This window comes from Pleurodeles waltl, chromosome 6 (assembly GCF_031143425.1).
Source record: "Pleurodeles waltl isolate 20211129_DDA chromosome 6, aPleWal1.hap1.20221129, whole genome shotgun sequence".
Taxonomy (NCBI): Eukaryota; Metazoa; Chordata; class Amphibia; order Caudata; family Salamandridae; genus Pleurodeles; species Pleurodeles waltl.
Genome location: NC_090445.1, coordinates 1,551,751,673 through 1,551,823,761, shown reverse-complemented (window position 1 = coordinate 1,551,823,761; position 72,089 = coordinate 1,551,751,673).

Sequence of the window (72,089 nt, the reverse complement as noted above, 5' to 3'; positions counted from 1 at the left end):
GCATGCACAGCATTGAGAACTAACAATCCCACCATACACCAACATACACAAGTAAAAGCTGTCAGGGCAACACTAACCACAGAGGGAAAGCCAGGGATGTACAATATGTCATACACATTAACCATGACATCATTTACAACCCCACAGGTACCCAAGCCAACGTCACCGGAGAGGAGCTGCCAGCACTATCCAGTCCCCCAACTGAAGAGGCCCACAGTGATGACAGTAACTGTGATCTTCAGGATCTGGACGATTTACCTGGCCCATCAGGGACCACTGGATAGCCGGTTACCCAACCTCAGTCACAGACCACAACAGAGCCTCCCCCATCAGGAAACAACATAACAGCACCCACCCAGCATCCCCAAACCTCTCTCCCCAGGACACATCAATCAGCAGTGTGCCCACCTGTACAGGGGCCCCAGGCCACACCTCGCACACAAGACAATCAGGGACCTGGGGTCAGTGGCTGTGGACACACGGTTCAGGGGACAGAGGCACAGGCCAACAGGGACACTGGGAGGACTTCTGTGCACCAGGAGGAGGACAGGCCCAGGGAACCGACTCTCCAGGAGGCGCAGTCTGAGATGGGAGCCTATCAACATTCCCAGGACACTATTGGCCAGAACATAGACAACGTGCAGGAGAACAGGCAGCTGCAGGAGGGACAGTACCAGGGTGTGAGAAGGTAGCCTCTTTCTAGCCTTGTTTCCCCCACTTTTGGCCTGTTTGTGAGTGTATGTCAGGGTGTTTGTCACTGTTTTCACTGTCTCACTGGGATCCTGATAGCCAGGCCTCAGTGCTCATAGTGAAAACACTATGTTTTCAGTATGTTTGTTATGTGTCACTGGGATCCTGCTGCTCAGGACCCCAGTGCTCATAGGTTTGTGGCCTATATGTATGTGTCACTGGGACCCTGTCACACAGGGCCCCAGTGCTCATAGGTGTGCATGTATATGTTCCCTGTGTGGTGCCTAACTGTCTCACTGAGGCTCTGCTAACCAGAACCTCAGTGGTTATGCTCTCTCATTACTTTCAAATTGTCACTAACAGGCTAGTGACCAATTTTACCAATTTACATTGGCTTACTGGAACACCCTTATAATTCCCTAGTATATGGTACTGAGGTACCCAGGGTATTGGGGTTCCAGGAGATCCCTATGGGCTGCAGCATTTCTTTTGCCACCCATAGGGAGCTCTGACAATTCTTACACAGGCCTGCCACTGCAGCCTGAGTGAAATAACGTCCACGTTATTTCACAGCCATTTTACACTGCACTTAAGTAACTTATAAGTCACCTATATGTCTAACCTTTACCTGGTAAAGGTTGGGTGCAAAGTTACTTAGTGTGAGGGCACCCTGGCACTAGCCAAGGTGCCCCCACATTGTTCAGAGCCAATTCACTGAACTTTGTGAGTGCGGGGACACCATTACACGCGTGCACTACATATAGGTCACTACCTATATGTAGCTTCACCATGGTAACTCCGAATATGGCCATGTAACATGTCTATGATCATGGAATTGCCCCCTCTATGCCATCCTGGCATTGTTGGTACAATTCCATGATCCCAGTGGTCTGTAGCACAGACCCTGGTACTGCCAAACTGCCCTTCCTGGGGTTTCACTGCAGCTGCTGCTGCTGCCAACCCCTCAGACAGGCATCTGCCCTCCTGGGGTCCAGCCAGGCCTGGCCCAGGATGGCAGAACAAAGAACTTCCTCTGAGAGAGGGTGTGACACCCTCTCCCTTTGGAAAATGGTGTGAAGGCAGGGGAGGAGTAGCCTCCCCCAGCCTCTGGAAATGCTTTCTTGGGCACAGATGTGCCCAATTCTGCATAAGCCAGTCTACACCGGTTCAGGGACCCCTTAGCCCCTGCTCTGGCGCGAAACTGGACAAAGGAAAGGGGAGTGACCACTCCCCTGACCTGCACCTCCCCTGTGAGGTGTCCAGAGCTCCTCCAGTGTGCTCCAGACCTCTGCCATCTTGGAAACAGAGGTGCTGCTGGCACACTGGACTGCTCTGAGTGGCCAGTGCCACCAGGTGACGTCAGAAACTCCTTGTGATAGGCTCCTTCAGGTGTTAGTAGCCTCTCCTCTCTCCTAGGTAGCCAAACCCTCTTTTCTGGCTATTTAGGGTCTCTGTCTCTGGGGAAACTTTAGATAACGAATGCATGAGCTCAGCCGAGTTCCTCTGCATCTCCCTCTTCACCTTCTGATAAGGAATCGACCGCTGACCGCGCTGGAAGCCTGCAAACCTGCAACATAGTAGCAAAGACGACTACTGCAACTCTGTAACGCTGATCCTGCCGCCTTCTCGACTGTTTTCCTGCTTGTGCATGCTGTGGGGGTAGCCTGCCTCCTCTCTGCACCAGAAGCTCCGAAGAAATCTCCTGTGGGTCGACGGAATCTTCCCCCTGCAACCGCAGGCACCAAAAAGCTGCATCTCCGGTCCCTTGGGTCTCCTCTCAGCACGACGAGCGAGGTCCCTCGAATCCAGCGACACCGTCCAAGTGACCCCCACAGTCCAGTGACTCTTCAGCCCAAGTTTGGTGGAGGTAAGTCCTTGCCTCACCTCGCTGGGCTGCATTGCTGGGAACCGCGACTTTGCAAGCTTCTCCGGCCCCTGTGCACTTCCGGCGGAAATCCTGTGTGCACAGCCAAGCCTGGGTCCACGGCACTCTAACCTGCATTGCACGACTTTCTAAGTTGGTCTCCGGCGACGTGGGACTCCTTTGTGCAACTTCGGCGAGCACCGTTTCACGCATCCTCGTAGTGCCTGTTTCTGGCACTTCTCCGGGTGCTACCTGCTTCAGTGAGGGCTCTTTGTCTTGCTCGACGTCCCCTCTCTCTGCAGGTCCAATTTGCGACCTTCTGGTCCCTCCTGGGCCCCAGCAGCGTCCAAAAACGCCAAACGCACGATTTGCGTGTAGCAAGGCTTGTTGGCGTCCATCCGGCGGGAAAACACTTCTGCACGACTCTCCAAGGCGTGGGGGATCCATCCTCCAAAGGGGAAGTCTCTAGCCCTTGTCGTTCCTGCAGTATTCACAGTTCTTCAGCCTAGAAAGAGCTTCTTTGCACCAACCGCTGGCAATTCTTGGGCATCTGCCCATCTCCGAGCTGCTTGTGACTTTTGGACTTGGTCCCCTTGTTCCACAGGTACCTTCAGACAGGAATCCATCGTTGTTGCATTGCTGATTTGTGTTTTCCTTGCATTCTCCCTCTAACACGACTATTTTGTCCTTAGGGGAACTTTGGTGCACTTTGCACTCACTTTTCAGGGTCTTGGGGAGGGTTATTTTTCTAACTCTCACTATTTTCTAATAGTCCCAGCGACCCTCTACAAGGTCACATAGGTTTGGGGTCCATTCGTGGTTCGCATTCCACTTCTGGAGTATATGGTTTGTGTTGCCCCTATCCCTATGTTTCCCCATTGCATCCTATTGTAACTATACATTGTTTGCACTGTTTTCTAAGACTATACTGCATATTTTTGCTATTGTGTATATATATCTTGTGTATATTTCCTATCCTCTCACTGAGGGTACACTCTAAGATACTTTGGCATATTGTCATAAAAATAAAGTACCTTTATTTTTAGTATAACTGTGTATTGTGTTTTCTTATGGTATTGTGCATATGACACTAAGTGGTACTGTAGTAGCTTCACACGTCTCCTAGTTCAGCCTGAGCTGCTTTGCTAAGCTACCATTATCTATCAGCCTAAGCTGCTAGACACCCTATACACTAATAAGGGATAACTGGGCCTGGTGCAAGGTGCAAGTACCCCTTGGTACTCACTACAAGCCAGTCCAGCCTCCTACACAGGGGATCAGGGAGGACTTGCAGGCCATCAACAATACCCTGCTCTCCATAGCAGGGGTGCTGGCAGACATGGCCAACATTATGAGGGAGGCAGTGTCACAACAGCGGGCCCCTGCCACTAGCCAGTCATCTTAACAGCCTTCCACTTCCGTTAGCGCTAGTGGCCAGGAGGCCCCGCCACAGGACTCACAGGCCACCAGCACCCCTCCCCTTCAGAAGGTGAACCACTCCGCAAACGTTCCCTGCGATCCTGACAGAAGCCAGAGACACTTGCCTAGACCCCTTCCAGGAAATGAGACTCTCCTGATTGTCCCCCTTGTGTCCCACTCAGTCACCCTGTCCACCTTGAACTGCTTTTGCCCCCCTTCCTATGTCCCCATGGACAATGCACCTGTGCTACAAACAGAACAATACCCTCGACTTACCTCCATCGTCACCCCATCCCATTGCACTTTACCCTCAATATATTAGCACTACAATAAACACCCTTTGATATAAATCGATTTAGAGTATGACATTTATTTCAAATATGTATTGATTGAAACAGGTACAACCATTGCAAATGAACTGTACATAGAATGAGCATATAATTAATGACCTGTAGCTGGCTGTTGTGATCACACCAGGAGTATTTGTCAAATCACCAAAATCTGCAAAATAAATAGACAGGGGGAACAGTAAGTGGGCATAGAAGTGGGAAATACCAGCATGCCAATGCCACACAGAATACAACCAAAGTCATTGAAATGTACAGTTGCACTGTCTCACCTGTGTGCCATTGGAAGTGCTGACAGATTTCAGATGTTCTGTGGTCCACATCCTCATCCTCTGTCTCCTCATCCTCACTGTCCACCGGGTCCATTGCTGCCACAGGGGCATCTCCAGTCTCCTCCTCCTGCAGAAAAGGGACATGGCATCTGAGGGCCAGGTTGTGCAATATGCAGCATGCCACCACTATCTGGCAGACCTTCTTGGGTGAGTAGCACAGGGATCCACCTGTTAGATGGAGGCCCCGGAACCTGGTCTACAGGAGGACAAAGGTCCTTTCAATTACCCTTCTGGTTCGTCCATGTACCTCATTATAACGTTCTTCTGCCCTTGTCCTGGCATTCCTCCAAGGGTCAGCAGCCATGATAGGTATGGGTAACCAGAGTCACGTGCAAACATTGAGAGACAACATTTAGCCACACACTATCCTATATGGCCAACACCATAGGCATACAACAACATATACTGGGTGGGAACCAGGGCTCACCTATTAGCCACACCCTGTGCCTCTGTAGTTGGCCAATCACATTTGGGATGCTGCTATTCCTTAGGACAAAGGCATCATGCACCGACCCAGGATACTTAGCATTGATGTGGGAGATATACTGGTCCACAAAGCACACCATCTGCACATTCATAGAGTGGAAACTCTTACAATTCCTGAACACCTGTTCATTCTGGCGGTGGTGGGGACAAATGCAATATGTGTTCCGTCAATCGCCCCTATTATATTGGGGATATGTCCTGTTGCATAAAAAACGGCCTTCACAGTGGCCAAATCCTCAACCTTGGGGAATGCAATGTAGCTGCACATGTGGTTCATCAGGGCAAACAACACTCTTGTCAGCACTACTGAGAACATTGGCTGTGACATTCCTTCTACCAAGCCCAATGTCCCTTTGAAAGAACCAGTTGCCAGGAAATGGAGAACAGATAGCACTTGCACAAGAGGGGGGATCTCAGTGGGATGACGGATAGCAGATATGAGGTCAGGCTCCGAATGGGCACACAGCTCTGTGATTGTGGCCCTGTCCAGTCTATAGGTAAGTATTATGTGCCTGTCCTCCAGTGTAGCCAAGTCCACCAGGCGTCTGAACACAGGGGTATGTCTCCATCTCCAATTTATCCGGAGGAGGCTGTCACAAACTGAACATTGGAGCCACAACAGTAGTCTGCAATCTGTAAACATGTACTGGGATGGTGTGATTTTTCAAGTATGTGCCTATTTATCCTGTGACGCAGCATTATTCCATAGGCCTGCCCCCCCCCTGAAGTGGCGTCCGCCTGTCCTGTGTGATGGGACAGGTGGAAGTGAGGTAATGCCGCTGACTTTGTGCGCCTTGGCGGGAGGCGGTTGGGAATCGCCGTGTAATTCCTCATTGGTTAATATTGGGCCCTATGGGGTACAATGGCCTATGGTGATCTACGCCGGCAGTGACGGTATGCAACGCCGCAGACGTGACTGCCATTTTCTATCTGATCCTTCACTTGTTTCCTGACCTTCCATAGGAGAGGACCTACACTGCATGTGCTGCTGTGACCTGTGTCTGGAACCTACCATGGCCCGTGTGACTGGGGAAAGGGCCCCGGCCTTCACTTCAGAGGCATTGGAAAGACTGGTGGATGGGGTCCTACCCCAGTATGGACTGCTGGATGGGCCTCCAGACCAACGGGTGAGTACACTGTGGGCACAATGAATGTGGCTTCAAAGTATGGAGGTGTGTGTGAAGGCATTGTGTAAGTGGGAAGGGATGTCCTCTTGGCTGGGTACACATTCATGTTATAGGCTGGACTGTTTGTCTAATGGTGTTCTCCTGTCTGTATTGCCTCTGCAGGTCAGCGCCCATCAAAAGAAGGGTATATGGCGTGCCATCGCCAAGGAGGTTTGGACCCTGGGGGTCTATGGCAGGTGGAGCACCCACTGTCGCAAAGGGTGGGAGGACCTGAGACACTAGGCATGGAAGACCATGGAGGCCCAGCTGGGGATGGCCTCCCAACAAGAAAGGGGTGCCCATCAAACCCTGACCCCCCTGATGGCCCGCATACTGGCGGTGGCATATCCAGAGCTGGATGGGCACTTGAGGGCATCACATCAGCCACAAGGGGGTGAGTACAGTGGCCATCATTGAAGGAAACAGCTGGAGGGGTGGTATCTGGGTGGTGGTTGTATGTCAGTGGGTGCCCCTAGTCCAGGCCAGATATAGCAGCATACGTTCCCTGGTGGCTAAGGGTCTTTGTCTCTCTCCCCTCCTTTCTTGTTTTGTTATCCTGTCCTTATGTGCATTAGCATCATCTGGCGGAGTAGCAGAGGCACCGGCGATGAAGGGAGCTGCATCCCACAGGACCCTAGAGGCAGAGCCCAACGACGATGAGGGCACCAGTGGCACGGAGGGCGAGGGGAGCACCACGGCGGAGACTGGAGGGGACAATACAGACTCTGATACCTTCTCCAATGGGAGCTCCCTGGTGGTGGCGGACACCTCTGTGACTACCCCAGCTACAGCTACAGCCGCCACCCCCGTATCAGCACTACTCTCCTGGCAGCCCCTCACTGAATGGCCCGTGCCAGCTCACCCAGGAGGGTGAGCATCTCCTTCGCCCCAGGCACCTCAGGCCCTGCTCCAGTGAGCCCTGCTGCCCTGAGTAAAGAGGCTATTGATCTCCTGAGATCCATCTCTATAGGGTAGTCAACCATTGTGAATGCCATCCAGGGGCTGGCAGCTCAGATGCAGCAATCTAATGTATTCCTGGAGGGCAGTCACAGTGGATTGGCGGCCCAACAGAGATCGATCCAGGCTCTGGCCTCCTTTCTGATGGCAGCCATTGTCCCTCTTTCAACCATCCCCTCTCCAACTACCACTTCCCAGTCCCATTCTCCTCAACCCCAACCCATTCCAAGCACACCGCCAGACAAGCATGCACACAGTACAACACCTAAGAGTGTCATAGGACAACACAAGGACCACACTTCATCCCACAGGCACTCGCACAAAAACCATTAATTTGCAGACATTACAACATCCACAGCCTCCACTGTCTCCCCCTCCTCCTCCTCCTCCACCTCCCACCCAGTTACGTCCACACTCACACCTGCATGCACTACATCAATATCTACTACCAGCATCATAACCACACCCAGCAGAACAAACACACATCACTGGCAGACACCTCCACAACATCCATGTCCCCTGTGTCCTCTCCCACTGTGCCTGTCCCCCCTCCTAAAGTACACAAATGCAAGCACTCAGACACCCAACAGCCATCCACCTCACAACAGCATACAACCCATGCACGGGCACCCAAATCCAGCAGTCAAACACCTCCAACAACCACTCTCTCATCCTCCACTCCCATTGCTTCTCCTTCTTCCCACTCCAATGTCCCTAAAAAGCTTTTCCTTTCCAGATTGACCTCTTTTCTACCCCACCCCACCCTATCCTGCACGTATGGCCAAGGTATCAAGGACCTAGCCAAGCACCTCAGACAAACAGTCCACAGGCCCAGTTTCATCAGCACTTATTTGTGGTGGAAAGGATCCCAGGCACAAATACTGAAGGAGAAGGAGCCTGCACCAGCCAGCAAGAAGGAGAAGAAGCCTGAACTAGCCAGCAAAAAGGGGAAGGAGTCTGCACCAACCAGCAAGAAGGGGAAGGAGCCTGCACCGGCTAGCAGGAAGGGGAAGGAGTCTGCACCAGCCAGCAAGAAGGGGAAGGAGCCTGTACCAGCAATCAAGAGGGGGAAGGAGCCTGCACCAGCCAGCAAGAGGGGGAAGGAGCCTGCACCAGCCAGCAAGAGGGGGAAGGAGCCTGCACCAGGCAGCAAGAAGGGAAAGGAGCCTGCATGAGAAAGCAAGAAGAGGAAGGAGCCTGCACTAGACAGCAAGAAGGGGAAGGAGCCTGCACCAGCCAGCAAGAAGGGGAAGGAGCCTGCACCAGCCAGCAAGAAGGGTCAGGAGCCTGCACCACCCAGCAAGAAGGGGAAGGAGCCTGCACCAGCAGCTGTCACAGAGACCCCCTCCGCCAGCCGTGGTTGTGCAGCATCAGTGAGTGCAGGGGCTGAGCATGAGTCTCCCACAACCACCACCACAGTGCAGCCATCGGAGGGTGCAGAGGCTGAGCAGGAGCCTCCCACGACCACCACCACAGTGCAGCCATCGGAGGGTGCAGGGGTTGAGCAGGAGCCTCCCACTACCACCACCACAGTGCAGACATCGGAGGGTGCAGGGGCTGAGCAGGAGCCTCCCACTACCACCACCGTGCAGCCATAGGAGGGTGCAGGGGCTAAGCAGGAGCCTCCCACTACCACAACAACAGTGCAGCCGTCACAGCCGGCAGACCCCATATGATCCAGCCTCCATGGGCTGCTGTGCGGCCTGCCACCACCAAAACCAGTGGGCAAGTCACCCACTCGAGAGACTGTGGCCTTGTACTCCCTAGGACAAAGAGCAATGGGCATGTTGCCCCCGTCAGAACCAGTGGGTAAGTCACATACCTGAGAGACTGTGGCCTCACACTCCCCAGGACAGAGCATAGGGCCTGTTGCCCCCTTCAGAACCAATGGGCAAGTCACCCACTCCAGAGACTGTGGCCCATCACTCCCCAGGACAGAGCACAGAGCATGTTGCCCCTCCCTCAGAACCAGTGGTCTTGTTTCCGCATCCGGATGAGGTGCCGCCCCTCCCCCTGAGGTGCCTACCTAGTTTCCAACTGATGCCCCTGCAGTGTTCTCTCCGTATTGGTGCAGGGATCGAGTGGGGCCTTGGACTTTGTCCTGTGGCCCCTGTGAACTGTGGACTGGGCAGTGTCCCTTATTTGTACATTTCTACATATCTATTGCATTCCCACATCGACTTATTATTTTTGATGTTGATCTTATTACAATCACTTTAGTCAATTTCTGTTGTCCTTGCATTATTCAGCCAATTTTCGGGGATAACTTGTTTTCTTGTGCAGCAGGTTGTGTGTATGGTCTGTGTGTATGGGGTGTGTGTTGTGCAAGTGTGTGTCACTGTTGTTTTCCTCCCACCCTCCCTTGTGTGCTAGGTGGCTGTACTCACCGTCATTTTCGTCGCCGGCATTAGTATTCGTGGTGGAGCATAACATAGAAGATCATCGGAAAGACTGGAAGTTCTGGTTCGATGGCGGCGTGGTTCTTCCCTGTGTCTCCAATGGTCAGTCCTTTGACTTCTGAGCTCTGTTTCCACCAGGCTTTTGATGGTGTTGGTACCGCCCCGCAAAAGGTGGGAGGAACTTTCTCTTCCACCTGTCTGTAGGCAGCTATCGCTGTGGTGCCTGTTGTTTCCACCCTGGTGGTCGGTCTGATGCATTGGCTGTCTTTCGGAGATATCATCGCAATGGTCATAATTTGGCGGTAGTTACTGCCAGCCTGTTAGCGGTATTACTGCCACTTTATCACCGACTGCCAGGGTCGTAATGAGGGCCTATAATTCTCAGAACTGATCCTTTGCCGGACTCTGTCATTTTAGCTGCAGCCAGAAAAACCCATTCAGTGGCGTCCTCATCAACAGTTCCTCCAGATAAGGAAAGCAAACATCTGCACTCATTAGGGAGAAAGATGTGTGGTACCTCTGCTTCCTTTACTAAGGTATCTAGTGCATCTGCACTTTTAGGAAAATATGACCGATCCCTCTGGGATTCGCTAACCAGATTTTTCGATAAACTGCCTAGAGAAGGCAGACAGGATTTCTAAGAAATCCTACAGGAGGGAGGTCTAGTAGCCAATCAAGTAATTAGCGTGGCTGCAGACGTCTCAGATATAGCTGCACATAGGAATGCGCACGGTATATGTGCAAGACGATCATCTTGGCTCCGCCTAACAGGCCTCAAGCCAGAGATGCAGCATTGCATCATGAATCTCCCATTCACCAGAAATCCTCTATTTGGGTCCCATGCAGACGACGAAATGGCAAAAATGAAGTCTGAACTGGACACACTCAAAGCCGTGGGTCTAGAAAAGCTCAAGGAATAACACAGAAGATATAGGGGGTCATTTTGACCTCGGCGGTCTTTTTTAAAGACCGCCGAGGGACCGCCGTGTGGAAGACTGCCAGTGGTGGCGGTTTGCTGCTCGGCCTATTATGACCATTGGCAGCTCTCCGTCCTTTTACGGATGGAGAGCCGCCAACAGCCATACTGGCGGGAGGCGGGGAAGTGGAGGTTGCTCCACTTTCACCGCCACGCCAACAGAACACCGCCCGGCGAATCACGTCCTGTGATTCGCCGTGGCGGTGTTCTGTTGGCGGTGTGGTGTCGGTGGAGCTGCCCCCATGGCTCCCGTCCCCTCCTGGAGGATCGTCGGACCAGGTAAGTCGATCGTGCATGAGGGGAGGGGGAAATGGGGGGGGTGTTGTGTGTTGTGTGGGTGCATGGGGGTGTGTGTGTGTGTATGTAGAGGGGTGTGTGAGTGCGTGTATGCCTGCGGGGGTGTTGTGTGTATGGGAATGAGTACGTGTATGTCTGTGGGCATGTCTGTATGGATGTGTGCGTGGATGTTTGAATGTGGGTGTGCGTGTATGACTGTGTGTGTGGATGTAGGCATGTATGTCAGCGTGGGTGCGTGTAAGTATGTAGGTGGTGCCTGCGTGCGTGCGTGTCGTGTGGGTATGGGTGAAGTGATGGGGGTCGGGGTGGGGCCCTGCCACCTTTGGGGGGTGGCAGGGGTGGTGGGGGGTAGGGGAGGGAGTCGGGGTGGGGGAGACCCCTATCAGGGCCAGGGAAGGAATTCCCTGGCACTGATAGTGCTTACCGCCATGGATTTCATGGCGGTTCAATCCGCTGGAAATCCACGGCGGTAAGCCGGGTCCAAATACCGCCGGCGGTAGTGACAGCCGCCGGGCTGGAGACCCAGGTCTCCAGCCCGGCAGGCGGAATGGAGAACCGGCGGATGACCGTGGCGGTAACCGCCATGGCCATGATTCCACAAAGTAAGACCACCAGCCTGTTGGCGGTCTTACCGCCGGTTCTCCGCCTTCCGCCAGGGTCATAATGACCCCCATAGACCTTATGACAGAGGTGCATACCAGCAGAGGGTTAAAACCCCTCACTGGGCCCAGAGACAACAGCAAAGGCATGGAAGACCTTTCTACCAGTCCAGAAAACAAACAAGGGAACAAGGAGAAAACAGACAAAATCAGTTTTCAGCTAAAACATCACGGAAACAATGAGGAATCGCCTCCCCTGATTCTTTCACCCACTCCAGTGGGGGGAAGTATTACAAATTATATAAGCGAGTGGCACTCCATAACCAAAGTCAAATGGGTTCTAAATATTGTTGAAAATGGGTATTCCCTATGTTTCAAATCACCTCCTCCTCCAACAAAACAGCATGTCATCAACAACATCTCCTGCATAATGAGGTTCTCACTCTGCTACGAAAAAAGGCTAGCGAGAAATTACACCTTCGCAGATGTGTTGCTACTACTGCTACCCACTTGGAAACCATGTGTGGGCTGATTATAGACCAAAGGGTAGTACCCTAAACTAGCATTTGTGGGATACAACCACAAAGCAGAGGAGTTTGCGGTGTTTCACTGCCACTGGAATGTGTAAATATGCGTCCTGTAGATCTATGGAACACATCCAGTCTCCTTGATGAAGTTGGGGGAAGATTTGATGAAGGGCAAGCATTCTGAATTTTACTTTGTGAATGTACTTGTTGCGATGTCTCAGATCGAAAATGGGTCTGAAGTCTCTGTTTGGGCCTTTTCTCTGCACCAGGAAATAGCGGGAGTACACCCCCTTTCCTCTCTGCCCATAATCTATTAGCTCCTGGATAGTGGGGTTTAAGTTAGCCGCTCGGTCTTTAATCGTCAGCATTGCATCATCTGCATAGATGGAGAGTAAGGTATTTTGGAAGCCCATGTTTATCCCCCGCTTGTGATGAAATTCCTGTAATGCACAAACCATAGGCTTGACAGTAAGGGCGAAAAGAAGGGGCGACAAGGGGCACTCACAAAAGGCTCTGATAGTCCCCCACTCAAGCGCACCTTGACCAATGGAGCCGTATATAGAAGCTGCACCAGCTTCACAAATTATCTGCCCAGACTCTTTCTCATGAACACTGCAGTGAGAATATCCCATTCAACAGTATCAAATGCTTTTGCAGCATCCCAAAAAATCGCTACCAATGGTAATTCGTGGTTGAACTGATGTGTGATGGCAAAAAAGGAGCGAAGGTTATTCTCCGGGATGGCATGCATGCAGGAGGTATATAAATCTCGATAGAAGGCTTCAAATTCTTGCAATATCTCTTCAGGAGTGTGATGAGATTTCCCATCAAGCGAGTCGACTGTGTGAATGTGGTTCGGGACCAGCGAGGTTTAAGTAGCATGGCAAGTGTGTCCGGATCTATCACCTTCTCCATATTTCAGGGCCTGTGTGTAATTACTAAGGAATTTCACCTCTCTATCTGCTTCCTCTCGGAACTCTGATAGAGCCTGTTTTATGAGTGGTAATAGGCTCCTGTCTTTGGTGTTATCATATGCGTGGTCCTGTCTCCATCCTCATAAGCCTATCTATAATTGACCGGAGGATTCCATGCCCTTTTGCCCCCAGATCACAGCTTTCAGTGCCTCCCAATAAGTCACCACAGTGTTGACTGAGTCTTTACTGGAGGTAAAGTAGGCCTGTATTGCGGACCAGATCTCTTATCTGAATACTGTATCAAGCACCATCTTAGGTTGGAGTCTCCAGAGCTGCCCACTGGAGAGTGGTCTGACAAAGATCTAGGTAGATGTCTCACTTTAAGTGTACATCCCGTCACATCCCGGGTGCACACCCAGAAGTCTAGGTGTGAGAATGTGTTGTGCACTGATGAGTGAAATGTGTATTCCCGAGCCATGCCTTGTAATTCCTGCCAGATATCCAAGAGGTTTAATTGTGCCATAATATTCAAGAATGCTGTATGCACTTTAGTGAGGCACCGTTCGTGGCAGTCTGAGAAGTCCAAGTCTGCTTTCAGTACTAAATTATGATCCCCTCCTCATATAATAGTGTCAGGATATACTGCTAGGCATTATTTCAGGAGAGTGTAAAAAAAAGTCTGGGCAGTCAACGTTAGGGCCATAAATGTTAATTAATGTGACCTTTGTGTGACCGAGTTGCCCTTAAAGTATGAAGTATTGCCAACGGCAAACCACCAAGTCAACACACCGACTGCCACGGTGGTAATGACTGCGGGCTGGAGACTTAAGTCTCCAGCCCGGTGGCTGTCATTGGGCCACCAATGGAATTTTGACCCCGCCCACAGCCATGGTTTGCATGGTTTCTGTACCGCCACGGAAACCATGGCGGTAGGCACCTTCAGTGCCAGGGAATTCCTTACCTGCCACTTAAAGGGGTCTCCCCTGCCCCCTCCCCAGAGTTCTCCCCCACCCTCCCTCCCCACACATACACACATACATGCACATACATACACACCCATACACACACACATACATACATTCACCCACGCATGCATACATACATACACACTCACTGCAAAACTCACAAACATACATCCAGGCACACATGCAAGCACATGACACAACATGCATGTACACACACACACACACACTCATGCCCACACGCATTACACACGCATGCACGAATTCAAACACAGTCACACACACACCCACAGAGGCACACAACACCCCCCACCCACTCTCCTGTAGGAAAACCTGACTTACCTGCTTGCAGGGGGTCCTTGGGCAGGAGACGGGATGTGGCGCTGCTGCCAGCAGCAGTGTCCGCCAGCAAAACACCGCCAGGCCGTATCATGGAACATGGTACAGTAGGCTGTGTTTTGCTGGCGTGGCGCTGCTGCTGGCAGCACTGCCACCTTACGCCACCATGACCGTAGCCAGAATTCCATCAGCCTTCTGGCGGAATTCCGGCTATGGTCACAATGGCATGGACGGTCAGTAGCCGTGGCGACGGTATGCTGGCAGCCGTCGCTGTGGCGGTAGGCGGCATTGTGAGGAATAGTCGGGGATGTGTGCAGAAATGTTGCCATAGACAGCCCGCCCCCGAGACTTTTGGGAACCGTTTCGATCATACTTGTTACAATTGCATACTAATTGAAAAATAATGTGTGTAGATATGATATTGAAATTGGGAAATTAAGTGTTTTGTTTTTTTGTACAATGTCATATGCCACAAACTACATTGAGTGCGGGAGGCTCGATATACCACATTGGAGGTGTTAGATGGAGGTGGGTGGCCAAGATGTGTTTGTCCCCGGTATGTGTCATGCCCCATATTACAAGGTAATATGCCACATTAAGGGATGGGAGTTCAAACTGCAACCTTTGTAATCCTAACAATACAATTAATGGCTATGTTATGTAAGACACCGGCTTCTATGTTTCCTCGGCCAGGATATTGTAACGCTACAGTACTGCTCTGGTACAACACTGGGTTATATTGCTTTGCCCACTTTGTTGTTGAAGTTTGTAAAAAGATTAAATAAATAATTACAAATAAAAAACAATCCTGCAATTAATGACTTCTTAGAAGGGCTTAAAAAGTATTACATCCACTTAAATCCCCATCTCTTCCTTGGTAACGTAATATTGTTCTCTCTAAATTGATGGGGCCCACATTTGAATACATTCGTAAAGCCCTTTTACAGCATCTGACATGAAAAGCGGCTTTCCTAGTAACCATGGCATCAGCATGCAGAGCGAATGAAATTCAAGCATTATGTTCTGTAGAACCATGCACAGTTCGTCACAGTAGCAGAGTTTTGATGAGAACTCATCCAAGTTTTCTTCCTAAGGTAGATTAAGACTTCCATATTAACCAAAACATCTCATTACCAACTTTGTTCCCTAATCCATCTTCTCCAGCTGAAAGGTCTTTACACTCTTTTGATGTTATAAAAGTTCTGAAGTTCTAACTGAATAAGACCAAAGACAGAAGAAAATCAGATCATCTGTTTGTTAATTACGGCCCAGTGAGAACAGGTTTTCATCATCAAAACAAACTGTCTCTTGGTGGCTAGTTTTATGTATACTTCTCTCATACCAACTAGCTAAAAAGTCTTTACCTAATAGACCTAAAGCACATTCTACAAGTGAGGAGGCTGCAACTGCAGCTCTTCTTAGGAGTGGTCAAATTTCAGAAAGTTTCTACACAGAGATCTGTACATACCTCTACTAGACATTATTGTCTAGATTCAGACTCTAAAGCAGATACTCAAGTAGAGCAAGCTTCTTTGAAGAACCTTTTCGGGTGATTGTTGAAGGTGCTTTTGTTTCATGGTCCCGTCTTGTAGGATGGGCTTGCTATTCTATTCAGTGCTCATGACTATCAATGAGGATGCCCTTGAAGAGGAGGATAAGTTGCTTACCTGTACAACTTGTTCTCTTCCAGGGGAATCCTCAAAGTCATAAGCAACCTTCCCATCTTCCTGGAAATGAGTTAGCACATCTCCACACCACTAGGACTCATAGGTGGTCATTCTGACCCTGGCGGTCTTTGACCGCCAGGGCGGAGGACCGCGGGAGCACCGCCGACAGGCCGGCGGTGCTCCAATGGGGATTCCGACCGCGGCGGTAAAGCCGCGGTCGGACCGGCACCACTGGCGGGGTCCCGCCAGTGTACCGCGGCCCCATTGAATCCTCTGCGGCGGCGCAGCTTGCTGCACCGCCGCGGGGATTCCGACCCCCCCTACCGCCATCCAGATCCCGGCGGTCGGACCGCCGAGATCCGGATGGCGGTAGGGGGGGTCGCGGGGCCCCTGGGGGCCCCTGCAGTGCCCATGCCACTGGCATGGGCATTGCAGGGGCCCCCGTAAGAGGGCCCCTAAATGTATTTCACTGTCTCCTGCGCAGACAGTGAAATACGCGACGGGTGCAACTGCACCCGTCGCACAGCTTCCACTCCGCCGGCTCGATTCCGAGCCGGCTTCATCGTGGAAGCCTCTTTCCCGCTGGGCTGGCTGGCGGTCTGAAGGCGACCGCCCGCCAGCCCAGCGGGAAAGTCAGAATTACCGCCGCGGTCTTTCGACCGCGGAACGGTAACCTGACGGCGGGACTTTGGCGGGCGGCCTCCGCCGCCCGCCAAGGTCAGAATGAGGGCCATAATCTCTATACAAATTACCTGACCTAACTGTCACCTGTGAGGCAGAATGGCATACAAGGGGTAATGTGACGTTCTTAAAGGCACAGTGCCAGTTTTCTGTTCTTTGAATTACAGCCTCTTGGCTAACAAAGTCTCATATTACCTTTCCTTTTAAAAAAGGTTTGTGAAAGATTGTCATTTTTTATTAATGACATATTTCTATGTCATTGGATTCTTTTTAAAATAAAAATTCAATGTAGTTTGGCTATTTTGAGCCTTTCTATTGGCTGTGGATACATTTATAATGTACTACGTACAAAGTTTATGACATAGATATAGAACATTTTTAAGAGCGCTCTGGGATCCTCTCACAAAGGCAGGACTATTCAGTGCTTATGACTTTGATGGGGATTCCGCTGGAAGAGAACTAGGATTACAGGTAAGCAACTTTTCCTTCCTCTTGAACCTCAAAAAATGCACTTGGAGTCATCTGCTTTCCTTTTGGGATCTGACGTCAGGAGATTGAGATCTATGTCCCAGTGACACAAGAGATACAGGAGGCATTTGTGTGGTGGTCTCTACCAGACTCTCTGACCAGGGGCACTGGTCTTCATCCAGATCCTCCAAAGGTTTTGACGACAGATGCCACTGCATTCGGATGGTGGGTCACTCTAGGTTCCCCATTTCTTCCAGCGAAATAATGTCAGCAGGATGGCAGGTGATCCTCCAATTGGAGAGAACTTTCTGCTGTATAAAGAGCAGTGATGGTGTTCTGTCTTCATCTGTTGGGATGCCATTTGATGGTTAGATAGAACAATTTGTCACTGTGGCCTATTTGAACATCAGGGAGAACAAGCTCCTTGAATGCTGTAGTGACTTTTCTGTTTCATTGGATGGAGTGTCACCTGGTGTCATTGGTGGCAGTCCACTCAGAGGGGTTAACAACCGGGTGCAGATTCACTCAGTCACATATTTCCCTCCTCTGAGGAAATGTCATTGACTAGGCCAGTCTTCCATCAGCTGTTTGTGATGCTTGGTGTTCCTTTCCTAGACATGTTTGCTTCCAGATACATTGCTCAGGTTACAAAATTTAGTGGCAGGGTGCCTCAAGTGGAAGCTTGGGGGTGGATGCCTTGACCGTTCCTTGGCCTGATCACCTGTTGCATGCCTTCCCGCCCATTCCCTTGATTTCCAAGTTATCGGCCTAGCTGTTACTGGAAACAAGGGAGCTGCTGGTCCATTGTTGGCCAAGAAGATCTTGGTTTCCTATGCTCAAATTGTAAAATCTTCGTGTCCATTATGGAATTTGCCCCTGGTATTGAAAACATTGAAGTCCCAGCCTTTTGAACCTTTGGAAACTATGGATATCACACTTGTAACCTCTAAAGTGGTGTTGTGGTGGCAATCATATCTGTACGGTGAATTGGAGGGTTGGGGTCCTTTATGGCCAGGGATCCTTTCTTGTCCTTCTTTGAGGATGGCATCATCCGCCATCTTAATCCTTCTTGTGTTCCTGAAGTCTCCTCCCAGTTTCAAAAGGATCAAGAGCTAATCCTTCCTGCGTTGCGTCCTGAAAAGGGTTCTGAAGCTGAGTTTCAGTGGCAGTTGCTGGATGTCAAGAGAGCTCTCTTGGATTATTGGACAGAACTCTGCCTTTTCACTCACTCCTTGCTTGTTTCCTTTGGAGCGTCCTCTAAAGGTGATAAGGATTCCTCTTTAGCAATCAGTAGGCGGATCAAGCAGTTGATCTTGTTGGCCTATTCATTATCAGGGTTTCCTCCTCTAGCCGGAGTTCAGGGTAGATCTACCCGTGGGGTTTTGGCTTCCTGGGCTGAATTGAAGGGGGTTCACATTGGTGCAATTAGTTGAGCAGCCACTCGGACTACTCCAAACACTTTTGTTAAAAATTATGAGTTGCAGAATGTGTTACATGAATGCCTAATTTTGGAGTGGGTGTGTTACATTCAGTTGTGTTATGATTTGATGACACTTATCTGTTGAATACATCACTATGACGTGCAACAATAATATGAGAGTCTCTCTATACTGTATTGATTTGTCTTTGGTTTACAGATGGCTGATGAATGCTGCTTGGGTATTCCTCACTTGTGTTGAAGGGGATCAGGGCAAGGGGGATCTGAGAGTAATGTTTCATTACTTACCAGTAATCTTCATTACTCCTGGTCCTGTTGATGTGGGCGAGTCACTGAAAACTCAACACTGGCTTGAGCCTGAAGCCTGGCTCTGGCTCAGCTCAAGATCCTGTTGAAGCATCTATCCTATGACGAGCCAAGCTTTCATGTGGTTTCTGCGTACCAACCACACTGTACCCAGGATATGGCGTTTTGGCCAGAGTTACTGACTGTGGGATGTGGGCACCAGGTTGGAGTCCTGGTGTCAGCTCAACACCCTAAGATTCTGGGCAAACCCCTTATATTCTCCATGTCTATAAACAACTAATGTGACCTTCTATAATGTTTTCAGGTTGAGTTCATTCTACACACAACTGCAGAAAAATGCAAAAAAAGATCAAAACAAAGCCTTAGCATAAGGTAAGGCAAATAGATTCCCATTTACTGATTGATTTGTACAGTGAAACCTGAAAACCTGGATAAATCGCAGCTTCCCTGCTAAAAGTGTGGGATCTTAGGCAAATATTTTATTTCACAAAAACCTTTTTCTTCATTATCACATATGAAAGCACATTTCAATATTTGAGTTCAAAATGCCAGTTGTACTAAAACATATGTTTGATTCAATAAAATATAATGTTGCACTGTGATAATCTGGCCCAGGTACAGGGTTTAATAGGCAATTGTCTTGCCTCGTAGTTCACTAATAGTTCGTGATTAAAAATAAATACTTTTAATAAGTATTTCTCAGTGCAGTGCTATAATGAGACACGTTAAAGAAATATGCTGTTTTGAATTTTGAAGAGACTTTGGGGGTTATTCTAACTTTGGAGGAGGTGTTAATCCATCCCAAAAGTGACGGATTTACCACCAGCCGTATTACGAGTCCATTATATCCTATGGAACTCGTAATACGGCTGGTGGTATATCCGTCACTTTACCGTCACTTTTGGGACGGATTAAAACTCCTCCAAAGTTAGAATAACCCCCTTTATCATGATTTAAGCGATGATTGTTGTATGATTTACACAGCAAACATTTTCAGGGCTTGACTCATGCACAGACTTTAATATCGGAGCCAAATCTTTGGTTCGGCTCGTCCTGTAAATTTGTTTGTTTGCCCACCTCTACTCATTCTGATATTTTCTTGACTGCTTGATGGTTAAGACTGCCCAGAGGTAAATCTGTGACTGCACCTTGCAGTTTTACAACAGGGTTGCTTTGCCCACATTCTCAAGACATTCCGATGTGGTTTCCACAAGTACAAATTTCACCCAATATTACCTGCCAAAATTTGCATGAGGAATAAATGCAAGTTTGTGAAAATCCCCGAAAAATCATAATATTGGGAACCCCAAGGCACTCATAATGAGAACCCAGTGAGGAAAACGCCACTTTATCTAGACAGAGCACGGTTGCCCAGAGCCGTCCTGGCGCTATAACCAAATCAATTAACCAATCAATCAAACAGGATTTACAGAGCGCTGCTATTCACCTGCGAGGGTATTCAGGTGCTGAGAGCCATGATGCTTGGGTGGAATCAGTTGAATAGCCGAGTCTTGAGTCCCTTCCTGAATTCCTGAAGAGAAGGTGGTCTTTGGAGATGGAGGGGGAGGCTGTTCCAGGACTTTGCGGCGAGGTAGGAGAAGGAGCGTCCTCCACTGTTGCTTTGGCGGTTGTGGAGCGTGTGAGCGAGGTAGAGGGAGGCAGAGCACAGCTGTCTGGAGTTCTGATGGAAACTCAGGCGATTAATGATGCATGCTGGTCCTTGATTGTTCAGGGCTTTGTAGGCTTGGATCAGAATCCTAAATTGACATCTATAGTGGACAGGGAGTCAGTGGCGTTTCTTGGAGGTGTAGAATGATGTAGGTCAGCTTGGGAAGGTTGAGGATGAGTCTGGCAGCTGAGTTATGAAAGGCCTGTAGTCTCTTCAGGTGGTGATTCCTCTGTAGAGTACTTTGCTGTAATTCAGGCAGCTAGTGATAAGGACTTGAGTGGTTGTATGTCTGGTGCTGACTGGGAGCCATGTGAAGATGTTTCAGAGCATGCAAAGAGTGAGGAAGCAGATGGAGGAGAAAGTCTTGATCTGGATTTTCATGGTGAGTTTGCTGTCCAGGATGATGCAGAGGTTCCGAGCATGGTCTGTGGGAGTGAGTGAGGGTTCCAGTTCAGCAGACCACCAGGAGTTGTTCCACGGCTAAGTGTTGTTCCCAAAGATCAGTACTTCTGTTTTGTCAGTGTTGAGTTTGGAGGCTGTCGTTTTGCATCCAGTTGGTGATGTTGGTCATGCACAGGTGGAAGGTGGCACTCATGGTGGATGGAGCTTCGGATAGAGACAGGATGAGTTGGGTGTCATCTGCAGAGGATATGATGCTCGGTCCATGGGTTCTGACAATGTTAGCCGGGGGGGTGGAGGGAGAGGGGTCATGTAGGCATTGAGTAGGGCTGAGGGATGAATCTTGAGGGACGCCGCAGATGATGTTCTTGGGTTCTGAGGTGAACGGTGGTAGGTGGATTCTCTGGGTTCTGCTGGCGAGGAAGGATGTGATCCATTTAAGGGTGTTCTTTTGGATTCTGATCTGATGAAGCCTCTTGATCAGGGTATGGTGGGACACAATGTTGATGGCTGCTGAGAGGTCAGTAGGATCAGAAAACTATGACAGGCGTTAATAGGAAGATTACTGCTGAAATACACCCTTTCTTAGAACTTTCCTAAACTGTAAATAGTTGGACGTAGAATACATACCTGGAGGTATGGAATTTGGGATTTGATATAGGTGATTAGTAGGGGAACATAGAGCACGCATATGGATGTTCCAGTTGAAAAGTCTCTTGATTAATAAAATGAAAAGGGGGGCTATTTATCTTTTCCCCAGGTGTCAGACTGGATCCGGAAATTTTTTGTGAGCAGTATCCCTGTGGGCTGTTAGGTGCCGTCTTTCAGCTCCGGAAGTGCTGCTGCTCCAGAACTGAGATGCCTGGTGTCAACATAGGTGCCACCCAAGCACGCTGACGTCATTTCTTTTTTTTCCACGCCAGTCAGCACAAATCTGGAGAAGAGCTACTCCCAGTCTTTTCGACTGACCCTATTTTGACTTTTTGTCAAGATTTTCTGAATCTCCTGGTGTATCAGGTATGTCCACTGGGTAAGCTGGGTTCAAGCCATGAGGGACCTGTCACCAGCAAAGGTCAGTGATGGATCTACATTTGATGTGTCTCTGGTGCTTGGAGCATGACCATGAGGCAAGGACCTGCCCCAGTTGCCATACTATATACCCCAAGGCCTTGAGGGAGTGTTCCTTCAAGCTCCTCGCATCTCAACGTGCAACAGAGTGATGGTCTCTGTCGAGAGGAAGGTCCTGAGATCGATTTTGGAGCCACTTCAGGTGCTTGTCATCAAAGTTGTCGGGGAAATCAGGTAAGTACCACAAGAGGATGAAGTGAAAGAGGTTTTTGAATTCAACCCGACCATCAAAGTCTTTCAGCGAGACGGGTGAGCGGTAGCATTCTAAGCCAGGCTTTGTGGTAGAGCCTGTGCCTAGGCTGTCTATGCACCTACCAGAATTTCAAGGTGCAGCCCCACCTGCCCCTGCTACGTGAATTCTATGAGCCCATGCACCTCATATTTAGGTGACCAGTCCCCGGTACAGTGTCTTCGAGCCCCACAGGCTCGGGAGGAGCCCCTACTGGTCTTCCGCCAGCGGGTTCGCCTTCGGCATCAGCCAGGCCCCTTGGATCCACTGATTGATCCGGAGCAGCGCCGGTCATACCACCGCGACCCTGTACGACACCCACTCCAATGCCACTGGCACCCACTGGCACCTCCATCCCCTTTGTTATCCCCAACTGCAACACAGAGCCATGTCCTCTGAAACCAGTCACTGCACTGACCAGGGGCAGATCTCCAGATCAGAGCCATTGCCTTATTCGTATGGCACTGGACATGGCAATGACTGGGATGGGACAAAGGACCCTTATGAATGCCAGCCATTAGATGACACTGAAAACAACACTTGGTACGAGGATCTCGCAGATGTCAGCTGCCTGTACTCCCCAGATGCTGGTTTGGTCACTCCCCCTGCTGTGGCTGCAGAAGAGGGTGCCTCATTTGCAGTGGTAGTGAGAAGGGCGTCCTTCAGCTGCCCTCAGTGGCTGTTGAGACAAACTTCTTGAAAGAAAAGCTTCAAGAGGGAGTCACTCAAACTTAACTGTTTCTCCCTATTAATTAAGCCCTTTCAGACATCCTATCCGGTTCAAGCCCTGCACAGGGACTCCTTTGCATAGGACAATTGCCTCCCTCCATTGCCCTGCCCCATGGGGCCCCAGTTTCCTCATTCAGAACCCCACCATGGAGAGCTTTGCGGTACAAGTTTCCACTTCCAGAGTGAATCTTGGCACAATTTGTACCACTCCACCGGACAGGAAATCCAAGAGGCTGGATCCCTTTGGGAAGAGGATGTTCTCTTCTGCCAGCCTATTACTGCGACCAGTGTACACCACGTGCCTTTTGGGCCGATACTTCCATATAATCTTGGACTCTGTCGCACAGGTGTAGCCTATAGTCTCTGAATCATCCAAGATTATATTTCCTGTTTCAATTCTATAACCCTAGTATTAATTGTCAGAGTAGCAGTAAACAAGGAAAAAGACTACATAAATATGTCTAAACTTTTCCTCTAACAAATCTCACTTTCTGAGAGATGAGGATATTACTGGCTGGGATTACAAAATCTTAAATCTTTCACTAATAATGAGAACAGTGAGGATTCCTTCACCTCACAGGAGAGGTCAGAGGGAGACGTTGTGCCAGGCTCTCCAGAAGGCACACAGAAATGCCATAAAACACTTATCATGAATCTTAATAAGGCACTTCTCACAGAGAGAAAGAAAGAAAATGGAAAAATAACCTCAACTCCCTCTTCACCTGTGACAATACATCAGAGAGGCCCTCATAACCTTAGAATGGGTTGTCTGAAAACCGCTTGTAAAATCATCATTCACAGGAATTATTTTGAGGTGGTTGATGACGATGTTGGCTATTATACCTCGTCTACGAAGGCCTCATCTACGAATGGCCTCATCTATGAAGGTCATCCATGACGGCTTCATCTATGACAGTCGTCTACAACAGTCATCTACAGTGATTGTCTATGACGATCATTTACAGTGGTCTATGATGGCCTCATCTACGAAGGGCCTTATCTGCTATGGTTTCATCTATAATGGTCATCTACGACAGTCATCTACAGTGGTCACCTACGAGTCATCTACAGTGATCATCTATGACAGTCATCTACAGTGGTCTATGATGGCCTCCTCTACGGTGGCCTCATCTACGATAGTCATCTACTATGGCCTCATCTTTGACGGATGTCTACGACTGTCATCTAATGTGGTCATCTACGACGCTCATCTACGGTGGTCATCGATGATGCTCGTCTACAGTGGTTGTCGACAACACCGTCTACTGTGGTCGACGACGCTCGTCGACGAGGGTCCTCTACGGTGGTTGTCAACGACGGTAGTCTGTGAGGGTCGTCAATGACGGTCGTCTTCGGTGGTCATCGACGAAGGCCTCATCTACGATGGTCGCTTGCGATGGCCTCATTTATGATGGCTGCCTACGACGGCCACATCTACGATGGTCGTCTATGATGGCCTCATCTACGATGCTCATCTACGACAGTCATCCACGACAGCCTCATCTACGATGGTTGTCTATGACATCCTCATCTATGATGGATGTCTATGACATCCTCAGCTATGATGGCCGTCTACGACAGCCTCATGTTTAATTGCAGTATCATCTATGGCGGTCGTCTACCGCGACCTCATCTGTGATGCTAGTCTATGACAACCTCATCTACGATGGTCATATACGACGGTCATATATGACGGCCTCTTCTATGATAGTCATCTGTGACAGTCTTATCTATGATAGTGATCTGCAACTGCCTCTTCTGATGGTTGTCTACTACTACGGCCTTGTCTATAATGACCTAGTCTATGGAACCACATCTAAGATGGCCTTGTCTCTGTATGCTTTGTCGATGACGGTCTTGTCTATGACTGCATCCTCTATCAAGGCTTCGTTTGCGGTGAAGACCTCGTCAACAACAAACATTGTCTGCATGAGCCTAGTCGTTTACATCTACTTCGTCGAACTTGATCACAATACAAATTAAGACGAAAACACGTAATTGTCAACTAGAGCAAAACACACATAATTCAAAATAATTTAGTGTCAAGCATTGAGGTACCTATATAAGCATATTTTCAGGCGTCAATATATTGAGGGGCAATATGTGGAGCAATTACACCACTCAACCTCCAACTGCAGAGCATGGGTCAGGTCCATGTATCTCTTACTAGAGCTTTAGAGCATATTACAGCCGCAACTGGTGGGTTTCCCCGCCAGTATTTTGGGGGTTTCCATACCCTTTGGAGCAAGTGACCAAACACTTCCAGTTTCCTACAGCAAGCAAGAAATTAGTTTATTTTTTCTCTATGAATTTAAATAGGAAAGCTGTAAAACGCATTCCAACTGCTCATATATCCAGGAGGAAATACAATCATGGAAAACCCTATCATTCATAATTCTGCCTAACCAGCAAGGACACGTTCTCATCTTGGTTCAGACTACTGTACGGGCTGCCAATTCACTGGTAATACGGGGCAGGTCTAGCCACCAGATGTGGCCAGACATGGCCGCATGAATAAAATGTTTTCTGGAAGATGAAAAAAAAATGCTGCTGTAGTGGAGTGAGATGTCAGCATAGACTGTGCTATAGATAAAGCTTCATAGTATTCCCACAACTGGCAAGGTCAGTGGTCCTTGGATATTACAGGTCAAATCCACAACATTAAAAAATTTGAGGTACAAATATATCTAATATTTTATAGTACCATGCCGACGCTCTGTATGCCATGCATGTTGATGGCTACTTGCGAGCAGTCAACAGTGACTCTTGACACTGCATGATCTTTTGGGGCATTAAAATTTCGAATGAAACAATCAAAAAAGACAATTATCCACTGATAAGTATCTGACTTAGCGATCCTCTCAGTAGTACTTAGGCTAGCTTACCTACAGTGTCAATATTCTGGTGCTGATTACAATATCCAGTGGGAAAATTTTTTCCAAAAATGTTGTCATCTATGGCAGAAAATAGCATCAGACAAATAAGTCCTGGATCTCGTCACATGTAGATATATGTTGCAGTACACCCAGATTCTGCCGTCTACCTTCAGAAGGAAGTGCTAGCTACTCTGACCAAAGGGTCCATAGAGAGAAACCCACATTCTCAGCAAGAAAGAGGCTTCTATTCTTGGTTTTGCCTCATAAACCAGAAAACAGAGGAGTGTCCATCCATCATACACCTTTAGAAATTAGAAAGTATGTCTGGAAACAATCCTTTTATATGGTCTCCTTCAGCACAGGATATATATTTTTCTTTTTGCATTCCCACTCATCAGAGCTCTTCCATTTGGCTTCAGATCTGCTTTTTCAGGAAGAGTTTCCCCAACTTCGACAACTCGTTGATAAAAGCACCAATGGCATTTCAAGCGTCCAGGGCCACAGAAGCTTGCCTAAAGTTGTTTCACAGGCTGTCTCCTTGTGAATTATCAGAGATAATCAACTCCTCCATCAAAGAAGATACTTTCTGTTCAGTTAGCTTTTGGGTGTCAGGTCCTCAGCGATCAATAGAATCCCTCTTGTATGACTGAAAATGAATGCCTTACAAGAGCAGCTACAAAAACAATAGATTCAATCAAACACATCATTTCAGGGCCTGATGAATTTTCATATAGGTGATGGAAGCTCTAGCCTGGTAGTCTCAGACTACAAATATTTCCATGGAAAGTTGGGGCCGTCATCTACAGGACCTGTAAATCGAGGAAAGTGGTCTTTGCTCCAGAAGAGCATACATATCACTCACCTAGATCTCAAAGCCATCTGTTCGGTCTCCAAATTTTCCTGCCAATGTAGCAGAGTCTTCAGTGTTAGTTTGTACCAGCATGCAATACGTGAATAAACTAAGCGGCACAAGACCCTTGGCACTGACCAAGGAAGACCAGGAAATTTGGTGTCAGCTAATGACACAAAGGACAATTCGTAGGGCTGAACAGAGTCCCTAGACTAGAAATCTCATGGCAGACATGCTAAACAAAACTGGAAACAGCCTCCAAAAAGGAGAATTTGATCATTCGGCTCTAAGCATGATCTCGTTCGGGGCAAACTGGCTCTACATCCCTTTGCAACAAACGAAACCGGCAAATGCCATTTCTATGCAAGTTGGCATCCACATCCAGGATCTTGGTGGAATGCCTTTTGACAGATGCTACATGATCTATATCTACCTTTTCCCAAATACCTTTAATACCAAAGATTCTCACCAAGAAGAAAGCAAAGGAGTGTTCTCTTGTCCTGTTAGCCCCCAGGTGGCTAGTTCAGCATTGGTTTACTGAGCTTCTCCTGCTATCAGAATACAACCACATTCACCTACCAACATTCTGTAAACCTTTCATGATAAACTGAGGCCAGGTCCTTCATCCTGACCTGACTTCTCTCCTCTTAGGCGCACAGCTCCTACATTCCATCAATCCAAAGATCTGAATATTCCTCAGGACTGCAGGTGTATTCTCTCCAAGTCAAGGAGGAGGCCGCAATAAGGACAAGTAAACGTCAATGGGAAAGTTCCCACCTGCAACGCCAGACAATCAAACCTACATCCTCTACTAGCATAATCTGGCAAATAGCTATCCTATCTCCTATCACTAGCTCAGTCACAGTTGGTACATGCGTCCATTAAGATACAGCTTACAGCATTATCAAGACATAGCTGTTCATCACATTTTTGCTTTCTGCTCTTTCAGAATCATCAAACAATTCATAAAAGATTCATTCAGTGTTTTCCTACAGAAGGGGCTGCTTTCTTGGACTGGCACCTGAACATACTTCTATTTCAACTTATGAAGAGTTAATTCAAACCCATTCTCAGAGCACAGCTGATAATTCTCGCATGGAAGGTCGTCTTGTTACTGGTGCTCACCTCAAAAAGTAGGGTAGCGAAGATGCAGGCTTTCTCAACACAAGAGCATTCTTGCCTCTCACAGGCAATTTAGTTCTTCTCTGAACCAATCCACAGATTTAGTCCCATGGTGCCTTCAGATTTTGCATCAATGAGCCTATAATATTTCAGACGTTTCTCCTGAATTCAATATCACCAGCTGAGAGGTCAATTCATACTCTAGGTATCAAGTGAAATCTAAAATTTCTACTTACATCACACTAAACAACTCATGTGAACTGACCAACTGTTGGACTCAGATAGTCACGCTCGGAAGGGTGCTCCAGTCACAAGGGCAACTATCGCTGAACGAATTTTAGCTGCAATCCAGTTCTGCCACTCAGACTAGCAATCCCCTCAGAGAGAAAAGTAGGGTGCATTCAACTGGGGCACTTCCACTTCAACTACTTTGTTTGTGCAAGTACCTCTGGAGAAGATGTGCCGTGATACGACTTGGAAAAGTGTGCATATTATTTATGCAGCATTATCACCTGGAATCATCACAGCGCAATCATACAGCAGTTGGATTGGTTTTACTATACCACTTATTTCAATACAGGGAGCCTCTTTTGGTTCCATGTGTTTATGTATTCATGCAGATTTTAATGTAGGATGTGTATACATGGATATATATATATATATATATATATATATATATATATATATATAAATTTATTATATTGCATATGAATGTTATGTATATATTTTCAACCCACCATCCACTATTTGCGCTAATACTGTAAGATATACAAATACAGTAACTGCTTGCTATTCTGATTCAAGCATGTGAATCTATGAAAGATCCAATACTGGAGAAGAAAATAAGTTACTTACCTATAACTGCAGTTCTCTAGTATTGGTATCTTTCATAGATTCACATACGATCCACCCTCCTCCCCAGAGAGGCTCCCCTTATAGCTCTGGATTATCTATTCTCAATTGTGCTTGAAAATCTGAGGGTCTCAGACTCTGTTGGGAGTGTTCTAGAGGGAGCTGTCGCCTTATTGGTTATAGTTCAAGTTTGGTCCTTTTTTGAAAAAGGACATGGATAGGCTGTTAAACTGAGCTTTTCATTGCCATTATAGCCTATGATAGTGATATATACTGCTTTATTAAGTTACCGGGGACTTCCATCTCGACGACGGGGAATGATTCCAGCATGTGAATCTATGAAAGATACCAATACTGGAGAACTGCAGTTATTTTCTTCTACCCTCATATGTGATAAAGGGTTGCTGCCCTTCCTGGAGGGTTAGTAGCACATGTGCAGTGATGGCAGCATTCTGTGTTTTTGTACTGGTGATTAGTAGAGTGACCAAATCTTTTTAGGTTGAAGCCTACTAGACAGCACAGCTGTCTGCTCGCTTAAGCCTTGCGGACATTCTTAGAGCTGACCTAAGAATGCATTCTTCCTATTGCTTTGTGGTTTATAACCCGCATTTGCTTGCATTCTGTGTGATAGCTTTATCTGTTTTAGGCTGTCCAGTATATCTTTGTCCCTCCTGTGGAGCATAGCCTGTTTACTGTATACTTCCACAAGTGCCTGCTTTCTGTAAACAGGCCTTTACATTTTGTCCTCATCTTGTCACATTTATTGTGCATTAAAAAACAGAGATCAAATGTCAGGCCCGCCTTCCAGGGAGCTTATTGTTTATTTTTCTTTCTCTGACTTAAAAGTGAGAGATTTTATCTGACACTTTGGGTGTGTGAAAGGAATCACTTTTTTCTACCACACAATATAACTAAATGACTATACATGAAATGTTCAAATATTTCAGAATATATCAGAATTAGGAAAAGACAAATGAAACTATTTTTTTTGGAATTCTGAAATGTGCTGGAAACAAATATTTTAATACGACAAAAATAAATCAATACACTAGGTGATGCCATTTCCACACATTATTGTTTGTGCGCAGTACAGTTTTAAAGTAAAACTGTGTGTTTGTGCAAACACAATGGTAATTAATACTTTACTCAACTCTATAACACTTTACTCCACTTTACCCCAGTCCACTCTACACTACTCCACTCTAGGATACTCCTCTCTGCTTCCCTGTATGACACTCCACTCTATGCACTCCACTGTATGGCATTCCACTCTACTGTACTCCACTTTAAGATACTCCAGTCTACTACTCTATTCAACCCTACTCCAAGCTACAACACTTTACTTCACTCTGTGCCACTCCCCTTAATGACATTCCACTTGACACTTCAAGCCACTCTACTCCACTCTGCGACACTCTACTCCACCCTAGTCTACTCCACTCAAGGTGGACCGTTTGATGGAGTATATATATATATATATATATATATATATATATATAAATCAAATTATAAATAAATCAAAAATGATATAAATGTACTCTCTAATAAGCTTTACTTTGTGTACCCATTACCATTTGTCATGTCTCTATCAATCTATCCTCCATTCCCACTCGGACTCATCCCAAACCCATTCTACTACTTTCATCTCCAAAATAACCCTGCCTAAGCTCTTTCCTCCTCTTCCACATCTAGCTCACCCAAACCTCAATTTACTACCATGATCTCCCAAACAACCCTACTAAATTCTCCCTTATTTATCTCACCTTTGACTCATCCAAAACCTCTCCTGCTACTATGATCTCCCTGATCTTTTCCACAGTCTCTTCCCTCCTCCATCTCTCCTTTACTCATCCCAAGCCTCATCCCATTACTAAAAACTCCCAGATAACAATTCTGGATTCATTCTTCCTCTATCCCTCCATTACTCTATTCCATCCAACTAATAAACTCACATGTCTTCTGCTCAAATTAACTCATAATAATACTAAAACTGTACTCATATTTCGCTACACTAATCCACCACTAATTCCTCTTGGGTTCCGGAGTAGCATGCTACTCGCCGAAAAGCACTTCAACGCCTCGTCAGGGGTGGTAAGCGCTATATAAATACTATTACAATACAATATACATGCATCACATGGGATGTTGGTTATATGACTGGTTTAGCCCTTACAAATCAACAAACAGAACCTTACACAAGTATAGCAGAACATATATGCGATGTACAGGAATTCCATATTCAAAATACAATCACAGTAATGCCCACATCTCATCCAAATCATTTAACCCATGTGCTGCTGTGCCAAACCTTTCTATCATCCTGGCCTCTATCTTATTCAAAATCGACTCAGGGGGCCCACTTCTGTCGTTTTTTGTGCCACAAAGATAACTGACCAGAATATGTCATTTTCTCAGCGGTTTACGTTGTTTTCTGAGTGGTTTAAGTTTTTGTAGTGGTCTACCGGAGGAGCACCTGGTACAGCAGATTTAATTCTAGATTTGCATTGTAACACACGATTTCACATGTTGGGTAGTTTGACCGCATGGGCGCTGCACATAATACATTAGATTTTTAGTATTGCAGTTAGAGAACCTTGTTTGGTGATGAATCCTCCCATTGAGAGTGATAGTTTTAGCGTCCCTTGTAAACTGACAAATCATGCAGTTGCTGCACTTTTAGAGTCCTGTTACTGGAGGCATCCACAACATCTCTCAAGGTTCTTTCTTCCTTTCACTCGGGGGGGCAGCTTTGACCAGCCAATTTCGTAGGTTAGAAGCTTTTTTAATTGAAAACATTGGTTTGGGAATCTCTAAGTTTGCCAGAATATTTACATTTCGTTTGATGATGTTCTTAACTTTATTGGCTTTTGGATTGAAAGTGATAATGCAAGTAAGTGACATGTCGTCTGTGTGTGTTTTAGAGACAAGCAGTGTTTCTCTCAGCTTGAACCAGGCTCTTTTGGATGCTGTCTTCACTAATTTTTTGGGGTACCCTTTTTGACCAGTTTATTCACCAACATGTCGGCAACAAATAATAAAAAATCATTTTTATTTGAACAGTTCCTCCAAATATGGAGAAAGTGTCCATAAGGCAAGTTCTCTTTGAGGGTATGAGGGTGTCTGCTGGAGGAATGGAGCACAGTATTACGGTCAGTAGACTTAGTATAAAGGCTGACTTCAATTATACCTTCTTTCCCTTCTATCCATAAGTCCAGAAAGTTCACTTTCTTGGAATCCATGGACATGGTAAATTTGAGATGTACTGTTCTTTGATTTAGTCACTCATGAAACAATTTTAGTGTTTGATTACTGCCTTTCTACAGCATAAGTACATTGTCAATGTACCTGAAGCCTTTATCTGATATTAAGTCGGAATGGATTGTCGTAAATCCACTTTTTTTCAAAGATGGACGTAAATTTGCCACCTCTAGGACGAAGCTACACTCCATGGCTGTGCCTTTTATCTGCAGTTGAACATCTTCTTTGAAGGCAAATTCTTTTTTCAGAACACAGGAGGGCTGCTCCACCAAAAATTCTGTATTAACATTTTGAGTCTATAACTGTTCTAATAACTTGCATATCTCATATTCTGGAATGTTTCCGTATAGTGCCTCAATGTCAAAGGTCACTAGTTACTAATTGCTTTCATTGAATGGAAGTCCATCAACTATGTTGATTTTATCCATTGAGTTCCTGATGTAGGCCTCAGTGTTGGTCACAAATGGTTACAAGAAAACATCTCTATATTGTTCCAGTGGTTCCAAGAGAGCTCCAGATGCTGAAATTATGGGTCTCCGTAGAGGATTAGCCAAGTTTTTATGAATATATACTGGAATTCTGGAATCTTTTCTGTCGAGAAACGTAATTTTTTTTTGTATATCCAGCCTTCCTCTACTGCTTCCAATGTAAGCTCATTCATTCTCCCAGCTAAGTCGTTTGAAGGGCTATTAGCCGGTAATGGGCTGGATTATTTAATTGCCTTCGTATTTCTTGGTAATATTTTATGATGTCTCACACTACCATGCATTTTCCTTTGTTGGTGGGTTTTATCACAATTAACTTATCACTGGCAACATTTTAAATTTCCTGTCTTTCCATTTTACTTCACTTCTGTTTGAAAAATACTTTTTTAGTACCGAGTAGGTTTGCTCCGTTTGGACCTAGAATATTAACACATGTGGTGACAGGCTAGACCTTACTGGCCAAATGTGGATTTGTTATTTAACCCACTCACGTTAGTCTCCCAAGGGTTATCGTCACAAGAAAATAATGTTTTGGGACATACTTTTGGTAAAAATTGTAGAACCTCTGTATCAACTGGATCTTGGATATTCAATGGTACAAAACATAGCCCTTTGTCCAGTACTTGAATTTTTGTCTCAGTAAGTTGGTAGTTAGATAAATTGTATATAGGAATAGATTAATCCCTCTTGCTTGTAGAATCATTTATCGTCTATACGCTCTCCTCTGGATTCGGAACTTGCCCTATTCCAGGGATTAGCCTCTCCATTCCTCCACTCTTCCCTCTACGATCACCTCTGCCGTGAAAAAGTCGGCCCCCCCAGGTGTGGAAAGCTTGTGGAGGAGTGTCCAGGGATCTCCGGCCCTGAGTCTGATGACATATCGGAAAAAGTAATAAACTGTCTCTGTGACCGCCCTTGATATTGTATGTTGAGGTTACTCAGGTTATTGCTTTTTTTAAAGTCTTCCTTTAAGAATGGATAGACACTTTCGATCTTAAAGTTCTTGATATCGCTCAATACTTTGTAAGTCTTTTGATCAACAGTGAAAATGTTAAAGTCTACTGTGTTTTTTTCTACACTTTACAGCAACTGTTTGGCTCTTGAATAGTGGGTCTCTAGCAATTTCTCTTTATAGCGCTTTACTTCCTTTCAATTCTGCCTCACTTATTCGTATAGCTGTTTCTATTGATAAAGCTAGCCAGTCCCAAGAGCATTTTGTGCCTACTCCGCTAAACTGAAGTAGGTATTCTTTATCAAATATTAAAATCACTGGCACATTCTTAACTTGTAAGCCTGGAGGTATTGTATTGTTCTTCAGCTGTTCTAACAATACCTGTGCATGTAACTGTGTTCTAATATTCTTCTTCTTAAGTTGTCTCAATTTTTCTATTTTGTCTACGTTGGTTGCTACCCGAACAGCCTGATCTCTACTCAATAAGGATGGGTGTTCCAGTAGTTTATTATTTTGGGCACCTGTGTAGCTAAGTGTGGCTTTGACATGTCTAACAACCACACCTCTAGAAGAGAGGATGACTACTCAATATTCTTCTTTTTCACAACTATATTTCTTAATAATATATTCTTACATACGATCCCACACACTTAAGCAAGTGTAAACATCAAGGACTACCTCCTATGTGGATTGAGCAGCAAATAAGGAGCAAAGCTACATCTTATTAAGTACTGATGGAGGAATGAAGACAAGATTGATTGTGTGTCAGTTGCTACTTATGTGTTGAGATTCTTGATGATTTCTTTCCTTTTTCTCCTTTGTTTTTTTGTCTACTTGTATCAGACAGTCCTGGTACTATGTGTGAGGAGTGAGGATTGTCATGCCACAGCAAAGTAAAGCAAATTCAATGTTTTTTTATGAATCATACCTACATCACAATAATGAATTCATGTTTCATTGTGGTATAAACAAACTGTATGATTTATCCTCATTATATACTATGTTAGTGTTTAGTGAGTTCCATGTTCGGGTATAGTGGGATTATTTTGGCATATCCCTATATGTCTAGACAGAGGTGGTGCCCAATGTATCACTTCTGGGTTGGAGCGGTCACATGGGAGAGGTGAAGACCCGAGGTCTCTGGTCTCCCACAAAGTCTCAGGTCCACATCAACTGTTTGAAGCTGAGAGTGATTCATTTAGCATTAAAATCCTTCCATCAAAGGAAGGTTTGTTCAAGTATACACAGACAATACTACCGCCATTGTGGGGTCGTGGACCTTGTGGCAAGGAGCTCTTTGCCTCTGGACATGGCTAGAGCTCAAGGATATCTTTCTGGTCATGCAGCACCAGGCAGGTTCACTAAAAGCCAAGGCAGATAAACTCAGCCATTGATACCATGCGCTTCTCAAATGGCGACTGCATCAGGAGGCGGCACAAGATCTCTTCTGCATATGTGGAGAACCTTGGAACAATCTGATATTCTCCACTGAAAATGCACAGTACTAGCAGTTCTGCATGTTGGTGTTTCCAAAGTGGTTCTCGCTTGGCGAAGCATTTTATCTTGACTGTACGTCTTTCCAATGATATCGCCCCTGTCCAGAGTTCTCAAGAAGTCAGGACAGACTGGGCCCAAGTCATTATTTTGGCTCTGATTGGGCATGGAGGGTTTTGTATCCCAGCTTTCTAGCATAAGCATCGGTCCTCCAGTCAGACTGTCTCTTTGGGAGGATCTCCTGTCTCAGCTTCAGGGCCAGAGTCTTGCACTAGAGCCTGCACACTCCCTATCTTCATGCCTAGAGACTGAGCGGTGACAGTTGATCGTTTTAAATCTTCCTTCCAAGATCTGAAATGTCATCCTGGCAGCCACGTGTTCCCTCTGCCGATATGATAAGTTTGTGGCTTGGTGTTCCTCATGCCAACTGTACCCCCTTTCTTTGGCATTGTCGGACGTGGTGATGTTTGTTTTGTCTCTAGCCCAGCAAGGCCTTGTCATTGGCACAGTTTAGGGTTATTTGTCTGCCATTTCAGCTATTATGCAGCTGGTGGATCAACCCTTGACTGTTCATATCACCTGTTGTGGCTCATTTTCTGAAAGCAACACTAGTTTCCTCCTATAGCTTTTGTAATGCTCCAAAGGGACCTCAGCCTGCTCCTCCCGTTTCTCATATGCTCCCTGTTTGAACCCCCACACAGCTGTTCTCTGTGGGTCTAAACTATCAAAACATTATTTCTGGTGGCCATTACATCAGCCATAAGGGTCAGTGAGCTTTAAGCTGTCTCAATTCACCCTGCGTACACCACCTTTTTCCCTGACAAACTGGTTCTTCATGCTTGTGACTCTTTTCTACCAAAATTTGTCATCCATTTCATTTTGGTCACAGACACTTTTTTGCTCCCCTTCATTCTTTAAGGAGGAGGAAAGTCTCCTTCCACCTGGACCGAAAAAGACTTCTTTCATTCTACACTTGATCACAATAAGGGCCTTCGGGTGGACGATCAGCTCTTCATCGGGTTCACTGGAGCGAAAAAAGGCAAGGCTGTGCAGAAGCAGACCATCTCTCAATGTACTGTATTAAGAACTGCTATGCTTATCTAAGAAGCAGCCTCCTGAAGGCTTTAATGCCCATTCCACCATTCCATGAGGGCCATGTCTGCTACTCTGCTTTGGCATGCAGGGTACCTGTCCTGGAAATCTGCCAAATCACTATGGCGGTCATTCTGACCTTGGCGGACGGCGGAGGCCGTCTGCCAAGGTACCGCCGTCAGAACACCGCACCGCGGTCGAAAGATCGCGGCGGTGATTCTGACATTTGCCCTGGGCTGGCGGGCGGCCGCCAAAAGGCCGCCCGCCAGCCCAGGGCAAATCAACCTTCCCACTAGGATGCCGGCTCAGAATTGAGCCGGCGGAGTGGGAAGGTGCGACGGGTGCAGTTGCACCCGTCGCGTATTTCAGTGTCTGCTGGGCAGACACTGAAATACTTTTTGGTGCCCTCTTACGGGGGCCCCGCGGCACCCCCTACCGCCATCCTGTTCATGGCGGGAGAGCCGCCATGAACAGGATGGCGGTAGGGGGTGTCTGAATCCCCATGGCGGCGGAGCGCGCTCCGCCGCCATGGAGGATTCAGACGGGCAGCGGAAAGTCGGCGGTAGCCCGCCGGCTTTCCGCTTCTGGCCGCGGCTGTACCGCCACGGTCAGAATGCCCGGCGGAGCACCACCAGCCTGTTGGCGGTGCTACCGCCGACCTCCGCCCTGGCGGTAATTACCGCCAGGGTGAGAATGAGGCCCTATATGGGCATCCCTGCACACTTTAACAAAGCACTGCTGCTTGGACAGTCAAGCCAGTCTAGGAGGGCATTTTGCCCCTTTTGTCTGCCAGGATTTTATGGTTTGAGCCAGTTCTCATACCCATCTCCGGGGAGGTATTGCTTGGGTATCTATTCCTAGGTGAGGAATCTGCTGTTAGAAGTCTCTATCAGAAGAACAAGTTACCTTCAGTAACTGCAGATTCCTCACCAACCCTCCCATTCTCCCAGTTCTGTGACCTTTGTTCTTCACACTACAGATCCCCTTAGATACTACACACTATTTGGTCAAAACATCGTTTTCTATGTAGCTCTGCATTTTTGGTGCAGAAATAGCCAGAATGGAGCCTATATGAGCACCAGTACGTCCCTTCCTATGCAGACAGTGCAGGCGCAGAGCCGATGGATGCTAAATACTAGAGCACAGAGGTACTGGTCAAGATTTTTCAGGTACAGTCTGACTGGTGGGGAATAGTCTAAGGTGAGGAATCCACAGTTATATAGTCTGTCACAGAAAAGGCATTACCAGTGCAAGTAACTAGTTCTTCATAGTTCCCTCAAGATTCGTTCATTCATTTTTGCTCTGGACACGGTTCCATTAAAACGTGGTCCTCTGTCCTCTCCCTTCTTCATTCTACAGACTCCTTTCACCCAGCAGTATTTCAGAAATTGAGAAATGTCGTGTAATGTATTTTTTCTTCTAGGTTCTACATGTGAAGTCCATTCTTGGCATTGGACACAACATTCGAGTTTAAAGGTAGGCTGTAAGAGCCATACTGTCTAATATAATTCTGTCGTTTAACAAGCAATTTTTCCATCTGAAACAGCGAAAGTGGATTCTTTCGAAAACGTAAAACTTGGATTACAGATGCTTTTACCGGTAGGCATAGACGCATTATACACAGTGATTTTATTTTGACTCTTACAGTGTTCTTAAATCAAGAGTTCCTTATGGCAACACTTGGATATCCGTTGATGTACTGTATTGTGCCAAACTGCTAACATAAATGTCAGATGCCGTGGCTCAGAGTTCAAAGAAAATGAAGTGGCTACGTTGCAGTTTCCAAGAGCTTGCTTCCTCTGTGTGTGCGTGTGTTTATGCATTTCAGAAATAAAATTTCTGGTTTTGTGCACTAAGCACTTTTGAGAATGGTATGGGGACCCTTAATACAGAGGTTTATAACCTCCGCAGCTAATGCACTCTGACACTTTGTTTTGATATCATTACTACATTATACTCACAATTTTTGAGTGAAAAAATACAGTACTTAGAAAGTCGAAATTCATAAATAAATTCATGTCAAACCGCACTTAATATTGATTTTGTTAGTGTTCAGATTCAATAATAAGGTACTGCATGCATGAATATTTAAATATAATCTTCATTTCTGCATCTCCTAATGGCCTCTGCTCTTCTACACTCAATTTAAACACAATTTAAAAACTATAATGTATTGAAAAATACTAGGATTTAGCAATAAATCACCACTGGGATACTCCAAGCCTTTTATAGGACGGCTCAATATTGTCCTCTCCTGGGACAGCACAATTAGATTCATGTTTTTAAACTTCTCAATTATCCATATACCATAATTTTATGTGAAAGTTTGTTTCCCTTCCTCCTCCTTCGACTTCCCCCTCCCCTAGAAGACTCTACGCCCCCACAGGCCCTCTCTTACTATGAAGCAGAGACATTGCTAAGTGTACTTTTAGCTGGTTTAGTATACTAAAGGGAGTCAGGGGGTCACTGCTCTTTAAACCGAATTAAAACAGCAGCCTAGCAGGCACAGCAATGTGCTGACTCATTTAATTGCATTATTTCAGAAAAATATATGGGGAGAAGCCGATAAAATTACATTAAATTAACTCGCAAAAGAGGATGTAGACCTTTTATAGATATTTAAGGACAATCCCTGTATTGACAGAATAGGCACAGAAAGGGTTTCTGAATAAGCTGCTGCTCATAGCCTTTCTGTATTTCCAGTTTCTTTGGAGAAGTAAGTAGTTTGATGGGTAGAAGTTAGAATTTCTAGAGTTCATTATCGGTGGTGCTGGTGGGGTGCGGTTGGTTTGCTGGTGTTGGTGAGGGTTGAAATCTTCTTTCACAAATTTGCATTAGGTGCAAAGTAAAGCCGGACTGAATTTTAATCAGTGACGGATAGGGGCTGTTAGTTGTACTGTAGGTTTCATGGGTGTCAAATGTATCAATGTCGACGTGTTTACTTTTTATTGTAGTCAATGGGTTGTTAATTTGTTTGGGGGGGTGAGGTGCATAAATGTTACTATCGATTCATTGTTAAAATGTTAGTAGTACAGCTGTTGCTGGGGTTGGGGGTTGATGGAACACAGTTGGGTTTGCTGATCTAGGTTATAATGATGTTGGTGTAGTTTTAATAGGTAGGTGACATGGAGTGGATTGTTGGTAGAAGAAGGTGATAATTGTTGCAATTCGGATTGAATGTTCAGTGTGGTATTGGAATATTCAATGCAAGACGTGGTGGGAATTGAAGTTTTATGGTTTGGATTGAATGGGTGATGTTGTAGATGGGTTGTGTGGTTGTTAGGGTGGGTTTATGTTTGGGTGTGGTATGAACTTTTATCATTTCAGTGGGAGTTAAATGTGATGGGGAACAATGGTTGTTAGTGGCAGGTTATTTGACTGCTGTTGGTGGTTAAATGCATGATTAACTTTATTGGCAGTGTCTATTGGCGAACGTGAAGAACAGACAAGTTGTTGCTTGCGGTGCCCATTGTATGATTTTTTAATGTAGAGACTGTATATTTGGTTTTTGTAGTGAGGTGGACGGTTTTAGATGGGGGTTTGGTAGGTGCTTGGAAATAACTTTTTGTTGCTGGCATGATAATGGTCTTGGATGTTTGATGGAGGGTTTGATAGTTGGGGTATGGCACTAGAAATGAATGATTGTTTTTGAGTTGTTTGGATGCCTGTTAGTGATGCAAGATGGATCGTTATTCCAGACTGCTGTTAGATTATTGGTGATGTGGTATGGGTGGTTGGAAGTAGCAGGCTTAAATTGCTGGTTATTTGGTTGTTAGAGGTGGGGTTTGGATAGTAGATGGAATGGTGATATGATTGGTGGTGATGGGAGATGGATGGTCTTTGGTGAAATGGGTTTGATTTCACAAGTAACAGTGGGTTACTTGTGTTCTTGTTTGGATTGGACCTTGCTTGTCAGTTTGGCATAGTATGTACCTTGTGGGGTCGGCCTAAAACTGATTTGCAAATGGCTGGTCCTGATCTTTAATGACAATGATAAGCTAAACTTGGTCTGGAATCTGGTCCAGAGTGTTTACCTGTGGCAGAGATTAATTAAATCATTCTGGCATCAATTTTGTGCTGTCTGAGTGAGGCATGATAAAGGGCAATAGAAAGTGACAGGCGTCCAAAATTAGGGTGGGTTGTAAGAGTTAGAGATTCAGATATCTATTAGTTTATCACTTGAAGCTAGCCCATTACTCCTGGGAGAAAAGTGAAGTAGGTAGACTGGTCATTCTGGGAGTCACACCTTTAGTTAAATTACTGCCTTCACATGATAACCTAAAGACACAATTTTGAATGTGTTGGCTTTACCATGCCACATCCCTGCCTAATCTCCCCATCCCCTCAGGTCTCTGGACTCTTAAGTGCATCTGGTAACTAATACGTTTTCTGCATATTTACATAGCATCCTGTTACCTACTTATTTTTTCCAAATTCGCCCTATGAGCTAATGCTGCCCCAGAGGAGCCCAAGTCCCTCAACAGCCCATACAGCTGCTAGAAAAAAACTGCTTTACTTGAACCTGCCTATACAAAGTTGACCCAAAAGAACCACACCCAACATAAGAAAACTGACATTTATTTTAAGAACTAGCCTCTTTCCTTACATATGACGGCTACTAGCAACTACATTTCTTTGGTTACACTCTTTAGCTCAGCCTTAGACCTAGTTATGACCGGGCGTCCAGCGGAGCACACTTTAAATCAACACGTTAATCCAAAAGAGACTCAAATTGAAACCAAACACAGTTCTAACTTTGCAGGAAAGCGAGGAGGTGCATTGGGCTTACAACAGATTCCTGATCGGATATGGCCTCGTATTAAACACAAGAAGAAGAAATAAAAAGATCACCAGAAAGAGCTGCTGAGAATAATGTTAGGCACATCGATATCATGTCCCTAAACATTAAAAAAGACACACATGGCTTCCTGTAGTCTGAAGCTCCATGTGCTCTCCCTGTGATATTTGCAATTAATGATGACCTTGCGGCTGAATGGTACCACTGGATGGACTTCCTCTGTAGTGCTGCTGTGTATCTGGGAAGTGTGTGAATGATCGCCCCTTGTTTTACTTGTGGTCTAACTTCACTGGTCGATGCTTTGGAAACTGGATGAGGGACTCAGTTGTTATTGACACCAGTCGTGTCTACTGGGGCATTTTACTTCTCATATCCTGGAGCCTGACCTAGTAATGAACCCATATGCGAGCGCCAAGTACCTTCTTTTAACACTCAATCCTCAGGGTGGCCAAACAGAGTGAATTGACTTATTTTGAAAGTGGTGTAGGGTTAGAGACTCTGGACTCTACACAGTGAGAATAGCGCACCATAAATCAATGCCCTTCTATTGCCTTATATTTAAAAATAAAATAAATATTTCTTCTAGTTATAACAGAATGCTGCGAATTTAATAACTAAATTGAGGTATGTTCACGATATTATGGGTGCATTCTAAGTCTGTGGCTAACGGTAGTGATTATTTCCCACCGGAATTCGGGGCAGGTCTCCCGCTGGTGAGCAGTCTCTTCGCACTTATTTCATGAATTGCACTGGTGTACTGTAGAATTTGTAGACTATAGACCACGCTCAAGTCTGGGACAGGGCTCCTTCCTTTTGTGGTAATCCTACTTATTAGAATTTGGCTCAATGTTTCCCTCTTCGGTAATAGGTACTGGGCTGCATCACACTGAGTGGTTTGTAGCTGGCTCGGCCAGTCTGGGACACATACGAGCATGCCAATCTGAGTTGTGTGCAGTGATCCACACTGGGAGTAGAAAATAAATGTGACTCTCGCCACCTCAGGAAAGATGGCGGCTGTGGCTGTCTGTCTCTTTAGTCTCCTGATGGGGAAATCATCTGTACGCAAACCTTTTAAAATTTGTGTTGAGCAAATATCCAGCCACCAAAAGAATCGAGGAGCCCACCCCAACAAGTCTGATATTCAAGAACAGTGAAAGTGAAATCTTATGGGACTCTGGGATTAGAGTTCTTTCTAGGTGCCCTCATTACAAGATCCCCAAGCTGTGATGATGAATGCACTGCACTATAAGGCACAAAAGTGGTTGACAGGGCCAGCGCTAGGTATGGACAGTGTGGGCAGCTGCCCAGGGCCCTTCACTCAGGCCACCAACATGGGGCCCGCACCAGAGCACCACAACCAGGACACGGCACACCAGTCCACTTGTGCCCCCTCACCTAATTGATAGAAAGGTGTCTTTGTTGCAATTGTGCCCACAGGATCAGGCACCCCTTAGGTGTCTTTGTTGCAATTGTGCCCACAGGATCAGGCACCCCTTCCCCTGGGGCTCAATGCTATGGTGCAGTGAGGCGACACCTCGGAGAGGGGGGACCCACCTGGTGTCCCAGTCGATAGAGACATATTCTGCAGGTTTTTTTCTACAATCAGGCCTCCTACCCTGCTGCCCATACACAGGCAACGCGGGACGCCCATTGTCCCGCAGTTTAGTATCCCAGCAGTTTTAACCCTAAGCCTACAAGCAAACTGCATGCCCTTTTCCGTTTATGAGCTATAAAGAGGGCCACTGGAATTATGCGATTGTTCGACCTTTGCGATTTTCGCCTATCTATAGATTAGATGCATTTGCCACAAAATCCATCATCTGCCGCATAATCTCCAGGTTTTAACCAAAAAAATGTTGTTTCTAGCTCTAGCAGTTCAAAAGTTACTAAACGACAGCATCATGTGTTGCAGCACAGTGAAAGGCTCTTTGCAAAGCTGGACTTGTCACCTTTTTGTTGCTTATTACTATATTTCAGTACTAAGATGGTACTAATGAGGTGCAACCAATGCCCGGACAGTGTTACTAAATTTAAAAGTGATAATACTGTTACAAAATCTGTCGTATTAGGCTGCATAATTTGCCTTCTTTGTCAAATAATTTTTTTAACCCTGTTGCATAATTTTGCCCTCTTCTGCTGCAAAAATTCAGTGGTCCTGCCTATAAAAGAGGTTCTTGTAGCCGGCTGAGAGGGAGGGGTTGCAGCCCAGGAGGAATCTGAATAAAGCAGCTACATTAGCAGGACCAGCTAGAGACACAATTGGCACTGAATGCCTCACACATTCCCTTTCTGCCCAAGGCCCCAAAAATCCTAGAAGTGCCCCAGGGAGTTGTTCTGGCCATGCCCACAGTCACAACAGGACCTACAGCACAGTTGTTTGTTTCTCCCTGCCATTCGGAGATGGGACAGCAGGATTGCAAGGATGGTAATTTGTTCTTGCCTGACCTTTTGCAGTGAGGCATCCCTGTACATATCCGGAGGTCGGTCTCGTCCACGCTGGAGACTGAGCTCGGAGCTTGCTAGTGGGACGGCTGTCAGTTTATCACATCTCCGGGCAGGACACTTTGCGTTGGATTACGATCCTGGCGGATGGAATACGCTGTCACAAATTAAACAGATATTCTGTCCGCCGTATTAAGATTGCATAAGATATAATGGGATCGTAATAACGGCTGACGGTATATCTGATATGTTTGTGATGGAGTAACCCCGTCCACCAAGATCGTAATCAGGGCCTTGGTTCCTAACGTTGCTCTCAGTGCTCCATTTTGTGTTGTTGACTTGTTACTGCACCACTCCTTCTCTGCTTCAATCCCTGGAACATTGACCTGATGATTCTATCCTATTTTTAAATTGGACTAAATTGTGGATCCCAGAATCCTTTCCTGTTGAGAGTTACATTTTGTTTCAGGAGAGTGGATTTCCATTCACACTAGCTATTTTGTCATTTGCATTTATTTTACAGTGTTGGCAGGCAGATATTCAGTTCGAGGGGCTTGTGAGACAAAGATAAAGAATGAGTCCCTCATCTGTGTAATGCACAGAGACTGTCCGAGCATACCTCAGATGAAAAATAGAGAAAGTAGGGAGGACAGAAACTTTCCTTACATTTCAGACGGGTTTCTGTTTTACGCCTTCCGTTCACTTCAGCCTGGTCCAGTTCAAATGGCTCTCAGCAATGTTCTAATGGCTACATATAACTCAGATCCCTGTCTGGCAGGTTCTCTCCATTCTGCCCTTGCCTAGAGACCTGTGCTTTTGACAGGAAAACTTTGTTACTGTCGAGAGTACTCCCCTTTTAGCTGACAAAGAACAATGTAACGACAGGAGGGCCCAACAGTTTGGATGTCCTGATACAAGTGTAGCCAAGCGTGTTGCTCATTCAAGCCCCTCGGACAAGTTCCTGAGTGCAGGGGTGCCTAACCTAAAGAAGTAGAAGTCTGAAGAATCCATTAATCACCTACACTCAGGGAAACACATACTGCAGCTTTACCTGACATAGCTGACCATTTGTCCCTTTTTAATAAGGCAGCCTGCTACAGTGCTGCAAGTGCATCAGGGTTGCGAAGAAGTGGTCATCTAATGGAAAGGCTTCACTCACTGGTCAAGGAGATCAGTCTGATTGGATTCACCAGTTCTTTGGAAGTGTCAATGATTCCTTTGGTGGCCATATTTAGAAACAATTAGAGGTGGTTGAGGATCAAAGCCATTTTAAACGGACTGGGTGATGGAGGTTTATGGTGAATCTACTTTAAAAAGTTCGTGTTAATGGTTATCCGTCCTGTATGATGCACTTAGATATTGGAATCCGAAAGGGATGCACATAGTCACCTGTTTTGTCTGCCTTTTGGTCAAACCACTGGTGTGAAATAACTGGATTATAGAGGTTGGGGTGGATGGCTTTAACTCTCAATGTTTGCTTTTGATGTTCTGGCCTCTTTGCTGGACCCAAGGTTGTATAGCTGCTACTATTAATGGATAGGGAGGCCTGCCGGTCAGTTTCCAGGATCAGGATAAACATTGACAAATCTGTTGATAATTTGACCCTTCCAGAAATGCTGAGAGATTTTTTGTTACTTTGGTAGGTATCCCAGTCTACCAGATGCCAAGGTACTTGCCATATCCTCATGTGTTAAGAATTTTAAGAAGCAAACAATCCAAGGTTCTTTTTTTCCAATTACATAGGGACATGGACAGGTGGCAGAAGCAATCTATCTTGTGGCTTGGCAGAACTGCCACTTTCAAGATGAATCTGTTTTCAAGATTTTTCAATATTTATCATGGATTTCTTGTTCAAGCCACTCTAAAACCTTAAAATTTCTTATTTATTATTCATTTTTTGACCACTTTTTACATGGCCTTGGTGGTACATTATCGAAGAGGATACATGGCTTACAAATATTAAAGTAGAGATCGCTTAGAACAATATTCAAGCTTGCCATATCATGAACCTGTCAGGTACTCTAGAGAGAAGGCTAGTGAACAAAGGCTGGGTGGGATTAAGTCTGTATAAGGAACCTCAGGTTGGGCAGAGTTGCTGGAAACCCTGTGTGACCCCATGCAAGTGGTGCAGTCTCCCTGTCTCAGTCTTTAACATGTTGTCTCCCTTGTCTCAACAGTCCTAGGGGTTCCCGTACTCCCTTGTCCTGCTATATGGATGTGTGGAAGGGGTCCCATATTCTGTCAGAATGGGACAGTGTATCTCTCAACTTCGCCTCATGTATTATTCACATTTTGGCCCACCATTGACCCCTCATTGGTTGAGTCTTACTCTGCCATCTCTGGGCTATTACTAATCGGATCTCAAGCAGGTGGGGGTCTGCAGCTGGGACGTAGTCACAGAAAGGTGGCAGATTTCTTCATTGTCTGTTGTCCCAATAGAGTAGTCTGTGGAACTACTGGTAGTGTCATGTTCATTATTTCTATTATGGTTGTGGAGACCTGTTCCCAATACAAGTGTAATTGTAGGCAGCTCTACCACATGTGGAGATATGTCCCGCAGGATCCACAGCCCCTCCAACAAGTATCAGAGGCCTCCATCATGGTGTGTGGGAAAACCGGGGTCAAGAACCATAGAAGCATCATTTTTATAGGATTTTGACACCCCGCCATATCAAGATCCAGTCCACTTACGTCAAATCTAGACTAAGGTCTGTAGACTAAGTGGTAGTTTATGTCTGTTACATTAGGGTTGTGGGTTTGTTGAGTGCCCTACATAGCCATGATAGCGCTTTATTGGTATCTCCATCCGAGAACATATCTTCTACCACAGTCGCCTCTCTACTCCCCAGTGCCCGCACTTCGGACCGTTTATGTGATTCTATAGATATCATGTGGTCTTAACAGGAAGTCATTTGCACACTGATCCCTGGGTTTAGGGGCCCCATTCTCGTAAAGCTGACCAAGGCATAGGGGGTCTCTGTCCTTCCATTACAGATACCTTTTGTTGATTGTGTAGGGGATAAAATCGCGATTACCGACCACTGGTGTTAGGGCAGAGGGAAATGTTGTAACCCGTCTCATTGAAACTGCAGTGTTCCAGTATTGAAGCTTCACTTCCCCGGCCTACATACATGCCCCCAGGAGGCGCTGGACTTGAGGGAAAACCATAACAGCTGGTGCATGGGGAGCATTGATTGCTCCTGTTCCGTGGCGCACCAGGGTTCGTCTGCAACTGGGGAGAACCAGGTAAGGGCCGGGGTGAGTTGTGCAGGTAAAATATACTGTTCAATGTCAGGGGCACCCAGGCCTCCTTCTGAAATGCTCCTCATCAGTAAGGACTTCGCTATACAGGGTGCTTTATAGTTCCAGATGAAAACTCTCACCATAGCCTAATCCACTCGATCAAAGGTCTTCTCTGCATGGAGCGAGAGGAGTTCCTGTTTATTAACAGTCACAGTGTGTACCACAGATACAGCAAGGCAGGAGTTTTCCCCCGTGTTTTGTTCTTCACAAAACCAGCCTAATATGGGCAGATCATGATTAGCCAAACCCCTGTAAGCCTAGTTGTCAAGATCTTGTCAAACATCTTGACACCTCTGTTAAACACAGCTAGAAGACAATATAAGCTACAGAGTTGGGATCTTTGCCTGGCTTCATCAGCAAGTTAAGGAGGGATTCCATCAATGTTGGAGCCTTATAAAAGGAGTTTGGGAACACTTCCATTCACAGGGCGTTGTTGTTAGATTCACTGGATGGCCTGCTTTACCTCCTCCAGCATTATGAGTTGGTTGAGTTCATCTCTAAAGGACGCTTCAATCATCAGAGTGAATTCTGTCCAAATAGGCATCTTGTTGGTGGGGGCTATGATGATCATCTTATAGAGGGCTGTGTAAAACTCCCCGAAAGAGGCCATTGGTCTGCCGTGTGGGGTAACTGTCCTCATCCACTATTGATGTGATGTAGTCTTTTTTCCCATTCAATCCAGATTTCTGTGAGCCTGCAGTCTGTCTGCTCTGTCCACCCTTTCATAGTATAGTTGTTTTGTCTCTAGAAGTTTATATGCTGCATCCTTAGTCAGGACTGCCTTTAGTTCTCCCCTAGGCCTAATCAAAGTCTTCTGGAGTCTCCCGCTATCTCTGCTTTCAAACTCTGTCTGCCTCCAGTTTTAGTCTCTTGACTTCGGCCAGACACAGGAAGGTGGAGGTATGGTTGATAAGCTACCCCCTTCCCACCACCTTACCGGCCTCCCATTTTGTCACCCACAACAAGTCATCTATATCATTCTCTTTAAAATAGTTTTTGACCATCTCTCTTATGTTGTCTCTAACAATGGGGTCCCGAAAAACTATTTCTTTAAGTTTTCATAGTCTGAGCGGGGTGACTCAGTAGGTGATATCCGTAGAGTCATGGACACTGCGACATGGTCCGAGAGAACCCTTGTGACTATAGTAAGCAAGGAAACCTGGGAGAATATTATGGGAGATGCAAAGAAGTAGTCTATCTGAGAGTGGGACCTATGGACGTGGGAATAAAACATATAATCCCTCTCCCCTGGGTGGTGTGAGCGCCATACATCTATCAAGTGCAGGTCCTCAAGACCCTAAGTCAAGCATGCCAGGGGTCTCAGGGGTTGCCATGATGTGTGGGATCTGTCCATTCCCAAGGCCAAAACCACTTTAAAGTCCCCTCCCAGGAATAAGGTTGTTATTAAAACAATTTGCTAAGTGGGGAAAGAGCCAGGTATAGAACTGCTCTATCTTGTCATTAGGGCCATAGACCGACACCAGAGTCACCTTCATCTCACACAATGCCCCATTAACTAATATCATCCTCCATTCTGTGTCTTTGTGGACGGAGGCTACTGGAAAGGTAGTCTTCCTGTCTATTTAAATTGCCACTCCCTTAGTTTTGATGTTGGTATTGGAATGATATTGTCGTGGGTAAGAAATTGGCATGTCTGCATAGCTTAGGGTAGAAGATGCATCTCCTGTAGTAGGACCACACTGACTTCCTTTGTGTGGAGTCAATGGAATAAGGATTGCTGTTTGATCAGGGGGTTAAAGCCTTGCAGGCTGTCCTGTGGCTACATACAGTTGTCAAAGTAAAAAAAGCACCATTATGGCTAAACCTATGAACTAATATAATAACTTGAACAAAATACAACAATTGAACAGTATATAGTGGTGGACATACTGCTGATTGACGTGTCCTGGGGACAGAGTCCAGTCTATTTGTTTCACAGGTGCAATGCCTATGGGTCATAGGAAGTGGAGCAATGCCTTCCAGCAGGTCTGCAGGTCCCTCCCACCCCATTCCAGGCTTAACCGAGCCATTATTCTGTCTTCAGGGGTCTAGTTTCCACAGTGTGAAGTAGACTTGAACTATGCCCTCTCCATCGGAGACCAGCTCCTCAGAGTCTGTGGTATTCATGTCATTCCTTATGCACCCCACTCGTTTGTCGCTGGTATGTCCTGGTCCTGTCCCCTCGTTCAGGGGACATCTGGATAGGAGTTGCTATCTTGAAGCCATTGTTGTTCCCTGCGGGCTCTGTGTGCCTCCCGTCGTTTGGCCTATTTTTTAGGGTCGAGCCTGCGTTGCGTGCGCTTGCACATGTGTTTCACTTGCAAGATGCTTTAGTAGATAGAAAAGGGCTTGGAGCCCTGTCCATGTCACGTCAGTGTCTTTCATTGGTTTGTGGGCTTGCCTTTCAAAATCGGCTTGCTTTCATTTGTGGAAGGCACGTATACGTCATGCCTTTTCTGGTGGTTAGCCCTCCTCGAGCGCAGCGACCAAGTACTGAAAACATGCGAGGGTCGCTGTTTCCCGTCAGGTTTGTGGACTACTTTTTATCTTTTTTTTCAGCGCGATCTCGCTTGGCAGAAGTCCAGTGCTTTGCATGACATCGATCCTGTTACATAGTCAATTGCACTTTTGCGGGTTACGTAGATAATTGCACTTTTGCAAATAGGTTTCACTACGAGTGAACTGTAGCAACGCGATCGCGCTCTGTTTTTTGCATTTAATGTGGCAAGAAAAGTCCGGTTGGGAGTTTACAACTGCTAATAGCTGTCACTCGGAGAAATGCGAGACCCTATTGCATTGCAAATGCTTGTTTTTTCTGGTCTGCTTTTGAGGCCGTACTGGCCGGTGGAGAGCTCATTGTTCGTCGGTCGGGTCTTGCTGGTCCTCGAGTAAAAAAAAAAAAGAGTTATTTCCTCTTCCCTAGTTGAAATGGAGGACTGATTGCCTTTTAATTGGAACCAGAGCTGCACACCGGGAAGCCCCACTAGCTAAGGGATGTCCTGAGACTGGAGAAGTCAATGGCAAGTTTTTAGCGAATTTCGTTTTGCCAAATTCTGGGCTGAAATGTTATGGTGTAGTGTGTGTAGAGCCCCGAAACACCATGGGGTCCGCACTCGTAGACGCCTTCATTATGTCCGCCTTATGGCAAAAGTAAAGGACTCTAGTTAAAACGTCCAGTGTGAGCTTTTGCTTGGCTAAATACCCGGTGTGTGCGGTCAAGTTCAACCTGGAGGTCCTCTGGTCCCCAGAGCAACATGCGAAACCGGTCCTAGACATACTGGTGCAGCTCCTGGGTTAATAATATTGATTTTTAATTGTAGATGTTTCCCTACATTTACTGCCGCTGGTAAATTTGCCCTGGGCAATCAAGACAACGCTCTATAAAAAATAGACGGCAGTTGTAAAAGGGCTAAACAATTTCCACTCTGACATCTTTCTAGCAAATATGAATGACTTGCGTTTGGCAGTGGTCTAATTCCTTTGAAACCTCTGACTCAATCACAGCAAGTGAATGGGTTGGCTGTTCTAGACATGTGAAAATACATTCTTGCCCAACAGCTGAAATATATGGTGGAGTGGAACAACCTTGTGGCCAACCTATACACGGTCCAGTTTACATAAATTATACTCAGCTCTTGGGACTTTGTGAATAGAAATTGTATGTGTACTGTTTTGCCCTTCTAATTCTTACCAATATTGGTTGGTACACCTAGGTCCTTATTAATAAAAGTTTTCAGATTGAAATACAAGTCACTGTATGAAGGTTGATAATATGCTCATCTTGGGTTTGGTAAAAATTTCAGAATCTTGCAAAATGGATTTTGGCACTGAAACATAAGTTGTTTGAGTAGTTCACATGAGGGGCGTAACTTTATGTGGGCTGGGTCGGGTGGCTGGCATGACATGTCGAGTCTTATCACAGTCTGAAACTCATGCTGTCATCAATTTGAAATCGATGATGCTCGCTAACACCATTGTCTTGTACAATGCAGAATGCCTTGAGTCTTCTGTGGCACATCTACACCCAGGATGCACTGAAATTGCTTGACTCTCCAATCACCTGCGGCCAGTTTGAAGACACATGTTCCATGATTTCAGTGGTGGGCGCCTGCATGGTGGTGTTAAGGTTCTGTCTCCCACCTCCCATGCAAGTTGTATTTAAAGAGGCATAGCCACACCCACATCACATATTTCATCATTCCTGCAGACCAACGTACCCCCGTGTAGGCAGCTTAGATGATTGACTGACAATCCTACAGTCAGCAAGCTGCCATAGGAGTCGAGTGTAGGTCCGTAGGAGCCATTCTTTGAACCGAGCTGTTACCGTTGAGCTCCTAAAAGCTCCTTTCACGGACCTCTTCCGCCTCGGACAGTGCAAAGAACCAGGAGCTAATATACTGGCTCCGCTGCAAATCGGATTGTTTTGTAGTTTGCATCACATTCATTGTGAACCCTGTATCCATCCCTTCTAAGCATATAAGAGTTTGTTTCAGGAAGATTTGCTGTGTTGCTAGCCACTTGAGTAGGATTTACAGTGATGGTATTTTGTTTGAGATACTTAATCTCATTATCTAGTTTTATAAGAAGAAGGCCCAGGAGTTTGAATCCCTGCTGCAAGGAACTTCTATTAAGCGTATGTTTATGGGTTCAAATCTCAGCAGGTCCTACTCTGTCCTTTATCTGTCTAAGGTCATTAAAATGAGCACTTTTTACAGTGGGTTACTGAAGACCCACATGGCACAGAGAAATGGATGAGCTGTTCGTGACTGTTGCTCTAATAAAATAATGCACTTTAATATTTATGGTTTAATTTACCTTATTTGGACTAAGAGAATACAAGTAACACTAATTTACAAGTCCTACATCTTGGAAAACCAACTTAAAATAACACCTTCCAATATTTTTATTTTCTTCTTTCTGAAGAGTGTCAAATCTGTGCTTTAATGCTGTTACCCAGTCAATTTCTAATATTTATCAGATTATGTGGACAAAACTGCTTTGTTCTGTTCAAATCAAAATTGTCACACATGAGCCATCTGAATGTCACATATACATACATACAGTGACAGATTCAAAACGTTACAGAACGAACATAAAAACACAGCAGCTATGCCAGTCCTCAACTAACTCAGCCTGCCTGACACCAGGCACTCTGTGAGGAGCTAGAAGGAATGCACCTCTTCATGAGCCCTATATCACTTTAGCTCCGAATTCGTTACATGCAAGAATAGAAGATTCCAAGGGCCCCTAGCGAACGTTTTGAAGGGTGTATCATTTAGCCCTATATGCTACGACAACCCTCTATTCCAAGCCGTACAGTACCCATATCTATGCTTCCTTTCTGTTTGCAATTTTCTCACTGTTACTTTTATACTGCCATCCGGCCTTCCATTTAGCCCTGACATGTCAGTGCAGTAAGGGCATTCTTAAATCACAATCAGAAAGGGGGCACAGCGATGTATTCATTGCTTGCTAGTAAGAAAGAGCAACAGAAGCAAAGTAATACACACAGCAGTGGCAAACTTGCATACATACTAGTGTATATCACGTGAATGTGGCAATACATTGAACTACTTTCTAAACACAGCACTGTCTCATGATTGGCGTATGGCATTGGCTAGTATACCTTTGTTACATAACTGGACTGTATGGCATGTTCTTGGGTAGGGATAAGCACATTTTTATTTTAGTTTTGCACTGCGAACAAAGTTTTGCAAAGCTCCAGATTATTAGCCTTTGTGAAAGGGACATGCCCTTTAACACTTCTCCTAGCACGTCTCCCGCAGGCCATGTAGTGCCTTTTTAGGGTCAAGCCTGTGAAAGCATGCACTAGCGCATGCTTCTCGCATTAAAAAAAAACACGCCCAGCAGGACAAACAAAATTGCAAGGTTTTATTTTCTATAATTAACTTTGTTTTATTTTGCCAAATTATTTTTTCACACTTCGCACTGGTGTTTTGTTTTGTTTTTGGTCGTGGGTACTGTTCTCAAAAGATGACGATTATTCTATTCTAACTATTGCAAAGCAACATTGTTTCCTTCTTGTGTGTAATTTCAGAAATGATGGTTTAATACATAATCGTGCAGAACACCCCATTCCACCCCAATCGGTCCACTCCACTCCACGCCAAACCACTCCACCTTACCTCACACCAATTCACCACAATCCGATCCACTACACTCAGCCCACTCCACCCCACTCCAATCCCAACCACTCACCGCAGTCCAGTACACCTCAATTCACCCTACTCAAATCTTCCCAACCCACTCCACTCCAATCTGCCCCATTCCAATCCAAAACAATCTTCCCCACTCCAAAATTATCCTCTCCACTCCAATCCAAAACAATCTGCCCTACTCCAAATCCAAAACATCTCGCCCCACTCCAGTTTACCTCACCTCAGTCCAAAACAATCTGTCCTGCTACGATTCAAAACAATCTGCCCACACAAGTACAGAACAATTCAGCCCTCTCCAACACAAAAACAATCTTCCCCACTCTAATTCAAAACAATCTGCCCCACCCCAGTCTGCCCAACTCCAGTCCAAAACAATCTGCACAACTATGTCCAATACCCTCAAACCTGCCCCACTCCAGTCCAAAAGAGTCTGTCCCAAGCTGACCCACTCCAATCTGTCCCACTCTAAACCACACCACTTCAGTCCAGTCCAGGTCACCCCAATCCACCACACTCCATCCAAATTCACCCCACTTCAATTGACCACAACCCACCCAACTCTGTCCACCCTACACAAATCCAATCCACACCATTCCAGCCCAATCCCACCTACCCCACTCCAATCTAGTCAACCTCACTCGATCTAGTCCTATCCACCCCAATTGACATCACTCCAGTCTACCACAATCCACCCGCTACAGTCCAGTTTAGCCCACACCAGTCCAACCCATTCCATTCCAGCCCACCCACTCCAATCCAACCCATTCCAGTCCAGTCCAGTCCAGTTCCGCCTAATTCACCCACTGAAATCCATTTCACCCCAATCCAATACACACACTCCAGTCCACCACAACCCAATCCACCCAACCTCCCCAATACATGCCACTCAAATCCAATCAACCTTAATTCACTCCAATCCCATCCAGGCCACCTTAATTTACCCACTTCAATCCAGTCCACCCCACTTCAAACCATCCTAATCCACCCCACTTCACTTCAGTCCAATCCACTTCACTCAAATCCAGCCTACTCATTCTAGTCCACTCCACTCCAATGCATCCCAGGCAAATCCACCCCACTTAAAAAAAATCCACCCCACTTCAAAATATCCACCCACTCCAAACTAATCCACTCCACTCTACCCTACCCTACCTTCTCCAATCTACCCCACCCCAATCCAATCCACCCCAATCCAATCCAATCCACCTCACTCACTTCAATCCACCTCACACACTCCAGTCCAACTCACACACTCCAGTCGAACTCACTCACTGAAGTCCACTGCAGTCCACTCCAATCCACCTCACTCCATTCCACCCCAATCCAGTCCAAAGCATCTAATCACCTCACTCAATCCAATTCACCACACTCCAATCCAGTCCACCCCACCTCAGTGCAATCCACCCCAATCCATCCCACCCCATCTCACCCTAATCCAATCCACCCCACCCCAATTCACCCACTTCAATCCAGTCTAATCCACCCAGACCACCCCACTCCAATCTACTCTAGTCCACCTCACTCTACCCCTATCCAATCCACCTCACCCTAGTTCAGTTCACCCCACTCCAACCCAATCCATCCAGCCCACCCAACTCCAAATCATTCCAGCCCACTCCAATCCGTCCCACTCTACCCCAGTCAGCCCCAGTCCAGTCCACTGCACTCCATCCCAATGAAACCAATCCACTTTACTCCAATCCACCCCACTCCAATTCAATTCACCTCACTCCAGTCCAATCCAATCCACCCCACTCCAGTCCAATATAATCCACCCCACTCCAGGCCAATCTACCCCACTCCAATCCAATGCAACCCGCCTTATCCAATCCAGCCACCCCAGTTGCATCACTCCATTTCAATCTACCCACCCTACTCCAATCCAGTCTAATCCTCTCCACTTCAATCCACCCAACTCTGATTCCCCCAATCCAATCCACCTCACCCCATTTCATCCAGTCCACCCTCTCCAATCCACCCCACTCCAGTCAGGACACCCCACCCGACTCCAATCCCATCCACCTACTCTACTCCAAACCAATCTACCCCACTACCTCAATCCACTCCACCCTACTCCACTCAAAGCCACTCCATTCAAAGCCACTCCACTCTACAACACTCTGTGCCACTGAACTCTACTCCCCTCTACTCAGCTCTATGACACTCTACTCCCTACTTTCATTGTATGATACTCTACTCCAACAAATTAACTCTACTCCCCCACAGCACTCTACGACTCTCTATGCCACTAATTATAGCCATGCTGAACTGCAACCACACTGGTGTACAACATGGCAAAAACACATTGTTAAAGCCAACAGCCCTTTTATGGACAATACTACTATCTTTGCGAGTGCTTGTTACCTGTATACACAGCCTTGCTTGTTTGAACCTGTTGGACTCACACCTTCCTAATATTACTGACTAAGCCAGGCCCCTGATCCAGATTACACTTCATTTTGGAGATCAGATATATTGAATATCACGAATAAGTGGATTCGGTCTGTAGGGCCCTCTTGTACTGTTCAAGCTTTTTCTGCTGAATTGTCGAGCAGAATGTGGATTGTGCTCCCAACTTTACACCCTTGTGAGGGAACTGGACCTGGTAAAGAAGTCTATTGTAAGAAAGGATCCTAGCAACTTTAAGATTTCGTTTTTTTAGCCACTCAGATTGAGGAGAGTTCAGTGATCTATTACAAAGGACATTCCATCAAAACCCAAAGTACAGAAATCGAGGGGCTGATCCATCTCATTTCTACTATGGAGAAGCACTAAATTTGTGAACACATTTCTACTAAAGTGAGATGAATTCAGTGATCTATTACAAAGGACATTCCATCGAAACCCAAAGTACAGAATCCGAGGGGCTGATCCATCTCATTTCTACTATGGAGAAGCACTAAATTGGTGAACAGATTTCTACTAAAGTGAGATGAATTTCATGGAAAAAATATACCAGACTGGATAGTCCATTCAAATCTGGTTTACATTAACAACAAAACAAAAAAACCTCCGTAAAATTCTTAAAATTATAGGACTCTTGAGAACAATTAATTTAAAAACAAAAAAGAGAAAGGGACTGAGAAAATAAAAATAAACAAAGGTATCTGTATTCTGTCCTCTGTGTTTACCATAAACCCATTAGGAGGAGAACAAAAGTTTAAAACCCGGTACAAAAAGAAGAAAGCAAGGTAAGCAAATAGGCAAAGGGGAGGTCCTCTAAGGTGCAGGGACCAAAGGCACAAAGCAGGTGAAGCACAGAGGAAGGAAAAGTGTGTGGGCCATAAACAAGAGAGAAGGGAACTTAGAATACAGGTGTGAGTGACTTCACAAAAGACATCCGAAGTGTCTAGGACATTTTACTCAAGGAGAAGTGAGCATGTTCATAAAGGCGTGGTTGACCCGAAAATGGAGGCCGGGATGGGCAGGGGCAAAAAAAAAAAAAAATGCAAAGAAAATAAATCAGAAGACATCGGGATCAGGACACTAAACGGCCAAAAGCAAACCAAAACTGCCTAAGGGAAAAACAAGCCTACACTGCAACCAATTTTCACTGGAAGAAGTATTCGATCATCTCGCTTGTGACATTCATTCATGCATCACCAACCTTCCTAGCCAAATCCTTGTTCTTCCTGTCTCAGGGGCAGCTCCTTCGCAATGGCGAAGGGCCGTCACCTCCCTGACTGAGCCAGCAGCAGAAAAATAAAACAATAGTTCACTATCGTTTTTAGGGTCGTGCGCAGAAGCGCTCTGTCCCTGTTGTAATCTCTCTTTGGGCTTTTAACCACTCCCATGTCACGCCTGTCACTTTCATTAGTTCGTGGGCTTGCCTTTTAAAATCCATTTGATTTCATTAGTGAAAGGCATGCATACGTCATGTCTTTTCTGGTGTTTAGCCTTCCTCGAGAGCACCGAACAACTGCTGAAGACATACGAGGCTCCATGTTTTCAGCCTGGTTTCTACACTACTTTATCTTTTTGTTTTCTACGCAGCGCTATTGCGCTGGGGTTTACATAGCACGATCGTGCTTGTTTTTCTTCTCTTAATTTCTGTGGGAAGAAAAGTCTGGTTAGGAGTTTACAACACTAATAGTTCTAACTCGAGCAAATGCGGGGCCCGTTGCAATGCAGATGCTTGTTTTTCTGCTGCTGGCTCTGCCCGCATGTGAAGGGATGGGGGGGCTGGGCCATGGGAGGAGGGAGAAGGGAGGAGGAGCGAGGGCACCTGTGCCGACAAAACACGCGTAGGATTTTCCAACCTGGCTGTTGCACAGCTGGGCTGGAGAAACTGCACAGACCCCAGGGCACCGTCTGAGCGGCAGCCCTGCCAAGTTTTCAAGGTCCATGCGTGATGACCTGCTCCAAACCAGTTTTTTTCCTTAAATTCTGGGAACTGTAGGCTTGTTGATTTCATGATAATACAGGACTACAAGACCTAGAATTCAAAGGAAATAAAACGGGACTGGAGCAGCACATCACGCATGGACCTGGGAAACTCGGCAGCTATGGAGCGGCAGAACAAATCGTTCAGACTAATCCTGGCACTGCTTTCATGCTAGGTTTAACATGAAATCAGCACCCCGGATTGCTGCGGAGCCTTTGCTGGTGTCCCAGTGAATGCTGGGACACCACATCGAGGGAAGAGGAGCGATAAGTGTGGCAGCAGGAGACGGCAGCATCGTGGTGAAAGATGTTTGTTTTATTTTTATTTTCACACCTCCACCCCCACCCATCCCCCCAGCCCTCCCCTTGAGATTTGTGGAGTCCGCCACTATTGTCTCTTAGTAGAAAGCAGGGAAATGCCTCTCTTTTCTGCTGTCTTTTCCGAAATAGATGTTTTTTCAGGATGCACTAGTTCCAATTGAGTAAAAAAGTGCTTGTGTTTATGTGCAGTTGAGGCTTCAAGCAAAGCATGATGCAATGAAGATTCTTAGTGGTTTCCCCCCTGTACAAGGCCTACATATTATTTCTGGTGAACTTTCACCAGCTGAGGTTTTGCTCATTCTATACTTGAATTTGATTTATATTTCTGAACAACTGTGTCATGTCACTTCTAAGTAATTTTATGAAGGAGAAGCAGACCTTTCTCAATGCTAGTAACTATCACACATTATTAAGAGGGAATTAGAGAGTGGAGTCTGATTTCTCTGTTGTTGAAGCCTTTGAATACCGGTGTGAGGAGTGCCTCTCTATTCCATGGTCATCAGTTTCCCAACCGTTCAGGATGAGCACCATCCAGGCATACTCACTTGCTAGTACCTCTTGATAGAAAGGAAAAGCGTCCCTAGATTTTGGAATTTGTGGTGACCCACTGCCTTTTTATCCATGAACAGTTAAAGTACAACAGAGAAGTGTTGGTACCTCAGTCCATACCCCAAGTAGGCTTGGGGCAATAAGGGATTGACAAGTCTTCTGTATCTAATTGACAGAGAAAAGTAGCTAGCTCTAAACCCTTATTTTGATAGTTTTATCCTGTAAAGAAACTAGGGCCGAGTCCCTCGTTGTTAGTGCCTACGATTCCCGAGTTTGGTGCAGCTATACAGAAAAACCCATAAACATCTGGTCCCACTGCTAGTTTGCATTATACAGATAAGATCAGTGCCAGAATCAGGCAGAAGTACAAAAATATGAAGACGTGGGAGAGAGCGAAAGACAGTTCAGTACTGTGCTTGTTGTCACTTTAACTGAGTTGGGAACCTCACTAAGGGCCAGATGTATTAAAGATTTTTGCATTCGCAAACGGTGCGAATCGCAAAATTTAGCTGTTTGCGAATGCAAAAATGTGTGCTGCGATGCATGAAAGGCATTCGCAGACCATAAATAAGAAATCGCAAAAATTCTGATTTTTTGCATTGCAACCTGTTTTTGCAGGTCGCATTTTGCGATTCGGTATTTCAAGTAGGAAATTGAGAGGCGCAAAATACGAATCGCAAAATTCAAGTCGCAATTCTATGCATCAAAAAATCGCAAATTGCGATTTTTCGCAGAATGGTATTTTGCACATGCAAAATACCACTAAGTGAAACCAGGTGGTAACCAGGTGCAGCCTATGTAAAGAGGCCCAGAATGCCTCAGGCTCTTTTCCACAATGGCTGCACTCTATGTCATGGCGAGGAGGATGAGGATCTTGGCAGGTTTGAGGAGAGAGAGGAGGAGACAGGAGGGCATTTTCAGAGTGCGCATTACACTTTTTGACCAGACAGAGGAGGAAATATTTGAGAGGTATAGGTTGAACTCAGCCATGATACTTGATCTGATAGTTGAGCTACAACCCATACTACAGCGCAGAACACATAGGACTCATAGCATCCCCACCCATGTGCAGTTATTATGCTCCTTCCACATACTCGCCTCAGGGAGCTATCAAGGGGTCATAGCAGCAGCTGGAGGGGTCTCACAGAGTACCCTCTCTAGATTTTTCAATGCATTTATTAACGCCATGCTGAGCAGAATACACCAGTACATCAGATTCCCCCACACCCCACAGGAAATACAGCAGACAAAGATCGATTTTTACCAGATAGCACAGTTCCCCCATGCAATATGTCCACCATCTGCCACAGAGTATGTGTACCGCAACCGTAAATACCAACATTCAATGAATATACAGGTGATATGCAAAGCCTCCTATATCATAACTGATCTTGTGGCCAGGTACCCAGGGAGCACACATGATTCATACATCTTTCGCCACAGCGGGATTCACACAAGACTGCTAGATGGGGAGTTTGGTGAAAGATATCTACTAGGTATTGACACTCTGCACACTGGCGCATTGATGCCGTGCTGCTGTCAGATGGCTCAGTTACTCAATATACCCTCTGTACCTTCCAGGAGACAGTGCCTACACAGTGCGCACATACATGATGACGCCCTACCTAAATCCTGCAACACCAGCAGAACAGAGATACAATGCAGCACAAATGGCGACCTGCAATGTGGTGGAGCGCACCTTTGGCCTGCTGAAGAGTCGCTTCCGGTGCCTCCACAAAAGTGGAGGGGCACTACAGTACAGCCCAGAGACAACATGTAGAATAGTGGCTACTTGTGCAATCTTGCACAATATAGCTACCACCAGGGGCATACCTGTGGAAATATCAGAGCCAGACTCAGATGAGGATGATGATCCCATACCACCCCTACAGCCAGCAGACAGGACCAGTGCAGCAGAGGGAAGGCAAAGGCGTACTTACATCATACACAACCATTTCAGATGTAAGTATGTAAACACAAATCCACTGACAAATGTACCTGTAGTGAGTAAATTCATTACCTTAATGTCAGGTAATGTTAGTCCAACGAATACCCACAAAAGTGATTTTGAAAAAAACCAATAGCAGTTCACAGTAAAGCACTATTCCTTTATAGTCTACTCATTCCAGACACATACAGTCCCCTATGGCCACTATAGTCACTTCTTTCGGCCATGCATGCCACTCGAATGCGCAGTTGCCTCACTGACACCTCAATTGTCTGCCTCTGTGGCAGTTCTGTGTCTGGCACTGTGCCGTCTGGTGTCCATTGCAGGCACAGCTAGGCTGCTGAGGCTGGATGTGTCCTCCGTGTCCCCCAGTCCAAGCTCGCTAGGTGTGGCTGACCGGTTTCCCATTATATTGTTGATCACATTAGTGATCTGTACAAGTCCTTGGGCCACATCCCTGCTGCTGTGTGCTGCCTCAACATGTGCAGCCACTGCACGACCCGATATTTGGTAGGTGGAATTAGCCAGCCTAGTCACAGAGCGACAAAATCCTCCAAACATGCTCATGAAGCGTCGCTCCTGCCTGTGGTGGCTCACCCTGTCATGGCGCAGCTCCTGACATAGTTCTCTCACAGCAGTAGTGAGCTCCCTTGCGTCCTGCGATGCCTGGACCTGTCCCTCATGCAGCTGTTCAATGTTGCCATTCAGGCACTCCAGCTGGCGATGCAGGTCCCCCATGTTAGCATTATTTTGCTGCATCTGCCTTTGTAATGCCGTGATCTTTTTATTTTGCAGGCGCTGCTGCTGCAACATAGCTGATTCCAGGCCATCAAATAAGGATGTTCCCTCACCTGCCTCATAAGTCTGTGCACCTGCATATGTCGGCATCCTGCGGGGTAATGTGGTCTGCGGCGAATGGGGCTCCTGCATCTGGGTGCATCTGCCAGTTGGGGACGATGTTTGTGAGCCTTCCTGCTGCTCATCAGAGACCTGACTCATTTCTGGCAGTGGCAGTGCCCTAGGCCTGGGTCGGAGTGGCACAATGTTCTGAGACTCACTTGTATTGGAGTCTGACACAGGATGGGTGTCTGTCTCCCCTGCACTGGCACATGCTGTGGCTGCTGGCCCTGGCCCACCTGCAATGACAATATGCAGCATGTCAGTTATGTTTGTTACAATTAAGGTCACACAATGGTAATAAAGGTACAGGTACTTCTCTTCACTGTGTTGTGGGTGTTGTGTTCTTCTGTGTGTCGCTCTGCCTCTTACATTGTATGTGCTACTTTCAGCTCTGGGTTGTGGACTACCACTCCCATAAGGCATTGTTGTGCTGCTTCTAAGATGTGGAATGGACTACTTCTCACAATGTTTTACATTACTTGCTAATTCCTAAGGGGCTTTTGTGCATACACATATGGGTTACAATTCAATATTGCACTTACCTTTGCTGGAACTTGGTGTGCCGGAGGTGTCAATCTCAGTGACCCCACTGACTGCTTCCGGGAGCAGTGTGGACTCCACTAGGTCCTCTATTGGGGAGGAGGGTGTCTCTGTGGGTGGTCCGCCTCCTGTGCTCCTGTCCTCCTGCAGTTGTCTTGCCACCCTCTCCTTGGCACGGGACGCAGGCCGTACCACCTCTTCTTAATTTCTTCTACAGAGTGCTGTGCCACTCCAACCGGGCAGATCTTGTCTGGATATCTGCCCAGAGTCTGCGTTTTTCACTCTCAGGCACCTGGAGTGAGCTTTTGCCAAACAACCGGTCATTTCTCCTGACCACCTCCTCTGTCAGCACCTCCAGCTCTTGCTCACTGAACTTCAGCTTGAGCTTCCTTTCTCCCTTCTCCTTTCCTTGGGCAGAGGTGTCCATGGTTGTTCTGGTGTGCTGCCTTCTTCAGAGTGTTTCTCAGTGTGGCTGGGCTGACTCTCGCTGAGTGCTGGTTTGGGTGTGGCACCTGAAACTGCCTGGGATGACTCACGTCCTGCTTGTGATGTCATCAGGCTCCTCCAGGTGTGCGTTCTCGCAATTTGCGATTTTCAATTACCAAATCGCAATTTGCGAAAATGCAAATTGCGCTTCGGAATTCGGGCCTCGCAAACCACAAATAACGATTTTTAAGAAATTGCAAATTTCGAATCGCAATTATGATACATGGCCTATTGCGACTCGGAAATAGCGATTTCTTAAAAATCGCTGTTTGCGATTCGCAAGGCCATTTCATGATACATCTGGCCCCATGTACTGAGGGAGGTTCCTAACTTTTGGTACTATCCCGTTCTTTTTTTATAGTAATCATTATTTGATTTTTTTTTCAGCACAATAACACATAATAATCACGTAAAGCTAAGCATTTATAGACATATTATCCAAGGGTCATCAACATGAAATGGATTTAGGAATCAATGTAACCCGTTTATACCCCTCTATTTATTAGGCATCAAGGATAATAAGTCTTTATTGTCTTCATGCTTGTCTTACCAGTTTGCCTAAATTTGTTTATGGGGCCAAGCACGATTTCAGGTACCCATTTCATTCTGATACTATTAATTAACCTGGTTCAGAATTTGAGCAGACTTCAACTTTTCGCAGTTCTTCTCTACTCTTCATGTTATGTTTTTAACAACACCATACAGTACACAGAAGGGTTCCTTTCTCTTGTTGCACCAGAAGATTTAGGCTGTCTTCAGAGGTATAGGGTTTGGTCAAGGAGTACCAGCTTTTCTGACATCATAATAATGCAAAAATTCTGACAACATAAAAATTCCCGGTACTGCTTTAGTCTTTCTATCTGCCACTTTCGTTTGTAAAGACGAGCGCATTTCACGAATGTTTTTGGAGGAATACATTGCATTATATCTTTTAGCTCTGAGGTTGTACATAGCTAAGATTTAATGAAGTCTGTTTTGTCTGTGCCCTTCTTTGAAGCTTTAACATACCAAGCCAAAAATCAGATTACTTTCTCGCAGGGGTGGCTGGTTCCCTTTCTAAAGTGGTGGGGCGAGGCAAGTGCCCCACCACTCCCCTGCAAAAAAATAAAACACCCCCTGTAGGAAGTTAGCTCTGTATATACTATCTCAAAGTGAGAGATAGTGTGCACAGAGTCCAAGGGTTCCCCTTAGAGGTTAATAGTGGCGAAATTAGATAATACTAATGCTCTACTTTGTGGTAGTGTGGTCAAGCAGTAGGCTTATCAGAGGGTATTGTTAAGCATTTGTTTTACACAAACAGCTAATAAATGAGTAAACACACACTCGAAGACTTAACTCCAGGCCAATAGTTTTTGTATAGAAAAATATATTTTCTTAATTTATTTTAGAACCACAAGATTCAAGATTTGAAGTAAATACATAAAACGCAAGGTACTCCACACAGGTAGGTAAGGAACTTTGAATTAAAGCAGTAGTACACAGTATAGGTTATAATGGCAATAAGCGATTTTAAAAGTGGATAGTGCAAAAATCAACAGTTCCTGGGGAGGAAAGTTAGTTTAAGTTTCAGAGGTAAGTAAAGCACTTACAAGTTCAGTCTCCTGGGCATAGACAGCCCACCGTTGGGGGTTCAAGGCAACCCCAAAGTCACCGCACCAGCAACACAGGGCCGGTCAGGTGCAGAGGTCAAAAGAGGGTCCAAAACACATAGGTGCCTATTGAGAACAGGGGTGCTCCGGTTCCGGTCCTCTGGCAGGTAAGTACCTGTGTCTTCGGGGAGCAGACCAGGGGGGTTTTGTAGAGCACTGGGGGGACACAAACAGGCGCACAAAACACACCCTCAGTGGCACAGGGGCGGCCGGGTGCAGTGTGCAAGGTTGGCGTCGGGTTTGCTATAGAAAGCAATGAAGGGACCCGGGGGTCACTTAGGCGATGCAGGGCACATGGGTGCTTCTCGGGCCAGCCACCAACTGGGCTAGGAAAAGGGCTGCCTGCTGGTCACTCCTGCACTGTAGGTTGGTTCCTTTCGGTCCTGGAGGCTGCGGGTGCAGTGCTTGGTCCAGGCGTATAGTTCTTTGTTACCAGGCGGTCAGGGGGAGCCTCTGGATCCTCTCTGCAGGCGTCGCTGTGGGGGTGCAGGGGGGTCGTCTCAGGTTACTCACAAGGTTGCCGTTGCCTGGGAACCCTCTCTGCAGTGGTGGTTCTTTGAAGCTCGAGCCAGGGGGCGTCAGGTGCAGAGTGTGAAGTCCCATGCTTTTGGCGGGAAGAGTGAGTTCTTTAAAAGTTGCTTCTTTGTTGCAAAGATGTTGCTGTTTGTGAACAGTGCCACTGTTCTCAGGACTTTCTTGGTCCTTCGGTTCAGGGCAGTTCGCTGAGTCCTCAGAGATCGCTGGTCCCTGTCGGATGCATCACTGTGCAGGTTCTTTGAGTCTGGAGACAGGCCGGTAGGGCTGGGGCCAAGTCAGTTGTCGTCTCCGTCGTCTCTGCAGGGCTTTCAGGTCAGCAGTCCTTCTTATTGTTTTTTTAATTTTTTAAAATATATTTTTATTAAGTTTTGCAAAATACAAAACATGCATTAACACAAACGAACCCCCTCATCATAGCAAGGAACAGCACATGTTACAACCCTCCTCAGCTACAGCATTTATCAAAAAACAAAAAAAGGAAATCTCCAAGTGTTTCTCACATTATACATCAATATCAAGGGACACATCTCCGGCCCATCCCGCCAGGCTTCCAGTCGACATAGTCCGCATATTCAGTCCAGGAGGTTTGTCATATCCGACAACAAATTCAATATAACATCGACAGAGGGGTGAGGCAACAAAAAGAACAACCAGAAAGGCAGGCAGGGCGCACAACTAGACAATACCAGCAGATCTCAACAGTACACAATCTTAACCCAGTCAGGGGGGGATAGGAAACATTAAGCGTGGGCAACTCATATCATTCCACCTGCACATTTCGGGACGTCAGATACTCCCTCAGCGGAGCCCAGATATCCCTTGGCCGGGAGCCTTCAGGCATAAGCTCCCAGAAGACCGTCAGCTGATCGTGACAGAAGGCAGCACCCCGCAGCCATTCGGATCTACGCGTCGCCCGCCCCCTGCCCCAGCCCATGGCAACTCTACGCTTGGCCAGTAACAAAAGTAAGCGGTATGCGGTCCCTTGATCTCATCCACGCACTCAAGCAGCGCAACTCTAGGAGAGATGGGCATCTCAGAGCCGGTTACCTCAGTAATCGTTTGCAAGACCTCCACCCAAAAAGCGTGAACTTCCGCACACTCCCACGCCAGGTGCAGAAAACCCACATCCGGTGCATGGCAGCGCTCACAGCATGCATCCGCGCGCAAACCCATGGAGTGGAGCCCGCTGGGTGTATAGTATAGACGATGCAAAAACTTAAAGTGCAGCAGCCGCAACCTATAATTCGGGGACAACACTCTCATATGGGCACAACAGCCTCGCGACATTGCATCTGTGATAGGTTCCCCCACGTCTCTCTCCCACGTGACCCTAGATGACTCTCCAGAGCCGCCTCTCTGCTCCTGCATGCAGTTGTACAGTTTGGTAACCAGCCTATTCAGCGACAGCGCGCAGCACAACACCTCCAGTGCACGGAACTCCGTGAGTGCCCCCGACGAGCCAAGAAATCGGTCCAGCCACAAAGCACAAACCCTAAGAGCATACATGCGCTGCAGCGCCGACCAGCCACTGCACTCTAGCACCTCCGAAAGGCCAATCAGACGCCCGTCCACAAGCCAGTCCCCCAGCCCTGTCAAGCCTGCATCTCGAAGAAAACCACGCACCCCGCCGTCTCGGAACATCTGAGCGTCAGCGACCGCCATAACGAGCAACGAGGGAGCAAACAGCGCATTAACCCCAGAACGCTGCATCAACATCCCCCACGCTCTCGCTGTACATGCCACCGTATCAATTCCCTTAGATCGAGACCGAGTTCGGCCCCCAAGCACACGCAGCAATCCATCCGGCCACACAGCATCGCTCTCAGGCACCAGATGCGGCAAATATCAAATCGGATTCAACCAATAGTACGCAAAGTGCGCTTGCGTTCAGTTGTAATATAACTCCATATCCGGAGCAGCAAGCCCACCTAACTCAAACGGTAGCGTCAGCCTTTCCCAGGAGATGCGAGACCGACGTCCCGCCCATACCAAGCGAATCAGCGCAGAGCGCAGGCATTGCAGGAAACCCCGCTTGAGCGGAAGGGGGAGGTTAACGAAAAGATACAGGAACTTAGGAAGAACCACAATCTTCGCAATGGCGATACGCCCAATTAACGATAATGGTAGGGCGCGCCAAATCTCAACCTTCTCCTCAAGCCACGACATTGCAGCGCCGTAATTGGCCAGCCAAAGTATATCAACATCACAGCTCAGCTGAACTCCCAAATATCGCACCGGCCCCTCCTCCCAGGACATGGGGTATCAAAAATTGAACTTCGTCACACTCGGGGTCAAAGGCAAGACCACAGACTTCGACCAGCTGATCGTGATGCCAGAAAAGGTGCCAAAGCACACGATTTCTTCCAATAAGATGTCCAAATTTCGATCGGCGTTCCGCACGTATAGCGCAATGTCCTCAGCATACAGAGATACCAAGATAGGTCTCTGTCGGAACTGCAAGCCTCTATCATTATACTTCTGTCGCAGCCCCGCCGCTAGAGGCTCCATCGCCGCCACGAAGAAGAGCGGGGACAGCGGGCATCCCTGACACGTACCACGGGCAACAGTGAATGGGGCCGACACACACCCGTTGAGACGCAACCGAGCAGTAGGCAGAGTATACAATAATCTAATCCACTGCACAAACTGCGCGCTGTGACCTACCCGGGCCAGAAGTGCAAACATATACTCCCATGCCAGAGAGTCAAAAGCTTTGGCGGCATCGAGAAATACCGCCGCCTCTCTATCCTCCGCCCCCAACAAGCCCGCCACCGCAAAAAATGTGCGCAAGTTGTGACATGTGGACCTCCTGGGGACAAATCCCGACTGATCTGGGAGCACCAGTTTGGGGAGAAGTGGTTGCAAACGCGCCGCAATCATTTTTGCCAGGATTTTGTTATCAATGTTGATCATAGAGAGTAGGTGGCACGAGTCACATCGAGCCGGATCCTTCCCAGGTTTAAGAATCGTTACTATCAAAGCCTCCCGGAGCGAGGCCGGAAGTGACCCAGTCTCCAGTGACTTTGCGTACACCTCCAAAAGGCACGGGGCGAGAATATCCACATATTCCTTATAAAACGCTGGGGTCAGGCCATCAACGCCAGGGGACTTATCGCCAGGCAGGCCGCGAATCGTCGCCGCCACCTCCTCCACAGAGAACGGTACATCCAGGTACGACCTGTGTGCCTCATCAAACCACACCAGTGCAATATCCGCAAAATACGTCTGCGCAGCTGTCGCATTCAGGCCCTCCGGGGCAGCATAGAGCTGCAAAAAATATTCTGTAAAAACTTGCATTACACCATTCGTTCCAGTCACATTCTCTCCCTCAGCACCAACAACCTCAGTGACATAGTTACTGGCCCAGGGCCTGCGCAACATATAGGCGAGCATGTGCCCAGCTCTCTCTCCCACCCCATAGCTGCGAGCCCGCGCATGCCTCCCCGTAAAACAAATTTCTCTTAGGGAGGCCTCCTCATATAAGGACACCTCTCGTCGGATCTCTGCAAGCACCTCATCAGACCAACCCTCAGCCAGACGCCGTTCCAACTCCACAAGCCTCCCCTCGATAGCAGCCATCTCCCGCCTCAAGGCCTTCAATGTACCATGTTGTTTCGAGAGACATATTCCCCGAATGACTACCTTAAATGTCTCCCATAATGTACCGGCCGACCTCACAGATCCCCGATTCTCAGCAAAAAACAGCATAATAGCCTTGCGCACCTCCGCCCGAAAGGCCTCCTCACGGAGCGCCCCGCAGGGCACCCGCCACATGAATGACTGGTTCAGCTCGCCAGGTATCTCCAACTCCAATCTGACCGGCGAGTGATCCGATAGAGTGCGAGGCCTCCACGTCCCTGGTGCCCAGCCAGCGATCAATACGGGACCAACTGCCGTGGACATAGTTCACACACGTACCCTCTCTCGCATCTCCATGCTTCTGCTGCCACAAGTCTACTAACGCACCACTCTGCATCACCGCCACCAGCAACTTTGCTGCTGTAACATGCTGCACTCTGGCCACACTCTCGCGATCCATCCTAGCATCCAGAATCACGTTAAAATCACAGCCCCAAATCACTGCACCAGCACCCAACGATTCCACCAAGCGCCACAGCTCCAGAAAAAACTCTACATTTGGCCCGTAGACCGCGACAAGGCGGCAGGCTCTATCTGACAGCGTACCGCTCAATAGGACATATCTGCCATTTGGGTCGACAATTACTTCCAGAGTACACCACTGCAGCCCCTTACTTATCAATATTGCCACTCCACGAGTGTAGCTAGAGTACGTGGAGCAGTGAGTCTCGCCAACCCACCCAGCTCTCAGTCTACCAAGCGCAGTCACCACCAAATGGGTCTCCTGCAGCATACAGATATCAAATTCATGCCGTTTAACATATGCATCCACCAACCTCGCCTTCTGCCTGTCATTGAGCCCACGCACATTCCACGTCAAGCACCGAACCACAGTCACACCATCTGCCCCCATCCCTCCCCCACATACATACGTCGCTTTGCCAGAGAGCGCATCACCACCTGCCAAAGACTTAAAAAGAAAACAGCCAGAACGGCATATGAAACAGTCACCCGCAACCCAACAAATCCCGCTCCCCCCCACCCACTCAGGCGCCCCAATCGGACCCTTTCAGAGACCCTCCGGCTCAACCCCGAAACCCACCCCTTGAGATCAAAGCCAAAACTATCAAGACTCATCCTAGGGGTGATAGCCGGCCTAACAGCTCTCCACCCAGTATACACTAGGGAATAGGGGGCACATGGGCCAAACAGCAACACTGTACTCCAGGCGGTCCCGTGCACAGAGGCGGACCCGTGCACACCAGCAGTCCCAACCAGTACCACCAGCAGAAAGCCGACTAGTCATTGTCACTCAAGGCGGCATTCTCCGCTCCTGACCCCCGGGCTCCGCAGCTCCCGGCCGTCTAGGCAATCGCCGGGCGAACCTGGCCGCCTGCTTTGGGTCCGTGAAGTACAGTATCTTCCCCTCATGACGCACCCTCAACTTGGCAGGATACAGCAGAGCGAACCTGACTCCTGCCTGGTTCAACAACCGTTTAGTCGGCAAAAAAAGCACGTCTCAGTGCCTGCACACCCTGGGTATAATCAGGGAAGAAACTGAGTTCCGAGTTTTTGTATACCAGTGACTTCCTCTCTCTCGCCAGACGAAGAACAGTATCTCGATCCCGGTAATTCAAAAGACGCGCTATAATTGGGCGCGGAGGAGTTCCCGGTGGAGGCCGAGGCCCCAAGGATCTGTGCACCCTCTCCACCACCAGCATCCGAGAGAGCTCGCATGCGAACAGATCCGACAGCATGCTCTCCACAAAGTCCTCCATGTGGCCCATATCAGTAGCCTCCGGTAGCCCCACGATGCGGATATTATTGTGACTCGACATGGCCTCCAAGTCCTCATTTCTATTCCGTATCACCTCCAAAATGCGCTCCATTTGTGCAATCTGTTCTCTATCCCCCCGACGTGTGTCTTCCATTTCCGACGTACGCGATTCCAGAACCTCAAATCTGGAATCGTGATCATCTACCCGGGCTTTGATGCGGTCAAGTTGTTCGGTCACATGGTCCAGTTTCGCATCAATTCCAGCCAGGCTATTCTTAAGCTCTAAAAACATGGACCGCACAGACACCTCCGGGCTCCCTTCTCTGACCTCAACATCACAGGGCTGAGAGGCAGGAGCCGCGCTCCTCTTTTTCCCACCCTCAAAGGTGAGATTTGCTTGACGCTGATCAGCCTTGCCCATGATTCCAGCTCAGCTCGTATCCGACTCCTGCCCGCACAAGAGAGGTAAGTAATATCCAAATCTGGGGATGTCCGCAATCAGGCAGCCCTTTCACAGCCACCTAGATCGCACCTCAGGTCCACCAGCCAGCGCCCAGAACGACAGGCCCGTGCCAGGACACTCCACACAGCAGGCCAGTCCATGCCAGCACCACCTTGAACCTCCGCCAGCACCAGCTCCAGCTCAATAAGTCTACGGTGCACAGGACTGCGTCCGGGCCCCAGCCAGAACCAGCATCCCGGCGAGGGAAACCCCCCTCGGCTCCAGACCTTCAGAAGATCACCTCAGATCCAGCCGCCGCCACCAGGGCCAGTTTGCCACCTCCTACTCTCCAGCGACCGTCCATAACGTCCAGCCAGGCCCTCTCAGGCAGCTCAAAGCATGCCCGCTGATCTAGATCTGCCGAGCTATGCAAGGGCGCCGCTCTCAGAAGGCGCTCTCCAGCAGCACTCCACGACACCTCCAGCAGTCCGCTCGCCAGCAGCCGGCCCCCGCGTCTCGCAGGCCTCCACCAGTCCACCAAACCAGTCCCACCTCCTCTCAGAGGTGGTCCACTGTCAGCTCCAGCTCGGCTCCTCTCGCGGCCGCCTGCACCACCAGGCCGCCCGAGAACAGGCGTCACCAACAGCACCAGTGCCGCAGGATCTGCAGGGCCACGGGGTCCACAAGGGCCGCAAAGTCCACGGGGGCCGCGGCCCGATCCAGCCGCTGATCAGGCCTCCAAAACCTTTCTCGCTCCCAGCACAGCGTGCTCGCCGGGAGCGGCTCGCCGCAGGCTCCCCGCCCTCCGGAGTGAGCACGCGGGCAGCGGCCAGCAGCCAGGCCTACCCGCGCGAGTCTGGACCACAGCACCGGCCCCAATCGCTGCCACCGCCACGTCCAAAACGACGGCGGGACTCACCCGGGGTCCCACCCAAGTCCTCTCCAGCCAGCACTGCCTGCAGGAGAAATAAATAGGATAATCGGCCCGCGGCCCGGCAGAGCCTCACTTAGTTCCGGCCATCTTGCCCGGCAGCCAGGCCACGCCCCTCAGCAGTCCTTCTTATTGTTGTAGGTTGCAGGAATCTAATTTCCTGGGTTCTGGTTCGCCCCTAAATACTAAATTTAGGGGTGTGTTTAGGTCAGGAGGGCAGTAGCCAATGGCTACTGTCCTGGAGGGTGGCTACACCCTCTTTGTGCCTCCTCCCTGAGGGGAGGGGGGCACATCCCTAATCCTATTGGGGGAATCCTCCAAACTCAAGATGGAGGATTTCTAAAGGCAGGGGTCACCTTATTTAGGACACCTTAGGGGCTGTCCTGACTGGTGGGTGACTCCTCCTTGTTTTTCTCATTATCCTCTCCAGCGTTGCCACCAAAAGTGGGGGAGTGGCTGGAGGGGTGGGCATCTCCACTAGCTGGGATGCCCTGGGGTGCTGTAACAAAATTCATGAGCCTTTGAGGCTCACCGCCAGGTGTTACAGTTCCTGCAGGGGGAGGTGTGAAGCACTTCCACCCAGTACAGGCTTTGTTCCTGGCCACAGAGTGACAAAGGCACTCTCCCCATGTGGACAGAAACTCGTCTGGCTGTGGCAGGCTAGCAGAAACTGGTCAGCATAGCACTCGGAGTCGGACTGCTATTCAGGGGGCATCTCTATGATGCCCTCTGGGTGCATTTGACAATAAATCCCACACTGGCATCAGCGTGCATTTATTTTGCTGAGAAGTTTGATACCAAACTTCCCAGATTTCAGTGTAGCCATTATGGAACTGTGGAGTTTGTGTTTGAAAAACTCCCAGACCATATACTCTTTATGGCTACCCTGCACTTACATTATCTAAGGTTTTGCTTAGACACTGTAGGGGCATAGTGCTCATGTACATATGCCCTCACCTGTGGTATAGTGCACCCTGCCTTAGGGCTGTAATGCCTGCTAGAGGGGTGACCTACCTTTGCTATAGGCAGTGAGATGTGGGCATGGCACTGTGAGGGGAGTGCCATGTCAAATTAATCATTTTCTCCCCACCAGCACACAAAAGCTGTGAGGCAGTGTGCATGTGCTGAGTGAGGGGTCCCCAGGGTGGCATAGGACATGCTGCAGTCCTTAGAGACCTTCCCTGGCATCAGGGCCCTTGGTACCAGGGGTACAATTTACAAGGGACTTACCTGTGTGCCAGGGCTGTGCCAATTGTGGGAACAAAGGTACAGTTTAGGGAAATAACACTGGTGCTGGGGCCTGGTTAGCAGGGTCCCAGCACACTTTCAATCATATCTGGCATCAACAAAAGACAA